This window comes from Gossypium arboreum, chromosome 11 (genome assembly GCF_025698485.1).
Source record: "Gossypium arboreum isolate Shixiya-1 chromosome 11, ASM2569848v2, whole genome shotgun sequence".
NCBI classification, from domain to species: Eukaryota; Viridiplantae; Streptophyta; class Magnoliopsida; order Malvales; family Malvaceae; genus Gossypium; species Gossypium arboreum.
In genome coordinates, this window is record NC_069080.1 from 15,696,464 (window position 1) to 15,760,680 (window position 64,217).

General features: G+C 33.1%; 7 protein-coding genes across 13 annotated transcripts; 5 read left to right on the forward strand and 2 right to left on the reverse strand.

Annotated features, from left to right (window-relative positions):
• Positions 1–5,829: 5,829 nt before the first annotated feature.
• On the forward strand, positions 5,830–11,301 carry LOC108488523 (uncharacterized). 4 transcript variants are annotated; one of them, XM_053021904.1, is made up of 14 exons: positions 5,830–6,526; positions 6,899–7,073; positions 7,208–7,291; positions 7,368–7,609; positions 7,696–7,915; positions 8,261–8,340; positions 8,658–8,742; positions 9,091–9,222; positions 9,319–9,432; positions 9,533–9,580; positions 9,960–10,044; positions 10,573–10,629; positions 10,756–10,917; positions 11,017–11,301. In XM_053021904.1, the coding sequence occupies exons 1-13, from the start codon at positions 6,300–6,302 to the stop codon at positions 10,878–10,880; spliced, it is 1,674 nt and encodes a 557-aa protein (XP_052877864.1). In that variant the 5' UTR covers positions 5,830–6,299; the 3' UTR covers positions 10,881–10,917; positions 11,017–11,301. The 4 variants fall into 4 exon arrangements, with proteins under 4 accessions (XP_052877864.1, XP_017648291.1, XP_052877863.1 ...); XM_053021903.1 differs by having other exon boundaries at positions 5,831–6,526; positions 11,026–11,301; XM_017792802.2 differs by having other exon boundaries at positions 10,756–11,301.
• A 2,273-nt stretch (positions 11,302–13,574) lies between these two features.
• On the forward strand, positions 13,575–19,963 carry LOC108489123 (casein kinase 1-like protein 9). The gene is made up of 14 exons (XM_017793414.2): positions 13,575–14,472; positions 14,579–14,619; positions 15,414–15,483; positions 15,990–16,138; positions 16,226–16,321; positions 16,530–16,600; positions 17,329–17,390; positions 17,500–17,563; positions 17,702–17,786; positions 18,241–18,367; positions 18,454–18,527; positions 18,606–18,669; positions 18,921–19,054; positions 19,448–19,963. The coding sequence occupies exons 1-14, from the start codon at positions 14,397–14,399 to the stop codon at positions 19,709–19,711; spliced, it is 1,377 nt and encodes a 458-aa protein (XP_017648903.1). The 5' UTR covers positions 13,575–14,396; the 3' UTR covers positions 19,712–19,963.
• Positions 19,964–20,110: 147 nt separating this feature from the next.
• LOC108489125 (60S ribosomal protein L14-2) lies at positions 20,111–21,960 on the reverse strand. The gene is made up of 5 exons (XM_017793420.2): positions 21,837–21,960; positions 21,597–21,698; positions 21,291–21,420; positions 21,089–21,201; positions 20,111–20,306 (listed from the first exon to the last, which is right to left on the reverse strand). Exons 1-5 carry the CDS (start codon positions 21,837–21,839, stop codon positions 20,250–20,252), a joined length of 405 nt encoding a protein of 134 aa, XP_017648909.1. The 5' UTR covers positions 21,840–21,960; the 3' UTR covers positions 20,111–20,249.
• A 993-nt stretch (positions 21,961–22,953) lies between these two features.
• Positions 22,954–28,104, forward strand: LOC108489124 (rab GTPase-activating protein 22). Of its 3 annotated transcripts, none has more exons than XM_017793418.2 (12): positions 22,954–23,186; positions 23,489–23,660; positions 23,789–23,884; positions 24,734–24,837; positions 25,181–25,365; positions 25,713–25,835; positions 25,919–26,007; positions 26,582–26,687; positions 27,165–27,301; positions 27,391–27,642; positions 27,754–27,837; positions 27,932–28,104. In XM_017793418.2, the coding sequence occupies exons 2-12, from the start codon at positions 23,562–23,564 to the stop codon at positions 27,944–27,946; spliced, it is 1,290 nt and encodes a 429-aa protein (XP_017648907.1). In that variant the 5' UTR covers positions 22,954–23,186; positions 23,489–23,561; the 3' UTR covers positions 27,947–28,104. The 3 variants fall into 3 exon arrangements, with proteins under 3 accessions (XP_017648907.1, XP_017648905.1, XP_017648908.1); XM_017793416.2 differs by having other exon boundaries at positions 23,511–23,660; XM_017793419.2 differs by having other exon boundaries at positions 23,511–23,660; positions 27,165–27,262.
• Positions 28,105–42,061: 13,957 nt separating this feature from the next.
• LOC108488141 (CRIB domain-containing protein RIC7) lies at positions 42,062–43,864 on the forward strand. Its single transcript, XM_053022116.1, has 4 exons — positions 42,062–42,525; positions 42,613–42,719; positions 42,863–42,920; positions 43,003–43,864. The coding sequence occupies exons 1-4, from the start codon at positions 42,459–42,461 to the stop codon at positions 43,479–43,481; spliced, it is 711 nt and encodes a 236-aa protein (XP_052878076.1). The 5' UTR covers positions 42,062–42,458; the 3' UTR covers positions 43,482–43,864.
• Positions 43,865–47,823: 3,959 nt separating this feature from the next.
• On the forward strand, positions 47,824–52,881 carry LOC108487459 (glutathione gamma-glutamylcysteinyltransferase 1-like). 2 transcript variants are annotated; one of them, XM_017791811.2, is made up of 8 exons: positions 47,824–48,277; positions 48,494–48,650; positions 49,124–49,362; positions 49,877–50,040; positions 50,444–50,495; positions 51,128–51,355; positions 51,467–51,976; positions 52,354–52,881. In XM_017791811.2, exons 1-8 carry the CDS (start codon positions 48,197–48,199, stop codon positions 52,438–52,440), a joined length of 1,518 nt encoding a protein of 505 aa, XP_017647300.1. In that variant the 5' UTR covers positions 47,824–48,196; the 3' UTR covers positions 52,441–52,881. The 2 variants fall into 2 exon arrangements, with proteins under 2 accessions (XP_017647300.1, XP_017647302.1); XM_017791813.2 differs by having other exon boundaries at positions 48,468–48,650; positions 52,354–52,550.
• A 3,815-nt stretch (positions 52,882–56,696) lies between these two features.
• On the reverse strand, positions 56,697–60,207 carry LOC128283835 (uncharacterized). Its single transcript, XM_053021231.1, has 6 exons — positions 59,831–60,207; positions 59,250–59,731; positions 58,594–59,157; positions 58,324–58,387; positions 57,365–58,236; positions 56,697–57,196 (listed from the first exon to the last, which is right to left on the reverse strand). Exons 1-6 carry the CDS (start codon positions 60,205–60,207, stop codon positions 56,697–56,699), a joined length of 2,859 nt encoding a protein of 952 aa, XP_052877191.1.
• Positions 60,208–64,217: the final 4,010 nt, after the last annotated feature.

The window sequence follows — 64,217 nt, forward strand, 5'->3', positions numbered from 1 at the left end:
GAGTACCCGGTTTAGTCCCAAACCATTTCTAATGTGTATTTTGGACGTCGAGAGTTCATATAAGGGTCTTTAAGATTGATTAAGAAAATTGTATGATGTGAAATATCTATTTATTTGATCTGTAAATTCTGGTAATGCTTCGTAACCCTATTCCGGCGACAGATACGGGTTAGGGGTGTTACAATTACTTTTTTATCCCTCCATTTTTTTTCTTTCATTTTTCATTCATTTTAAATTGAAAATACTAATATAAAATTTTTAATACTTATATTTGGTGTAGGACTCAAATTTTGCCCGGGCCCAACAAGCAGAGCCCAAAATACCAAATAAATTAATAAACCAATTAACACCCCACTAACTCTATCACCCCACTTGCCTAAAAAAAAAGAGGCGATTAGTTGTAAAATTTGGCTATAAAAGCCATTCAAAACTATTGTAAAGGGATCTTTTTTGGTGAGGGGTTAAAAAAAGGAGAAGGATTCGAATACAAGAAAAAGAGAGACTTTCAATACAAGAAATACACGAGATTAATCAAAAATCAAAGCAAAAGAGGTGTTTTTTTCTTTTATTCTTGTTTTAAGTTCTTTGTTTATTTTATTTTATCTTTCAATTTTTTTTTTTTTTTTTTTACATACGAAAGTAAAAATAAAGAGGAGGAAGCTTACCCATTTTGAAATTGCCGAAAAAAGATTTTTTTTTTAAGGTTCAGGCGCCGTGTACGGTGGCGCCAACGACGGCGTATGGAGATTCGGTGACCGGAGTAAGGCCAGACCGATAATTTAGAAGGAAGGAGAGTGTTATTATTATTATTATTATTATTATTATTATTATTATATATATATACTATTACTGTTTTTATTATTATTAGTAGTAGTAACGTAATAGTGTTTTATTATTTCATTATTATTTTTACCTTTTATTACTATTATTATTTATCTACTATTATTATTTTTATTAATATAGTATTATTTTTTATATTGTTATTATTATTAGCACGTATATTATTATTATTAATGTATCATTGTTATTTTCTATTTTATTATTACTTTTATTACTATTGTTTCTATTATTATTATTTTCATTACTCTCATTATTATTATCTTTATTTTCTATTATCATTAATATGTCGTTTGTTTATTATTATTATTATTTTTAACACTATTATCATCATTATATTTATTCTTTTAATATTATTATCATTATATTTATTATTATTACTATTATTTTTATTATCCATCCTATTTTAAACTATTTCATTTAATATTTTGTTGTACATGTGTTTATTTATCCACTCCCAATTTAAATTAAATTTCCATTCGAATTTTCTTTGTTATTCCATTTTTATCTCTATATTATTTTATTTATTATTATTTTTGCTGGATTTTTCAAGTAAAGACAATATTCGATACTTGAAAATTCGAAAAATCGTCTTAATGTCTTTGGGTTTTGGCTTTTCGTTTAATCTAAGTAATCGATTATCCTTTTAAATTAAAATACATGAGTTTTAAATAAAATAAAGGCAATATTTTGTATTTAGAACTTCGAGTAGTTGTGCCCTAATGTACTGAGTTTCGATTTTCCGTTTGATCTAAATATCCTAATATCCTTTTTAAAATTTAAATATATGAGTTGTAAATGAAATAGAAGGCAAGCTCATACTCGAGGGTCAGGGTGTTGTGTCTTACATTTTACCTTGGGATGAAACGGTTCTTGACATACGTTTTAATTCATCCAAATACTTTAAAAAAACATTAACACTAAGAGGGATCGTATTTTACACTCTTATCGAATTTTTAATTTTCGACATTAAGACACTAAATAATCAATTAGGTACCAAATTTCGGCGTGACGAGGGTGATAACCCTTCCTCGCACGTAATTGACTCCCGAACCCGTTTTTCCAATTTTAGCAGACCAAAATCGTTGTTTTGATAAATCAATATGTTTATTGAAAAACGACCACATTTTGAGGTGACCCGATCACACCTCATCAAAAAAGATCGGTGGCGACTCCAAACTTTCGTTTTAAAAATTTGATTCCCGTTTTTCAAAAAAAATGTTTTCGACATTTGGTATATAAATATTACCCCCTTTTGAAATTTTAATCAAAATACATTTGGTATATAAATTTATTAGATTTATATTTTCTTTGTTACGTTAATATCTAATATGAGTTATATATTTAAATTATATTTTAAAATAAAATAATTAATTAAAATTAAAAATAACATTTCTTAAAATAATACAAATATGTTAATATCTAATTACAGATAATTAATGGTTATATTTAAATATTAAAAATACAGTTTATATATTATTATTAAATTTTATAAATAATTCATATTAATTACTTACAAATATTTAAAATTTATATTTCATATATTAAAATATTAACAACAAGTTATAATAAATTATTTTTATAGGCTTAAGGGTACAAAAACTCTCAAACTTAAAAAAAAAAACAATTAAGCCTTTGCTTTTTTTTTTCACTTATTTAGGTACTTGAACTTTCAAAATACATAAAAAGAGCCTCAAACTTTTTTAAAAAGCCATTAAACCCGTGCTTTTATTAAAAATTATGAAATATTAAAATATTAAAATTATAAAAATTATAAAAGCGTAAAAAATTATAAAATATATAAAGATTTTTATAAAGTCGTAAGAAAATTATACAAAATATAAAGAAATATAAATTTTACAAAAAAATTAAAAAATTATCGTATCAAAAGAAGCATTTTATAATTTTTCTATAACTTTTATTGATTTTTATTTTTTTATCATTTTTCGCCATGTCAGAGCTACGCTATGACATGTGATGATTTTAATTGAAAAAATTAGGGTCGTTAATTTTTATGTTTTTATAAAATTTTACAATTTTTTTTATTTTTTACAATTTTATAAAAATTCTAATTTTAATAATTTTAAAATTTTTATTAAAATTTAATAATTTTTCTAAAATTTATCATTTTTATAAATTTTTTCTAATTTTAAGAAGAGCATGTGTAACTGCTTTTTAAAAAATTTAAGGATATTTTGATGCATTTTGAAAGATCAAGTACCAATTAAGTGAAAAAAAAAAGGCAGGGGCTTAATTGATTTTTTGAAGAAGTGTGAGGGCCTTTTTGATGCATTTTGAAAGTTCAAGTGATCAATTGAGTGCAAAAAAAAAGATAAAGAAAAAAGGAGGGGCTTAATTTTTTTTTATTATTATTTAAGTTTGAGGGCTTTTTACACCCTTAAGCCTTTTTTATAGTATTACTAAAATATCATAATATTAATTAATTTGAACAATATTTAAATGCATATTTGTTATTTTATAATATCACGTCTAAAATAAATATTTTATTTCTTAAAAATACTTTTTGACAGCAATACTAAACTAATAATATTAATCTTAAATCAAAATTTTTAAAAGTACTTTTCAAAAGTACTTTTTCATCACACTTTTAAAAGTAATGCTAAACTAGCTCTTAGTGCATTTACTTTTCAGATTTTAAAATTTAGGTCTAACTATTAATAAGTAATTTTTGTTAAATTTGTTAGTTTAAAATATAATTTTAACAATATCAATAGTAAAATTCGAATTTTGAAAATTGAAAAATAGAAAGACCAAATTTTAAATTCATGAAGAGTAGAATGGTTTATATCCTATTTTAACCTTTCTCAAAACTTGAAATTGAAGTTCTGCTGGATAAGGTTACAATTGAGATTGATAATGTTGCGAGGATGGATTTACTCGGTTTCTTTTAGGAGGAATGCAAGCGGGTAGTGAATGCTGTTGTTTGTTGTGATATTTACATTCTCCAGCCCAACTGAGCTCCAAAATGAGAAATTACATTTCTTTCTACTACAATAATTGAAACTTGACTTCTCTATTTTTACATTGGCTCTCTCATCATTGCAGACCACAACGTTGATGTTCTTGTGTTGTTCAAGTACTCTCATTCATCATTGCCTTATCATTTCCTTCTATCTTACCATGTACAAATGGAGATGAAAATTTCCAAGTTCCTGAATTCCCTATACTGTCCAACCAGATTGTTTTAGGATGCATGCTAATGTTATAAATTCCCAAAATGTGGTGCCTTCAAGTTGATGCCATAATAAAACTTAGAACATAGCCTTTACACCCATCAATCTTTGAAGCCTCCTTAGAAGTGTAAACCAAGCCATACTTGCCGCTGTAGGCTCATTTCCCATTGGAAGATCGATTCCATTATCTTGTGCATTATCCTAAAATCCCACTAATCAGTTACTAGAATACTTGTAAGGATGCCTGTAAAAAAGAGAGAGAAAGAAAAAGACAGCTCTCGTTTGGGTCTCCAAACTGTTAGTTGCAGTATATTTTTTTTTGTAGCAAAGCAAGGCTTCTACAACTACTCAACCATCTCATCAACAACAGCAACACTTCCCACTTACAAGCTAATGTCCAGATCACATTATTGTCCATGTCAACTTCCTCCTTCTTGCCAGCATCTAAAATGGGACCAGGTGTTGCTAACAACTATAACACGTTAAAATCATTACAAAAGGTAATCAACCTTACCTTATCACCTAAACAAAACCCTGTTATTTCCCTTCAATATCTTGCTTTGCTGTTTTCTTTCTTTTGACAGTTTTAGGTATATCCTAGAATGAATGGAATAAAATAAGAAGAGGAAAGAAGGTGGTGCAACGTCTATGGGAAAAAAAGTGAGAAGATGGTTGGGTTGTGCAATGTTAGATGTCCTTATTGCAAGAACCCTAACCCAATCGATATCCCTCATGGCCCCTGGCCGTCGGTTGGCTGTCTCTGCCTTTCTTCCCACTCCATCCAAAAAAAAAAAAAAAAAAATCAAATACCATATTATATAAAAAATGATAATATTAAATCACGTCAGTGAAATACTTAAAATTAACACAAAATTGATTAAAAACCCTTCCTCTTACAAAATATATTTTTAGGCATAATTATTAAAATTTGAACTTAATATTTACATATCTTTTGTCAAATTAACGTTTATTTTTAGTCAAATTTAATTACTAATCTTAAAAAGAGTCAAATTGATGGCTTTTAAAATTAAAATATTAACTAAAATATTAAAATTTTAAACATGCTAACCGGATTGCAATTCATGTTAGCTTGAAGTGTTATATTTTATAATTTATAATTTTTATTGTTTGAATTTTTTCATAAAATTTAAATTATTTGTTAATGTGATATATAAGATAAATAGTGACATGTTTGCATAAAGTATATCGTGGATTATCGTACGGGTTACCACACCAATATCGCTAAAAAGTATTACATTAGTCAACATTTCCATTAAAAACTATTTGACTATTTTTGAAATGGCTAAATTTAGTCAAAAAAGAGTAAATACCCTTTGGACAAAAATATATAAATATTGAAAGTTAAATTTATCAGTATATTTTTTATGCAATGCCTCTTTCTATCAATAATCTTTTCTAATCTTTAAATCAAAAAAATACACATTTAAGTATATTTAAACTCTCTTAACTGTAGCAATAATAATTATGCTAATTGAATTAAAACTTAACAGTAAAAATATTAAAACATATATGTGAAATGAGAAATATATTTTAAAAATATAGTGAAAAGAAAAAAAATTATATATATAAAACAGCTTTTAAAACAGACATTACAAATAGAGAAAATTATATAATATCAATTTTATTAGCCTAATAATTTAAATAAAAATTTTAAATAGTTAAATAATTAAATATTAATTTTTAATTAATTAACCAAAACAAAACCTTATTTTAGTCTAATGAGTAATGGTGAAATTTAAAAAAAAAAAAGCCTGAAATTTATTCGCGATATGAATAATTGAAAAGAAAAAGGCTGAAAAACGTATATAAAATGGAAGAGAGAGGTGTGCGATCAAAATACAAATACGAGAATAACGCGCGCGACAAGAAAAACTTTTCTTCCTTGTCTATCTTCTAACAAATTTCTTTTTCTCTTTCATTTTTCTCATTCCCATTTTATTTTCGAGAACAATAATAATCATATTAATAATTTAAAAAAAAAACGCTGTTCATATTAATAATTAAAAAAAAAAAAAAAAACGCTGAGAAATAGCCGGGAGAGCTTTTTGCGGATCGTGTTGTCTCACGCAAACAACGCTGTAGCGCGAATTTCTTTGCTTACTTGGCTTTTATTTTGTTTCTCTTTTTTTTTAAAAAAAAATTGAGAATCTGTTTTTTTTAAAATGTGATTGTTAATATTTATATGTTATTGAAATGAAGAATGCGAGGGAATTTGTTTAGGTGAGATTTGATATTTGATTAGAGAAAATGGATTCAGCAAGGAATTGGCTTTCGAAGCTACAACAGAAGGATAAGGTGAGGGCTTTGCGAAGGAATGAGGCGACGTCCAACGTTGAAGGCGGAGGGAATGACGAAGCCAATACGGACGAAGAAGCTCTCTCCAAAATCACCAAACAAAAGGCCGCCGCTGCCAAGCAGTATATTGAGAATCATTACAGAGAACAAATGAAGAATCTTCAAGAAAGAAGAGAGCGGTATGGCTTCCTTCCTCCCTTTATCTTCCTAATCTTATGCTTAACTATCTTTCATTTCTCAATAAAAATTAATTATATCGAGAACCGGAGATTTAATGAATTTGAACTAGTTTCACAAATTGAGGAATTCTCTCATGATTTTTAAAAGAAGTATGAAAAAGATAATATGAAGGTCAAGAGCCAAGACGTAGTAATTAATGCTTTGAATTATTTTTGAAGACTACTCTACCTTTTAATTGTTAGTTAAAGTCAAACCAATCACGGCTGAGCTGGTTCAGGGATTATAATAAATTGGAGTGGATTTTCAATGATACTCTTGACATTGGGCAGTCGTTTAAGGAAATTCATTTTTAATAATCCTGTTTTTGATAGACGAATAATCCTAGAACAGAAACTGGCGGAAGCTGACGTCTCTGAGGAAGATCAAACTAACTTACTGAAGTACTTGGAGAAAAAAGAAACTGAATACATGCGTCGTCAAAGGCATAAAATGGGTGTTGATGACTTTGAATTATTAACTATGATTGGCAAGGGTGCGTTTGGAGAGGTATACTTTTACATAATGTCACCTGTCATATATCTTGTTCTATACTTACCTTATGCGAGGGAGTGCCTATACATAGACTACTCAGTTTCCTTTTTCTCCAAATTTTATTAGTTAAAATTGCGCTTATGGTGTAGGTTAGAGTTTGTAGGGAACAGACTACAGGCCAAGTATATGCTATGAAGAAGCTTAAGAAATCAGAAATGCTTCGAAGAGGCCAGGTATTCATTTATTGTGCCATGTGGTATTCTTGAAGTTTTGTAGACTATGTCATTTTGGATGTTTTCTTTAATTTAGGTTGAGCATGTGAAAGCTGAAAGGAACCTTCTTGCTGAAGTTGACAGCAATTGTATTGTCAAACTCTACTGTTCTTTCCAAGATGAGGACTACCTTTATCTTATAATGGAATACCTTCCTGGTGGAGATATGATGACATTACTTATGAGAAAGGATATCTTGACTGAAGATGAAGCTAGATTTTATGTTGCAGAGACAGTTTTGGCTATTGAATCTATCCACAAACACAATTATATTCATAGGTTAGTATAAAAACAAAACAAACTGTGAAGGTGTTTTTTTCTTTTGTTATGGCGTAGGCTAACCTTTGGAATGCTGAATGTTGCAGGGATATCAAGCCTGACAACTTGCTACTAGATAGACATGGACACTTGAGATTGTCGGATTTTGGACTATGTAAACCCTTAGATTGCAGTACCATCCAAGAAAATGATTTTATTGTAGGAGGCAACAGTAATGAGAGTGGGGAAAGTGATGAACGCCCAGCAGCACTGAAGCGAACACAGCAAGAGCAACTAGAGCACTGGCAAAAGAACCGGAGAACACTTGTGAGTTCTCAGCCATTATGTCTCAACTTCCCTTTATCCCACTACATTCTTATTCTATTAGTGGTTCACTAAATTAAATTCATATATTGGAGGCTCTGAGCTATGTTGCCCTTGTTCGGTGAATTGATGATGGTCTCACCTATGCATCTTTTCATTTGTGGAATCACTAAATGAAATGTATCGGACCCTGCATTGCTTTTCTGTTCATGATATATGTAAATAGAATTGTTTCTGTTTGCATGTGTTTTTGTGTGCATCTTAAAAAGTTATGGTCTGAGCCTTTGGAAGAATTCAGCAGTGACCATTAGATGATTCTTTTTTCTGGTCAAATACTTGGATTTGCAGGCTTATTCTACCGTTGGTACTCCGGACTATATTGCTCCAGAAGTCCTCTTGAAGAAAGGTTATGCAATGGAATGTGATTGGTTAGTATTATGCATTTTGAAAAGAAATTCCATCTTGTTTCACATACCAATATCCTTTTGGTATCTCTAACATGGCAATTGAAATTGTAACTTTTTAATTTAGAAACGAACTGGTTATGCCTGGTTGCAGGTTAGAGAACGTATCACTTTTAACTATTTTATATAGAATGCTGACTTCATTTTGAAAGATTAGCTTCAATATCTCAATGAGAATTGGTCAATTAAAGTGGCATTATCCTCTAATGATGTCTAGAATGCCTTAATTTCTTGCACAGACATTACAATAGATTGTTGTGACTGATTACTTTTTTGCATAGGTGGTCGCTTGGTGCTATCATGTTTGAAATGCTCATCGGATATCCACCTTTTTATTCAGATGATCCGATGTCAACTTGTAGGAAGGTAAGCTGAGAAATATTACCAATCAATGTTATGTACTTTTTCTTTTTCTCATTTGCTGCTTTAGTCTAGATCTAGCTCATGTTACTCTGTTAATAGGTCCTGATTTTGCTGAGGCTGGAATATGAAAAGAAACTGTCATAGTCCAGAAATATAATATATACACTTTCTTCCATAGATTTTTCTTGTTTTATGAATTTTTTTTAGGAAAGCGGATTCTGGTATAATTCTTTTTCAGTGGCATAACAGTCATCTATTGCAATAAAATGATTGAAGGGATGTAGGAAAAGGAGGATATAAAGAAGTAGTTCTATTTGTCTAATATTGTCACATTTTTTATTCCTGGCATAGATAGTAAACTGGAAAACTCATCTGAAGTTTCCTGAAGAGGCAAAATTATCTGCAGAGGCAACAGATCTAATTAGCAAACTCTTGTGTGATGTCAGCCACAGACTAGGATCAAAAGGGGCAGGTGAAATTAAGGTGTTGTTTGACGTTTTCTATTCTAGATTCTTGGATATGTTCCTTACACTTGTTTCCAGATAAAGGAGGCTATCTTGCTTCTTTTTTCTTCTCTAGGAACATCCATGGTTTCAAGGTGTGGATTGGGATAGAATATATGAAATGGAGGCTGCATTTATTCCTGAGGTTAATAATGAGCTTGATACTCAAAATTTTGAAAAGTTTGACGAGGTACTGATTCTTATTTTTCGGATTTGGCTGTGCAAATTATGTTGCAATTTTATTGCATTCATGATGCTAGTGTTCTGTTTGCTTATTTTTCATTGTGCAGTCCGACGATCAGTGTCCTAGGCCATCAAAATCTGGTCCATGGAGAAAAGTAAGCTTTCTAGTGCCTTTTGTATTTATTAGAGTCATCTACCTATAGCATTTCAATCTACTGCTAGCAGATGACAAAGTTGTCATTGTTTTCTTTGGCTCTTTACTGTAGAATTCTGTAGTTGGATACTATTTTATGTTGTATTATTGTTATTATTATTCATTTTTGTGTCAGGATGGTTTTTGCCTGTGTGCACTGTTTGATTGCTAATCAGTCAAAGAAATCTTTTTATTGTAAATTATAATTTCAGGGAGTCCTCCATACAAGTGCATTTCATGATTTTGTGCTCCCTAATTCTAAAATAAAATGGCAGAATGTTTCATTCTTTTATTCATGACTTACATTACTGTTTTTTCTTCACCATCCCTCTGTGCCACAGATGCTTTCATCCAAGGACGTAAATTTTGTGGGATACACATACAAAAACTTTGAAATTGTCAATGATTTTCAAGTGCCTGGAATGGGTATTCTTCTTTCTCCACGTTATTATGGAATTATGTACATAGATAACCAGGGTATTTGTTCCAGAATCATGTGCAGGAATTCTTGTCTGACAAATATTTCAAGATGCTTAAGCTTCGTATTATTATTATGCCATCTGATGGTGCATCTCAACGTTATTGCTTTACTCTGCTGCGTCTGGAACATAATTGTTTTAGTAATTTGCACTTAAAATTTATCTTCAATCACAGAAATTAAGGGTTATTCATTAGATTCTTTTGGAGTGTGACTGCATAGCGAACCCATATTTATCATATTGCTATAATATCATTGAGGTCAAATGCTGAATGCCGAATTCCCAACATAACTGGAAAGTACAGCATGATCTTTCTAGTCTGTTTTTGATGAACAGAAAAATATCTAGTCCGCTTTTTACTTATTGCTGGCATTACATAATATCTCCTTGTTCTTGTGATACAAGATTTCTAATGATTTTCAGTATTTTGACTTTGGAAATTACCTCTATAAGTTGGCATTTTCTCTCTTTTTAGCCGAGTTGAAGAAGAAGAGCTCCAAATCAAGTCGGCCGTCAGTTAAGACACTTTTTGGTATTTTTTCTTTTTTCCTTACTATACTTAATATGTTGTTGGTATTTCTTTCTACATCTCCGGACATATACCACACTGCCGACATACTTAACATATTCAATTTTTCTATCTGATTACTCCACACAGACAGTGAGGCAGACGCATCTGATGCTTCAGACTCAACACCTGGTGCACAGCCTGTTCAAGGGAGCTTTTTGAATCTCTTGCCTCCAGAACTGGAAGCCACTGAAAAGCAGTGTGGATCCCAGTAACTCACCCCTTCTGTTAGAACTGTTAGATCTTAGAAAGGCAAGTTGGCTTAGGCAACTGCATTCTGGTACCAAAATAGCAATTTTCCATGCTGTCTTTTGCGTTTGGATATATTGGTGGCTAAAGCTCTATCTGCAGGAACTTCAGGTTTAATTCACCTCTTAAGGTCTAGATACCAAGGAAAGCTATTGCTGATCAAAGTTGCTTTTTCATTTTCATAAAGATCAAAACAAACAGGAGAATTGAAAAGGAAAAAGAAAAGAGCGAGTAATTGTTAATAATAGTAGGTGCAAAATATTTTTATTTTTTTTCTTTATTAGTGGTAAAAGCAGCAAAAATGTTGTACAGAAACAGTCTTAAAGTCATATCATTCCATCATGTATACATCCTTTACTTGCAATGTGTTAATTATTTACCCGCCAAGTTAGATACTGACTCTGCTTTCTGTTCTTTTCTATTATTTCTTTATGTGTAAAATGTTTTGCATGCCTTGGGAGATGGTTTGGATTGGGTTAGCTTAGACGTGCAGCCACCCTCTCGCACTTCTTCAAGAGATGTAATTGCTTGCTTCCATACTTATACCAACGCCAGGACCAGCTGTGAGTATATACACAACTTTGCCCCTTTACGAAGTTTTTTTTGGATGGAAGCTGCGGTGAAAATGGAGGGAATGATAGATAGTTAATTAGGTTAGGCGAGTGAGGTTTAAGCTAATAATGCTTCTTTTGGAGTGTTCTCTCGGTTGACAATCTTGAAGAAGCTCATAGAATATTTGCTTGAACTGATCTAGTGGCTTCTCCTTATGTGCTCTTTCTAGTGCTGAAAGTGTTGCATATTCTGCTAATGCCATGTCTAGTAGGCTATTAAGTCTTATTTAGGGATTTACAGTCTTCTTTGATGTTCTGTCTGCCTTCCGTCTCTCTCTCTCCCTTTATCAAATTCGCTCACTTTTTTTCTCCACCAAGCTATCCGTGAGTCATTTTGTTGACTCAAGAGGGTTCATAGACCTTGAATATCATGCAAGGCTTTCAATGTCCTGCCCTATATGATGAAGACGTTGAGGTTTTTGAATAATTGGATCAAGTCTCTCATTGGTTGAGCAAGATCTCTCCCACGGTGGATCATTGTCGGACTCCACTATTATTCCACCATGTTTGATTCACTTGTGGGGGCATAATCTGCCGGCCGATGACTTTCTGTATGGGTAAACCAACAATACACTGGAAATTGTTGCAGCCTTGCAGGCCCTGCAAGATGATAATATTGTAGTTAAAATATTCTTTTTGTGGAAACCATTTATATTTGTTATGGAAGAACATCAAAATTCTATTCACTATACTAAAAAAATCCCTTAAATTTACTTCTTTATACCAGAATTTTTTTTTAAAAAAAAAATCCAACCATAAGTCATAATTAACAATATTGTCTAAAGGTTGATTATAGTAAGTAAAATCTAATCAAATAATTCACTGTAAAATTCCAATAAACTTGAAAACTTCAGCTGTTCCTTTTTATTCCAGGAATTAGCTAAATACTGGATATAAAAATATTGGAACAGCACATGTCATCTGCTTCTCAATTATTGATCCAGGCAGCTTAGGATTTGTCTCTTGGTCTGACTGTGAAACGTGTCGGATTAAATAGACGAAAGGGAGGCCCAGTCTCGGTGAATTATAGGTCTGAAGAAAGGTACAATACAAGACAATGAAGCATTTATAACTATAATTATAGTAGTAATTAATTTTTGGATTAGTGTTTCTGTTTGGTATAGTGATATATTGATGTTATTTGTGGAATTTAAAAATTTTATTAATAATATATTAAGTAATTTTAAAAAAATAAAAACAACTCCTGAATCGATACACTAGCCTTAATGATTAAATGAATATAATATAAAATTATATCAAACACAATCAAAAACATATTTAATGTTTGAGAAATTAAGAGAAAATATTGGGCTTACGCTTTCAATTGCCATAGTCGTACAAATATATATGATTACATATTAGAGTTTATCATTTGTTATTTATATCGTCCACAATAATTTTTTGTATAAAATATATAGTTTCTAGTATCTAACCAAAATAATCTCATGTCAAATTTATAATTATAAATAGCTATAAATTTGTGACTTTCAAATTTTGATTAAGAAAACTTGAGAATTTAAATATCGACAACCCTATTAAATCTATACATAAATTTAATTTTATGATATGATATATGAATTTCTATTTTAGTTCAAATTTCAAAAAAGTTATAACCTACATTACAAAATTTTAAGATTACTTTTTAAGTATACTAACCATTATTTTTTAAGATTACCTTTTAAGTATACCAACAATTATATTTAAAGGATAATTGGGTTTATTTAATAATTTTTAAATACATATAATTAACTTAAAATCAAAATTAAACTTTCATACTTATAATTGTATAAAATTAATATTAGTATACTGCATTACCATTAAATTAAATTCATATACAATTTTAACCAAATATAAATAATTGAAACTAATCTTTTAGTAAATAAATAAACAATTATTTTCAAACTTATATCACGTAGAAAATAATTTAATCTCAATTAAATATTATTATTAAGATTTAAATTCAAAATCAACCATATCGTCAACTAAAAAAAAAAAACCAAATTTATGACTACTGAAAAATTATCTGATTCAGACAAACGTGTTCTCAAGTCTTTTTAGTTTTTCCTTTTCAATTTTATTTTAAAGTAAAAAAAAGTATATATATATAAATCTATTGTTTTCTTTCTTTTTCCCTTTTCCTATCTTTTTCTCCTAAATTCTCTCACCTTCACTTTCTTTCAATCATCTTACCTTTGTTAACAAACTGCTGCTGAAAACTATTTCTTTACTATTTTGATTTTGTTTTTATTCCAGAGAAAAAACAGAACAATTTTTCTTATTTAATTTGATTCATTGTTTTCGGCCAATTTTTTTCCAGCCGTTATCTTTTATTTGATTGCATATAGATGTTTGATTTTGCCTGTTGATTACTCTTCTTCTCTAATCAATGTAGCTGGGTTTTTTTTTTCCTTTTCTGAATTAGGGTTTCAGTTTTAAAAAATTGGGGATTTTGCTATCAAGCTGTGTAGTTGAGGAAACTGGAGGAGCCTTTCTGATAATTATAATGATAAAAGTTTGTTTTTTTCTTTGTTGTGCTTAGATTGAAATTTCCCTGCATCATTTCCGAATTTTATTTTTAGCGTCATCCGTCCTAGGATTTCATTTCTTTCTTTTAGTCAAAAGCTCAGACTTTTTTTTTTTTTGACGATTTTATCCCTGCTGATTATTGAAGAAGATTAAGAATTTTTTTCTTCGTTTGATCTATTGGAGTCATCAATTTGGTAAATCCCCCAAGCTTTAAGGGAGTTGTTTTGGGGGCAATAAATATTGAATTTGAAAAAAATCGAGTGAAAACAGCTTAGATTAAGCTCTTTTGGGGGCATTTGGTATTGTTGAAGAGATAGAGAGTAGCTTTTGTTTTCTTGGCTTGAGATGGATCGTGTAATTGGTGGTAAGTTCAAGCTTGGAAGAAAGATTGGGAGTGGTTCTTTTGGAGAGCTTTATTTAGGTATAATAATCCAAAATCTCTTTAATGGCTTTCTCTTTCTTATTATCTTGTTTTTCTGTCTGCATTAGGACCTTTTTTTTTTTCTGATTTATTGTTTTTGTTGAAGGGGTAAATGTGCAAACTGGAGAGGAAGTTGCTGTCAAACTGGTATGTGATATGTTCTTTTGGATAGTCTATTTTGTTGGTCTTCTCGTGGAGTTTTTCTAGCTGTGTTTGCCAATTGGTAATGATGATTTTGGGTCTTTGAATAGTTATAATTTATAAATAAAGCAATCTTCAGTTTGTCATAGACTTGCTTTTGTGGTTGTTTTTACCATGTTTATTTGTAGTCTCTCTTATCTCTAAGAAGCAAAAAGAAAAAAAGAAAAAAAGAAAAAAAAGAAGCAGAGTTTAGCTTAGTGGTTCTTGCAATCATCCTTAAGAGGTAGAATCCAGTAGGACTGGGGTTTGAATCCCAACATTTGCGATCCTTCTCTTATTCCCTAGCAACCTTTGTATCAGTAAAGTAAGAAGCCAAAAAGGAAAAGAAAAGTGAGTTTGCAAATGCTTTTCTCAATTTGTGTAAAGATAAGTCGCTTGTTTTCCACATCCAGCTATGTCTGCTCAATTTCCGTTATGTGACAGTGTTTCTACATGAATGAGAAAATGAGATCATGATTCTATGATCAAGGGTGTTTCAAGTTAATGTAATTTTGGAAGACAATTGTCTACTTTGTACTGCCAAGTTCCAGCCTGCACTTTCCTCTTTTTTGAGATCATGTGGTGTTGCTCTTTTCTTGTGAGATTGTGTCATTTCAGGTGTGAATTTGAAGGGTGCGAATAAGTTCCTAATCATGGTTGATGTCAAAGATGGACGCAAACAATATTATTTTGATGAAAATTTGTATTTCTAACTTCAACTGCAATGACCTTGACCTTTTTTCCCCAATTTTTAATTCTAGGAATCTGTGAAGACCAAGCATCCACAGCTTCATTATGAGTCAAAATTGTATATGCTTCTTCAAGGAGGAAGTAAGTCTCAGACTTGCTCTCCCTCTCTGTATTTCTAGAAAAATGGTTTCACATGACATCATAATTTTACCATGATCTGTGTATTAGTGTTTTCGACTGCACTATCATTATACAAGGAATAACCTGAGAGAAAATATTCAATCGTCGATGTGATGGAAGCCATTAGTTTCCTTTTCATCTTAATTTATAAATCAATCTTCACACAATTTGCTATTGATCTTGGTAGCTGCTGGTTTAGAAAGACAGTATGATATGTTACCACCTATATGCACCTACACAATACCAATCCTCTTTTTCTTCCATAATTATGCATATCAACTTAGTCTTCAAACAATTTGTTCAATATGTTTTTACGAATGATTGATGCTTTATCTTCTGTTGCTTATTTATTTATTTATTTATTTTTTTTGGGGGGGGGGAGGGTGGGAAGTGGGGAGGTATAATTTTTTTGGGAAGCACATAATTTTTATCTTTAAATAACTTGGTGTGGATTCTCTTTCATACAGCTGGCATTCCTCACCTTAAGTGGTTTGGAGTTGAGGCGGATTACAATGTCATGGTAATTGACCTTCTTGGACCTAGTTTGGAAGATCTGTTCAACTACTGCAGTAGGAAACTCTCATTAAAAACTGTGTTGATGCTTGCTGATCAGTTGGTAAGTTTATGACAATTTTGTGACAAAATTATTTTTCAGGTTATTATTATTATTTAATTTCCCTCCTTTTCAACCATTTTTCCCCAGATTAATAGAGTAGAATATATGCATTCGAGGGGTTTTCTTCACCGTGACATAAAGCCTGACAACTTCTTGATGGGCCTAGGACGCAAGGCAAATCAGGTTCTAGTTATTGTGTCTTTCTTGTAGGTTAACAAATATAACATGTACATATTCATTAGATGGCTAGCACAACCACCTTTTTTTTTTTTGTTGAATTTTTGGTTATGATAAAAACAATATGATTCCTTTGCTGGCTATACGACCCTGTTACACATCAAAAGTTTGAAATATTCTGGTATCATTTTTCCTTTTTAATTTGTTATTGCAGGTGTATGTCATTGACTACGGCCTTGCAAAGAAGTATAGGGATCTTCAAACTCATAAGCATATCCCATACAGGTGATTACTTTTTGTTGATTTCTTAATAAGAAATTCAAACTTGAGGGTCTGAAGAGTCTATAGTTTTCGTCATAATACATGACTATCGCTTATTGGGTTAAGAACTTATGAAACATAAGAAAGTTACTTCATGGGCTGCATATTTCTTTTATCAGGGTGTTTGTTTTACACTTTTACTGAAGGAGGGAACCCATGTTGGCTTAATATTTTGAACAGCTTGAGGAAAATTAAAGTGAAAGTTCATAAGCCTTCTATGTTCTAACCTTTGCAAATAAAGGGAACTCCAAACTTAGGGCAGTGCTCATATATCTTGCCATCTTTTCTTTGGATGCCATTTATTATGCATTTCACTATGCACTGCTGCCTATTGTAAGATCTGTCTGACTTGTCAGAATTGAATTTGGTACAGATCTTTATCTCTTGTTTTGGGTGAAATTTGAACTCGGGCGGTTTCTTATACCCTTGACTCTGAACTTGTTTTATATAGATTCCATAGTACTAAATACTAATACCTAAAGATAATTGATGCTTATCCTTAATCATCCTGACTGAGTCTCTCACTCTCTCTTTATATATATATTTCTTTCTTTTTTTTTCTTTCTTGTCATCTGTTTTTGTATCTATATCTGTATGCTTAGCTACGTGGTAAAGATGGGCTGAGCATTCGGTGGAACCTAGTCCCCAATGCATTTGTTTGTGAAACCAACTCATGAAGTACTTTGCTGCAGAGAAAACAAGAACCTCACAGGCACAGCTCGTTATGCGAGTGTGAACACTCACCTTGGTATTGGTGAGTGACAAGTCATTTCCAACTAGTAGCAGTAAACCATGTATTATGGATGCAAGTTTACTTCTTCTTCTTCCTCTTATGAACTTATATTCTTCAATGTTACTGGCAGAGCAAAGCCGAAGAGATGATTTGGAATCCCTTGGCTATGTGCTTATGTATTTCCTAAGAGGAAGGTTAGTGTATCTAGTCTCGACATGCTCATCTTAATATATATATATTTGCATTTCCAGATAATGTTTTGTTCTGAATCTTCATTCTTAGATTTCTACACCTTGATTATTGATTCAATTGGCACTATTTCTTTGCTTTAGCCTTCCCTGGCAGGGGCTAAGAGCTGGCACGAAAAAGCAAAAATATGATAAGATTAGTGAAAAGAAGGTATCAACTCCTATAGAGGTATGGTCTCTTTTGCCTTCCTATGTCTAATTTGTTCCCTTTAAGAAAATTTTTTAAGTTACTAATCTCACTGATATCTGGATTGCTCATGCTTGCATAAGGCCTGCTCTTCATCCTTTTGTGGACTTGGCCTGATCTTTGTGTTCCTTCTTTCCCACTTGTGCAGAATGTCTGATAACTAGTATAAACTTTTTAAAGCATTTGAATTCTGGGATGGCAACCAGAAGTGTTTTTCAAAGGATAAGATTCCTATTTAGTTCTTTGATTTTTGTTATAGTGAAATTTAATTTGGCTTAACTAGCAAATGGCAATGTTGTATAAATTGATAAGGGGAATATATCCATTAAAGCTAAGTTATAGTTGGTATTTAATCCCGAAATTTAGTGTTAATCCATCTAATGGTTATTATATGTGTTTCCTTGTTTAGTAACAATGTCATATGTCCATATGTCAGGTGCTCTGCAAGTCATATCCGTCCGAATTTGTTTCATATTTTCAATACTGTCGATCTTTGCGGTTTGAAGATAAACCGGATTATTCATATTTGAAGAGGCTTTTCCGAGACCTGTTTATAAGAGAAGGTTAGTTATTATGCTTGTGGCTTCCTTAATAACGATTAGTTTATCATATATATTTTTTCTGGGTTCTGAATTTCACATTGTTGCAGGTTATTCGTTTGACTATGTCTTTGACTGGACTGTATTGAAGTACCCACAGATTGGTGGTAGTTCCAGAAGTAGGGTAAGTATTTATAAACTTCTAGTCTCCCAGTTACTTCCATCTTCAGAATATTACAGCTTTTCCATCTGTTTCTCTCAGCATTCCAGTGGAAGGGCAGGTTTAGCTGCAGGACCAGCCATTGAAAGGCCAGAAAGAATCTCAGGTCTTCTTTCTTTTAAGAGAACTCAATTTCTCATTAGATGCTAGATATTATAATCAAACCTCTGATTCTTGGAACTTAATTACCCCAATACTCAACTTGGTCATTTGATTTTATAAAAAATTATAGAGTGTGGACGAGGACAAATGTTCTTTTAGAATAGTCTTTTGTTGTTTTTACTAACTATGATGTTATACTAATAACCTCTTTGCTTTCTATCTTTGAACCCCCTTGTGGGTTACATCAATATTCAGTGGGAAGAGAGGTTCGGGATAGATTCTCTGGTGCTGCTGAAGCATTTTCCAAAAGAAACATTTCGAGTACTAGCCCTCGTCATGATCATTCTAAAAACAAGGCTGTTGAGGATGCAACTTTGTCAAAGCATGCGGTGAGCCTTCATTTTCTGTTAAATATTTTCTTTTATCGAACCTCAATTTTGTGTGGCAACCTTTCTCCAGAAAAGCATTCTCTCTAGCTGTGAAGCTTTAGACCCACTTTAATCATCCCCCCTGATTTCATATCCTCCCCTTTCTGTTTTATTTCATATAAGAGCCAAGGCTAAATTGCACCTTGCTGCTGGCTTTTATCTGCAACTCTGGGTTAGAGTTAGGTGATCCTATGCAGTCGTATCAAATTCATTCCAAACCAGACATATAACCAACCAACGATCTCCTCATTTACCGAGAATGATACTTTCTTTATATTTAGTTTTCTTTTATTTGTCATCAAATATATATTTGGCTCATCTCCGTTGTGATATTTGTTGGTTTGCAATTCCCAGCATCCTGATTCAGGTAAAAGACGCAGTTCTTCTCGATATGGTAGCACTTCAAGAAGAGCTGTAGTAACAAGCAGGCCCAGTTCATCCGGTGAACCCAATGACATTCCCCAAAACCGACTATCATCAACCGGTGGTCGCATGTCTACCACACAAAGAATCCAACATGCCTTGGAGGCCAAAACATCTAGTCGTGCCACCACTGTTAGAGGAAGCCGTGATGATCACCCTCTTCGAAGTTTTGAACTCCTGTCCATCAGGAAATGATGGGTGTAGTATATCAATTGCAAGCCTGATGCCTTTAAGAACGTACTATCTCACTGTGTATAAGGGATTATATCAGCCCAGATTCAATGCTGTTAAATTACTACAGCTCATGCCCCTTCTCTCACCATGTTGCCAATAGTTTTTCCAACATTGTTTTTCCTCCCAAGGAGTTTATGGCCATTCTATCAGAATTTTATGTCATGCGAGTTGAATTTCTGCAATCAAAGACTAAAGCGTTTTAGACTTATTAAATGTTTAAGTACTGCTATTAAGCATTGGTCAAGTTGATACTTATATAAGGAAATATTTAGTTAATATGCATTAACTTATTTATTTCAAACAATAACGTATTGTATGCAAAAAAATTAACTTCCAGTTCAAAAGGAAATGAGGGTCAGATTAAAAAGTCAACCATAATTTCAGATAGAGGTTTGATAGCAGGAGTCATAAGCAACAATTATGAGAAAAAAAGTCGGTAGAAGTTTACAATATCTCAAACTGAAATGTATAACAAGGCAAGGCTTAAATAGAAAAAAGTTTAGGTTGCCGTCTCCTTTTTAAGTTTAGCTAGCTCCTGCCTAACGATTCCAGCCTTCTGCAATACAAAATGTAGTACTAAATACATCAGTATCAGAAAATCTTACAAGTTGGGTAACAATTTATGTTACAGCTAAGATTCATCTGACTTGTACCACATGTATGAAGTTAGGTTTAACCAAAAGGGCAAAATTTGCTTCAAGAGCTTAAGATTTGTATTGATTGTGTACCAAAAGGATTTCGAACCTTTAACCTTCAACATTTAATTCAACACCCAAACTTCTTTAAATCATTAAAATCTGGACTAAGTGCACTTCACATCAACAGTGTGAACATATTTTATCCAAGCTCAGAGGAGAGTCTAATACAGGTATGTGTTGACCAGGAGCATGCTAATTCTTTTGTACTTAGTTTTTCATTTATTAAGAGAATTATACCCTCGAGCCCGACTATTTGTCAAACATACAGTACTTTGAAGGGGGAAAAATACAATTAATGTAGAAAAACTGTGCTAAATCAACTTCAACTCCCTATCCAAATTTAAAGTCGATGCTCTCATTCATAAAGATTGGGCTGAACTTATCCGGAGACCAATGCCAAGAAAAAAACTTTTTAACAGTTTACAGTCTATGGCTATTAGCAGCAATTCTATTAGCTTAGTAAGCATGGAATGAAATACTTGTAGAAATGGAGAATGAGGATAAGAAAAAAGAGGCTTTCAAGGATGATGTAAATCTTGTATAATTAAAGACCACACAAAATTCAAATGGCAGTGAAAACTAGGAAAACATAGCATGGAAATGATGCAATATGGAAAAAATAAATAAATGATCTGCTGACCTTAATCTTTGCCAACATGAGCTTGAACCTATCAAAATCATTAAGCGATGCCCGTCTTTTCTGGACGATCAGCTTCCTGCCCCATGAACTGTTCTCCCACTTGTTCTTCACATCTGCACCATTATAAAAGCAACTTTCAAGCAACAGATGAAAAAGAAAAGACTACCCTTGTTCTTTTCAAACTTAAGGATCAACCACCAACCAGCTTTTTCCATAGCATCAATCAAGGTCTTCTTCTTAGGAACCCTATTAATATCAATCTTGATATCAGTGAGAGTCAGTCTTTTAAAGTTCATTTGGCTTCTTACCGTATCAGGTGCATCAACAAGAGCCTACATCACATTAACAAAGCCATTATCACACAGCTTATTCCATAACAATAGTAATCATTTTAAGCAAAAACTTTCTTATTGAACCTAAACTTTAGCTAAAAATTGCTGCGTACTGCAAAAAATGAAAACCATTATCAAACACACAAAAAAATTGCAAACACAATTCAATGGTGTACCCTGTTTTGATCAACGACATCGACAATGACAACAAGCTTGCCGTAGTCCTTTCCGTAGTTAACCAGAGCTACTCTTCCAATCTCCACGTACCTCTTGAACGGCTACACAGGAAAAAAAATCTAATTATAAACTATGAACACGGAAATGATGATATGTTTCTAGTCGGTGTTCAGATGCCATGAAGAAACAATAATAGAAGTGAAAAAAACAATGGGGATTTGTTTGTTTAGGAAGCTTACCATTTTTGAGAGACTGGGGAAGAAGGGCAATAGCTGAAGTTAGGGTTTCTGAAGACCACCAAAACCATTAAAATGCCTTATATCATTAGGGTTTAAAACTTTAAATTTTCCTCCAAATGTTATTGGGCTCCAAACGGGTTTTTATTGGGCTTTTCAGTTGCTTCTGGGCTTCAGTCTTTAGAAAATAATAGTAACCGATTAACCTTGTCCTGAAATAAAATGATTTAATTAGTTGTTTATTTTATTTTGATATCAATTAAATTACAAATAAATTTAAAAATTAAGTCAAAAGATAATGAAAAGTTGGACAATATTTTAATCGTTTTTAATGGATATTTATGTAATAATGGATATATCTAAGTTTAGTGTTTTCAAAGTGCTAATTATATAAGAGTGTGGAAAGACCAAACCGATTCTTTGCATGGAGCTAACATTTGATAGACCATATTTTTAAGCTTTTGTTGAACCTGCTCTCTCATAAATTACAAGTACTATTATTAAACTGATAGTTACTTATTACTTACTTATCCATCTTGTAATTCTCATATAACAAATATAGAATGAAATCATTATTTTTATAAACCTTTTTAATCTATTGTTTGGTGTTATTGAAGATATACATGTTTTTTTTTTAAATTTTTAACCAAAAAAGAAGACATTATTTATCATTGTGTTCTTAGGTGTTGGGGTGTTTTAATTTCGGTTAAAATTGAATTAATCGATTAGACCGATTTAATTTGGTTGGAGGTTGGTTAATAATTTTTCAAAGTTCGTTATTGGTTAATTCGGTTCAAAATCAAGTAATTAACCACATTTAATAATTAATAATATAAATTATATGTAGTTTTAATTCGGTCAAATAAATCTTATCAATTTATTTATTTTATATATTTTATACTTATTTTAATTTAAAAATATATATTTAGGTTAATTCAGCTAACACTTAAAAATTAAAACAATTTTGATTAATATTAGTTTGATTGAACATCGCCAATTAGGTGAGGTAAAAGAAAAGAAATAATTAAATGATAAATAGTAAAAATATAGATTCATATTTGGCGCTTTGAGAAAATCAAATCTAAAAGATAAAGAAATAAAATTCCCAAAAAGCATGATTGGCTCCCATTAACAACAACAGTTTTACCGTTTAAATTAATAAAGGAACCTTTTTTCTTGTCTTACCGTTCATTCCTCTGCATCCATTATCGTTGCTTTTTTTTTTCTTTTCCTTCCCTTTCCTTACTGTCTCCTGAAAAAAAACAAAAAAAGCTTCGATGATGGAAACTTTGTAGCTTTTTCAGTCCTTGCCTGCTAGAAACTTAGCTCCTATTTCAATTCATCACTCTACAAGTAAGCTTTAAAATTATGATGATAAATAATTATTTTTATTTTGAACGTATCTAAGTTCGGATCTTTCATGATTGGAGGGGCAAAAGGATATTTGAATCTACCATTGATAGTGTGATAGTAATCAAAAGGAAATAATTCCGGGTTTTTTAGAGCATGAATCAATGAAATTAATCTGGCATTACAATGGTGTAGTTTTGAATTATTTAACGATGCCGAGATTTTTTTTCTTTCTTTCTTGTGATGATGTGTTTTTCATAATTTCCTTCTTTCTGTTTGTTATTAGCGATGTTAAATGTGTTTAGTTTGATTGTGCTTAATGGGCAGTAACCGATTAAGTTCCTTGTTTAAACCATTGTCTGGGAGGCAATAGCAAAGATGTTTGGTAAAAAAGCTGGAACAGAGGAGTTGGAAGCCTTCTATCCCATAAGACCAGAATGTGTAGCTGAAATTCCAAAGACCCGCTTTAAGCCCAGGGTGTGCATCATTTACTCATCACTTCCCTTACTCAAGTTTCTGTTCCATTCCGTTTGTAACCCTTGCTTTTTACTAGATGTATACCAATTTGTTGGTCATGCACTTGCAATCCTTATTGATTTCATCAGGCAGGGAAAACTCTCAGTGCAAGAAGATGGCAAGCGGCATTCTCTGAAACCGGTTGCCTGGATATTGCAAAAGTTCTTAGACGGATCCAAAGAGGGGTTTGCTTCTTTCTAGTTCTGCTTATATATCTGTTACTTGGCTACATTTATTATATTTATATATACAATTTAGAACCTATAACTGACAGGGGCTATTGGACATTGAAATAGGCTTAAGTTGTAGCAATTGAGATATTGGAGTGTGATAATTTTATTAGTATTTTAAGATAAAACCTAGTTTGATCTAAGATTTCTAAGAAGTAACTCAGTCAAATCAAACTTTAAAGTCTATATGGAATTTCGTACAAAATGAGATTGCCTCTAGGAGTTCTATAGTGTAATCACCCAAATGAAATCAGCATTGAATTTCTTTTGAAAAACCTCAGGAGGTTATGGGGTAGTAAATTGGCTCAGATAATTCTTCGTAAGTTTGAGCTGGTATATAGATATCTCTTGCATGACATGTTAGCATATATGTGGTTCAAATTTAATGCGTTGAGGACAAAAATGTAATGAAAAATTGTGACTTTTAAATTTGTATTCTGCTCCAACCTACAAATCATAAAGGAATGGAAATGCAATCATACTTCTTCCCCTCTCTTTCCCTGTCCCATATCAGATAAGGTTGCATGAATGCCCGTACATGTGTTTTATGCCCTTGCAATTTTGTATCAGACTAGGTTTCTACTCTTTCTCATTCTGTCTGCTTACACTGGTGATAACTGATATCTAGTTGTGTCTGTTTTTCATATTGAAGTCGTTAACCATTTGTACTACCAAGTGATAACTTATATCTAATTGTGTCTGTTTACACTGGTATAGTTTGCATATTTACATCTCTTGACAGTTAAGAAACTTATCAAATATCAACTTCTTATTATTATTGATTTACTTGATTTGTTGTGGTAGGGTATTCACCCTTCAATCAAAGGGTTAGTCTGGGAGTTCCTGCTAGGTTGCTATAATCCTAACAGTACCCTTGAGGATCGGAATCAGCTTAGACAGCAAAGGAGGTAACAACGTAAGCTTATGATTCAATAAGTAGAGCTAGGAAATCAATGTTAGCTTCTCAACAAGTATAAATTGTTCACCATTTCATGTGTCTTTATTTTCACTCTAAATTTTAGTAGCACTCCATATTTTGACCTGGTTAATGTTTTATAAAGCTTTAGGGCTGTTGCTTCAGCCTTAAAGTACTGAATTAACATGGTTTGTTCACTCTATGAATATTTATGCCTTCTTTTCCATTGATCATGCAGTCTTATATTCAAGGGCATTTTGTTTCTGAAGTTGCTTGTGTTCCATGTTTCACTAAGTTGGTTTTTATGATTTAATTTCTAACACTAACCATCCCAGGGAGAGGTATAGCATGTGGAAAACTGAATGTCGGAACATGGTGTCCGTCATTGGTAGTGGAAATTTCATTACAACACCAATTATCACTGATGATGGCCAACCGATAGAAGTTGAAGGTTGCCGCGTGACAAGTGCTGTCTCAGACAAGAAAGTGGCTCAGTGGATGCTTATATTGCATCAAATTGGTATGTATGGTGTATAATGTCATGCTCAACTAATTGGATCTTCCATATACTTTATATTGATTCTTGAGATACCCTTTAAGGCTTTAATTAGGCAGCCTTCTTTTTTTTAGGATACCATTCTTATGCCTTGACAGTGACACTAGTAAATTTCTACCATAGATGCTTACTGATATTCTTTGTAGCAAGATGTGTTGATTGTTAGAAATCCATTTTAAAAAAGCATGCTTGTTATAAAAGGTACTTCAGTAGTGGTTTTCAATCATCTATGCATCCATCGCATAACTGTGATAATAATTTTGTTTTTAACTTAATTTGTCTTTGATGTATTCGATGCATTTTGCTTGTAGGTTTGGATGTTGTTCGAACTGATCGAGCACTTGCCTTTTACGAGGACAAAGCTAATCAGGCAAAACTTTGGGATGTTCTTTCTATATACTCATGGGTAGATGATGATATTGGTTATGTTCAAGGTGAGTTACTTGATTGCATTATTTATTACATAGCCGATTTCTTATTGTTCTTCAAACATTTTAGCTTATTCTTTGATGAGCAGGAATGAATGACATATGCTCTCCAATGGTAATTCTTCTAGAAAATGAAGCAGATGCATTTTGGTGTTTTGAGCGTGCGATGCGAAGATTGGTATACTTCACTTGTTGCAGGATGGTTGATTGAATAATTGCTTTAGTGGAGACTAATATACACTAGCTTTTATTATTTCATTTCCATGCAATTTGTGTATATGTTTATGAATTAATGTTCTGTTCAAGTGGCATCTTATGATTGGTTAATTTAGTTGAAAGAATTAATTGCTTATAACTCATCATTTTGGAAAATAGAGGTCTAGGCCTTCAAACTAAGAGTTGGATGTACCAGTCTCTATAATGTTCATGGTGATTAAGACAGTACGTGATACATGCTTCCTTTAAACTGGTGCAATTTTTTGTTCTATATGATGATTTTGAATGTATATTCATGAAAAGACAATCCATTAAAATATTAACATTATTGTTTAAGAGGGAAGATTCATTTAAATTTGTATCCTTAATTATTCATAACACGATCGTACTTATTATATACAATATATATGCATCATTCTATAGGAAAAGATTCATGTAAAACTTTGGCTTTCATGCTTGTTAGTTTATATATGTTGCTTATGGTTTATATCTCCAAAAGTGTATCTCGGACTTTGGCACTTTGTTTTTTGTAACAGAGGGAAAATTTTAGGTGCAGTACAACTTCAATAGGAGTGCAATCCCAGCTTGGTACACTTTCACAAGTAATTAAAACTGTTGACCCTCAGCTTCATAAACACCTTGGTATGTATTCGTTTGCCCCATTCTTTTTGTAACTCTAGTCCTTTTTTCGGTTTTATTCTTTGTTATCTGTTAACATTGACCTTGTTTAGCTTGAACTTATCTTGATAATTTACACTGTTAGAAAGAAGCTACCTAAAAGAATCAAGTATCAATATAACATGTAGGGGGCTCATACCAAACCGTTTTTATGCCACTTGAACCTTGAGCTCCTTACTGCTGTTAAGTCACTCTGAAACCTTTTGTGCAACTTCATGGATTAATGACTGTTGAATAATTTTTTCCTGAACAAGATAAGGAAAGAAAGAAATTCGAACAACCGGGAACCCAATGCATTTCAAGGACATCGAGAGCACCGAAAATAGAAAGCTTCATTCTTATGCCTTCTTTTTCTTGGCATGTTCATAGTAATGTAATGTAATGAAATTTTATTTTATTTTATTTTTGTTAAACTAATATCTCATTTGATTTGTGTGGCAGAGGATCTAGATGGCGGGGAGTATCTGTTTGCATTTCGCATGCTGATGGTACTTTTCCGGAGAGAGTTTTCCTTCGTCGATGCATTGTATCTTTGGGAGGTGAGAGGAAAGATCCCGTTTATATCCAGCAAATCTGATGTAATTTCTTTGAGAGAATTTAAGGTCCCATTAATTTTTTTAGATTGTTTGAAGTTTCAGTTTCTTCATATGTGCTTATTCTAAGACAGGTAATGTGGGCAATGGAGTACAACCCTAATATCTTCTGGTCATACGAGCAGCCCGACGGAGCTTCAGATAGCAACTATGGACAATTAAATCAGAAGATGCTAAAGCAGTATGGGAAATTTCAAAGGAAAAACTTGGAGACTGGGTATGCGGATAAAAACAATGCACTTGCTGTTTTCCTTGTTGCAAGTGTTCTTGAGACCAAGAATAAGCAGATTCTAAAGGAGGCCAAGGGTTTGGATGACGTTGTCTCAGTACCCCCTTCTCTCTTCCATCCCTTCTACATATAAACCTTCGCCATTGATGAAAGCATCATTCCTCTGATCATGGATATCTCTTTTTTTTTTCTATTCTTTTTTCCTTAGATATTGGGTGATATTACTGGAAACTTGGATGCTAAGAAAGCATGTCAAGAGGCATTGAAGTTACAAAACAAGTACTTGAAAAAGGTAGGCTTTATTTATATATTCTGTACATAAAGTAGTTAGTCAGAGGTATAGAAACTGATCTTTCATTTCATTTCATTTGTGTTTTTGCATGCAGGCCAAGAGACCATAGCTGCAGATCATCAAATTTCTATTCCTCTACTCGAAAATTTTGTATTCATTTTCTCTTGCTTAGTTTTCCATGTATTTGAGGTTTCTTTTTTTCCCTTCAAGTTGCACTAAATTTCTCTTTCTACCTAGGTTATATATAATATATTAATTCTTTTTGAAGTTATAGATCCCATCAAAATAATTTATTACAACCACTGAATTGATTAAGAATAATATAAAATAAATTATATGTGTGTGGAATAACGCATTTAGTACAAAAGCGTGTGTAGGAATAACATAAAATAAATAATGAAATATATAGTTTGTAATTAATTAATAATTCATGTATGATATTAAAATTAAAAATAGATTAAATTGTAAATAAAATAAAATTTAAACACATAAATACATCATATTAAGAATCCTAAATGAATACAATTGTTTATATAGTGTTGTCATCAATCTTAAGTTAGTATAGATTTGTGAGATCATTCCGATTAGCAACATTATTAATATATACAATTGATAGAGGTAATAAATTGTGCATAATAAAATTAAAATATATAAATAAATTGAAATAAAGTGTTGGCTAAGTAGTAAATTTAGAGTTTTTCAATGTTATTGGCATAAGTTCAGATCTCACCATATGCATATTTTTATTTTTTATTTTAATTAAAAAGAGTAAAGTAGTATCACATAATATAACTTGTTTTAAATATGAAAAGTCATTTGTATAATTTTCTAATTGAATTGGTGCTTGGTTGACTTGTAACACCAACTCAATCTCTATCAGTGGTGTTTTTTAGATTCCACAAACGAGTTGAGGGTTTGACAAGTGTTTTATGGGGATATAGTAAAAAAAAATAAAAAAAAAATAATTATATAAATAAATGTGAAACTTATCACATCATTGACATGTTTGTAGAGTCTAAAAAACTTCCTTGACGATATATTAAATAATTACCCTTTTATTAATAATATAGCTATACAATTTTATTTTAATGAACTTTTTGGACCACTAATACCTTTATTGACTTAGACATCATTTTACCTATTGATTATATAATAATTATGTTTATTTATTATAAAAATAATTGAATTTATTTATTTTTCAAAATGTGTATAATTTAATTAAAATCAAAATTTTATGTGTATAATTATATCAAATTACAATTTATATATCACAATATAAATGGATCCAAACTTCATGATTGCAATTAAAATTACATAACTCCTTTTTTTTATTTTTCCATTTGAAAAGGATGTAAATATTTTATGTTCCTTTGAAAAGGAGCTAGTTATTGAAAGATGTCATGAGCAAAAAGGTCTAATGTACCACTTGTTGGGAAGAAACCGAACAACCGAAACAAAGCGAAAGCACAACCGGTGTTCTTTCTCTCCTTATAACTCCTGTCAAAAATTATGGCAAGCACAATAACACAAGATATGTTCTCTAGCAACCTTAATCAACCACAAATCAACTAATGCAACCACAACAAAAATAAATAGAGACACCGATATTTTTACGTGGAAAACCCCTCTAAATCAAGGGTAAAAACCACGGGACTTTAGAGTCCGATCAAGAGTTCCACTATCATCAAATGTTCAACTACAAGATCACAATATCAAGCCTACAACAAACATTCAACTCCGACAAGGCTAACAATATATAATCTTTAGCAAAAGAGAGAAAAATGAGAGAATATCACCAAAACCGCAGCTGCTGAAAAATGGGTATTTTCGATGCTACAAGACTCGGATGAAAAATCCAAGCGTACAAAGTCAAGAACACCTTATCGCCTAGCTGCTGTCCAAAAAACCAGCTCAATCGAACCACGGATGTACCTTCGATCGAAGAGTTGATCACTACTGCACCAAGCTTGAAAAACTGAAATTTTCTTCTCTCTTTCTCTCTGTTTTAATTTGAGATTTTTTTTTTTTGTTTTAGCTCTACAAAAATTTCTGCCCACATCACCAGTTAAAGCCCCAAAAATGGCTTTTGACAAAACCAAAAGAGACAATAAAATGTGGCGAATTATGGGTTTCCACATAGTGGGACCCACACCTAACAAATCTCCCCTCCAACTATGTGGGGAATGCCTCCATGCGGAGGTCAAACAACATGCTTCAAACTTTCCTCTTGGTAAGGCCTTCGTCAACATATCAGCACCATTATCATTAGTGTGTATCTTCTCAAGCTCTAATGACTTAGCTTCAAGAACATCTCGTATCCAATGGTACCTCACATCAATATGCTTAGATCTAGCATGAAAAGTTGAGTTCTTACCAAGATGAATAGCACTGGCTATCACAAGACAGACATACTTCTCCGAGTAAAACCAAGCTCATGCACAAACTTCTTCATCCAAAGCATCTCCTTACACGCCGGTTCTTTGCAATGAACTCGATTCGGTGGTGGACAATGCAACACACTTTTGCGATCTCGATTGCCATGCCACAGCTCCCCCGCATAAGTGATTAAGTAACTCAAGTAGATCTCCTCGAGTCAATGTCTCCGCCATGTGCGAATCAGATACCCAACAAGAACAGGTTTCTCATTGCGAAACAAAGTTTCATGTTGGAAGTGCCACGAAGATATCTCATAATCCACTTCACTGCATTCCAATGCTTTCTGCCTGGATTAGAAAGAAATCGACTAACTGTACCAATGGCATAAGCTAAGTCTGGTCTCGTGCAAACCATTGCGTACATCAAACTACCCACGGCTGAAGAGTAAGGAATTTTCTGCATCTCTTCCTTCTCCTTTTCTGTGGAAGGACTATGCTTAACACTCAATCTAAAGTGCATAGCAAAGGGAGTATTCACCGCTTTAGCTTTGTCCATACTAAACCTTTGAAGTACTTTCTCAATGTACCTCTCTTGTGATAACCATAATTTCTTGGCCTTTCTATCACGTGTCAGTCTTATGCCAAGAATTTGCTTTGCTGGCCCCAAATCTTTCATTGCAAAGGATTTACTCAACTCTTGTTTCAACTTCTCAATTCTAGAAGCATTCTGACCAACAATAAGCATATCATCAACATAGAGCAAAAGAATAATAAAATCATCACCAGAGAATCTCTTAACAAACACACAATGATCAGAAGTAGTCTTCTTGTAGCCTTGCTCCCCCATAACAGACTCAAACTTCTTGTACCATTGCCTTGGAGCTTGCTTCAAACCATACAAGCTCTTCTTCAATCTACACACATAGTTCTCTTTCCCTTGTGCAACAAAACCCTCTGGCTGCTCCATGTAAAGCTCTTCTTCCAAGTCACCATGAAGAAAAGCGGTTTCACATCCATTTGTTCAACCTCTAGGTCATAACAAGCTGCCAAACTCAGTATAGTTCTGATAGAGGACATCTTCACAACCGGAGAAAATATTTCTTCAAAATCAACCCCTTTTTCTTGAGTATAACCCTTGACGACCAATCTAGCTTTGTATCGTGGAGATGAAGACTTCTCTTCTTGCTTCAACCTGTAAACCCACCGATTATTCAAAGCTCTTTTGCCCTTAGGCAGTTTCACCAATTCAAAAGTATGGTTCTCATGCAAGGATTGAAGTTCGTCTTTCATCGCTTCAACCCACTGATCTTTGCATTCACTCTCCATAGCCTCTTCATAACATTCAGGTTCTCCCCCGTCAGTCAAAAGAACATATTCATCAGGAGAATACCTGACAGAAGATCGTCGATCTCTGGAAGACCTTCGAAGTGGAACTGCTGGTGGAGCTATAGGTGCTTGTTGTTGATTATTCACAACATCATCCATGGGAGTATCAAAGTCACCTATAGTCTGATGGTCACCACTAATATCACCATGCACATCATCCTGGATAGGATCTGGTGAAGAGTCTAGGGGAATCGGATTCACATCGATCAAGTCACCACTACCTTGTGAATCCACTTTCTCCGTCTTATCAATGTCATCAATGGTCTGATCCTCAATGAAGACAACATCTCTGCTTCTCACGAGTTTCTTCTGAACTGGATCATAGAGTCTATAACCAAACTCACCATCTAGACCATAACCAATAAAAATGCATTGTCGAGCTTTGGCATCCAACTTGGATCTTTCATCTTTTAGAACATGAACAAATACTTTACAACTGAACACACGTAGGTGATCATATGACACGTCTTTACCAAACCAAACTCTATCTGGCACATCACCTTTCAAAGGAACACTAGGAGACAGATTTATCACATGTGTCACTGTATTTAAAGCTTCAGCCCAAAACGATCTTGGTAACTTTGCATCTGACAACAAACATCTGACTCTCTCAATCAATGTTTGGTTCATTCTTTCAGCTAACCCATTTAACTGTGGAGTCTTTGGTGGTGTTCTCTGATGTCTGATTCCCTGTCGCAGACAATACTCATGAAACGACCCTGTGTACTCGCCACCATTATCGATCGAATGCACTTCAACTTCTTCCCGCTTCCTTTCAACCGATGTTTGAAACTGTTTAAACACCTCAAAGACTTGATTTTAGACTTCAAAGTGTAAACCCATAGCTTTCTTGAACAATCATCAATGAAAGTCACAAAGTAAAGTGCACCACCATGTGATCTTACTTTTATCGGACCACAAACATCCGAATGGACCAACTCTAGCAACTCGATTTCCTATGAGGAGGATGGCTTTAAATGAAACTCTTCTCGCTTTCTGCTAGACAATAAGCACAATTCTTCATGTAGCATTCTTTAAACCCGAAGTTGATTCTTCTTCGCTAAACAACTAAGCCCTTCTCACTCATGTGTGATCGAGTCGTTTATGCCACAACTTCGGTTGAGTGTCATTCAGTGTCACATTCACCATCTCTCGAGAAGTCAAAGCTTGCATCAAGTACAAATTTGAGCTCTTCTTTCCTCGAGCCACAACCAAGGAGCCTTTAGTCAGCTTCCACTGCCCTTTACTGAAGGTGTTACAGAATCCCTCATCATCAAGCTTTCCTGCAGAAATCAAATTCAAACGGATATCCGGTGCATGTCTGACATCCTTGAGAGTTAACTTTGTTCCATTGTTACTCACCAAGCTAACATCTCCCATACCAATAACCGAAACCAAACCATCATTACCCATCTTCAATACCTCAAAATCACCAGGAGTATAAGATGTGAAGAATTCCTTCCTCGACGTGACATGAAGTGATGCACCAGTATCAATCACACAACTAGTCTCGTCGCATGCTAGGTTGACCAAATTCTCATCACAAATAACTAACAGATCTTCACGAGTAACAGTAGCAACACGCTCGGATTTTTCATCGTCATTCCGATCGTGTTTATCACCACCACCTTTGTTCTCTTTCTTCCACTTGAAGCAATATTTCTTGATATGACCTTTCTTACCATAATGATGACACTCAAGATTCTTGTATCTCGATCTTGACTTGCTTCGACTTTTATCTCTACCCTTTCCATCTTTGTCTCTGTTTCTCCCCCTGTTCTCGATAACCAACACCTCGGACTGTGATGTAGAACCCTGAGATCTTCTTCTAACCTCTTCATTCAACACACCACTCTTAGCCAAATCCAAAGTAATAATACCCTGTAAGCGAATTAATGAGTGAGACTTGAAAGGTCTCCCAAGAGTCTGGTAGAGTAGCAAGCAACCAAAGTCCTAAAATCTCGTCATCAAATTTGACACCCATACCAAGCAACTGATTCATCACACTCTGAAATTCACTAACATGGTCAGCTATAGACATTCCTTCTTTATATTTCAGCGCCATCATTTTCTTCAGCAAAAACAACTTGTTATTGCCCGACCTCGAAGCATACAAGCTTTCAAGCTTCTCCCACAATGTTCGAGCATATGTCTCCTGATCAATGTGGTTGTAAACATTTTCTTCAACAAATTGCCGAATAAAGCCACACACTTGTTGATGCTCAAATTCCCATTCTTCATCACTTTTCGAATCGGGTTTTTGAGTAGTAAAGACCGGAAGATGCAAAGCCTTCACAAACAACAAGTCCTTCATTTTATTCCGCCAAAGTTGATAATTTGTGCCATTCAACATAATCATCTTGCTCGTATTAATTTCCATAATTATCTGACACAATAACCAAGCTCGGTACCGGTTTGTTGGGAAGAAACCGAACAATCAAACAAAGCGAAAGCACAACCGTGTTCTTTCTCTCCTTATAACTCCTGTCAAAAATTATGGCAAGCACAATAACACAAGATATGTTCTCTAGCAACCTTAATCAACCACAAATCAACTAATGCAACCACAACAAAAATAAATAGAGACACCGATATTTTTACGTGGAAAACCCTCTAAATCAAGGGTAAAACCACGGGACTTTAGAGTCCGATCAAGAGTTCCACTATCATCAAATGTTCAACTACAAGATCACAATATCAAGCCTACAACAAACATTCAACTCCAACAAGGCTAACAATATATAATCTTTAGCAAAGAGAAAAATGAGAGAATATCACCAAAACCGCAATTTCTTTGAAAAATGGGTATTTTGATGCTACAAGACTCGGATGAAAAATCCGAGTGTACAAAGTCAAGAACACCTTATCGCCTAGCTGCTGTCCAAAAAACCAGCTCAATCGAACCACGGATGTACCTTCGATCGAAGAGTTGATCACTACTGCACCAAGCTTGAAAAACTAAAATTTTCTTCTCTCTTTCTCTCTGTTTTAATTTGAGATTTTTTTTTTGTTTTAGCTCTACAAAAATTTCTGCCCACATCACCCGTTAAAAGCCCCCCAAAAATGGCTTTTGACAAAACCAAAAAGAGACAATAAACTGTGGCAGAAATTATGGGTTTTCCACATAGTGGGACCCACACCTAACACCACTATCTTCAAAAGAGAGGAACAAAAAAAATGGAGGTTGGTGTTCCCTCAATACTACAAGAAGCTATTTCCAAGGCCAGAGAAGAGAGGGAGGAGCTTTCCAAACAGCAAGATCAAACATTCCTTTCACCTGCCTGTGCCAACATACACAAAGCCTTTACAAAGAAAACCAATATTGAGGGGAAGAATATTGATGAAAAAGGTTTCTATGATCATAAATAGATACTTTCCTGAAAAGAAGTGATTCGATGGGGTTTGTTAGCTTTGTAAAATCATATGTCAGATACGTGGTTTTGGAGTCCTATGCCAATCATCTGAAGTCTATTGTTGATCCCAAAAGCAAGTATTTTCAAAAAGTTTTAAAGGAGGGTGGTATGATTTTAGTCTTGCAAGGATGAATGCACCCTTGAACAATCACTGTGTGAATGATGAATAGAACGACTCTTTTGATAAAAATTGCCAATACAATTACAAATGGGGTTCAACCAATGGTCACATGCAACTAGATTCTTCATAGTCAAAGGATACAATTGCAAACAAGTAGGTTGTGCTACTAAGAAAATTGTTGAAGTTGTTCAATTCAATCTTGGGGAGATCATATTCCAAGATACCATCAGTGTTTGTGCGTCTTAGACTTTTAGGAACTTAGGTCGAATAAGAACCAGTTGTGGAAGTAGCAGATACTGAACCAATTGGCATTGAGATTGGCATTACGAGCTCAAATTTAGCCTTTGAGCAACGATTGCTAGGACACTTGGAAGCTAAAATAGGTCGGCAGGACAAGACTATCATTCAACTGAAGGCTCAATTAAGACTTGCTCAATAGATAAAGGTTCTTAATCTTCGTACTAAGAAAGGATAGCTGTACTTTGGCAAGATTTTTCAACAAGAAGGGGGAGTGATAGATGATGTTGATACTGTTGATTTTTATTTTGATTTTGATGATGTTGATTCATTCTAGTTATTTTGGTTATCAAACTTCTTATTTTTGAACTATTGGACATTTATTTTGTCTAGACTTAAGTGTTGATATTTTTTATTTATTATAAATTCTTATACTTATCAACTTTGCTATGATATAATTCTACTATTTTTATTGTTAATGCATTTCTATCTCAAAACGTTAATGGTTAAATTGCTTGATTATGATATTAGCCAAGTTTGGTTCATTGAGGGGAAGCATGTACGGATTTACTTCTTGTATTTGTTTTCCTATATTGATTTTGTTTAGAACTCTAAAATGGGAGAATTGTTGAGGCAGGTGTGAGAGGAGTGCCACTAATAGTTGCAACTGCACCTAAAGTTATGTAGCTTTCATAACTTATATAAAATTGACAATATTTTTTAACAAACAATTGGACCATAACCTTTGATAATCCTTTCAATGTGTGTTGGCCCGTCATTGAAGATCGATCATTTTGAAAAAACAAATTATGAAGATTAGATTGAATCGGATCCCCTATTTAAGGAGATTAGACCGGATCGCTTGGAAATATTATCTTCAAGATCCGTGACTTATTTGGATTTTATTAGGATATTCTCAATGTTGATTTTATTGCTACTTACCTGGGGATTGATGTTATAATTGATTCAATATGTTAACAAGTCAAAATTACATATATTCACAAAATTTGTATAGGTTTACCAAGAGTGTTAACACTTATTTGTTCTTTAGGAATTCATATTTGTGAGTGATTTCTGTAAGCAAAATAAGTGAGTTACTTGGCTTTGCAATCTAAGTTTACAGGAAAAAACTTAGAGAAGAGAAATCTATATCTGAAGTGTAAAAGTGAGATTACTATACTTGTGGGTGACCGAACTTAAATCAATGTTTGTACAAGTTAACAAATTATCTTTCTAAGCTATGCCATGCAAACAAAGGAGATTGAATTGTGTAAACAATCAGAATTATAATTATTCCTGTGTATTTACAATTATCAACATTATTCTTTTACCTTCAACTATATATCCAACGACAATATTAATTTGTCTCCATAATTTTCACCATTCATAGAATAAATAAGGAAAATTTCAAAGTTTTAATGAGCAGTAAAAGTCAATTTATCTAAATTTCTATTATAAACATTTCATTAATTACATGAATATTATCAATTTTTCATTTGGATGATTTAATTGACATTTTTGAAAACTTTCCAATTTTACTACTTTGGTAACTAACAAATGTCATATCACATAAACATCAAATTGGAAACATTCAACTTTAAAGGACATGAACTTTCAAGGGATAATACAACATTTAGTCTCCTAAATTTGGTAACTTTTCTCGACTTGATCTCTAGACTTTCTTGTTCCTCATTAGTTTTGAAACTTTTGACTTTTTCAAATTTTGGTCCTTGTGATAACGTGACATTTTGAGATTGTGTTGCATCATCACATTTTTTTTTATAAAAAATATTATAATTTTTTAGATGATGACATAACATAATATTAGAGTGTGATCAAATGTACCAAAATTAGGAAAAGTTGCCAAATTCTAGGACTAATGTGAACAAAAAATATTTAGGGACTAAGTTGAAAAAAGTTGACAAGTTCAAGGGCTATTGCTTTATCTCAGCTTTTAATGGCTACTTACATAGAATACCTAAAACCTCATAATAATCTATCCCTAATTTTCATCACAATACTTAAAAATAATACATATCTATTAATTATTAAAACCAACCCTCTCTATAACAACTCCATTTGTCTCATCAATATTTTATCTATTATGAATAATTGACTATTATATATCATAGCAACATATTGATATAGAAAAATAATTGGTATAAACCTACAATAGAATTCATATCGTAAATTTTTATTTAAAAAATGAAAGAAAATGAGAATTATGTTAAAAAATAAAAGTAAGAATCAAAACAACAAAATGAAAGGACATATAACATATGCATGCATTATAACTTTTATGCATAAATTATTTTACATTCTTTCACAAGATTAATTATAAAGTTTGTAAATCTAACAAGTTCAATTAAACAATATGAGTTATTAAATTTAATTAATTATGGGTTATTAAATTCAATTAATCAATTTATAAATTTATAACGTTCCAAAGTTATAGTAGAGTATTTAATTAGGGAACTTAATAATTTATTGAATTAATATATTTAATTCCATTCATTAAAGATTTTTCATGTGAAATTTAAGTATTTTATTAAAATAATATTTTTAAAATAAAATTTTTATTTGACAAGTTATAATTAATAAACTTGCTTATATGAAATAGTCATAAATTTTAATAACTATATTTGTCGTTGTTATAAATGAAAATTTACTATAAAGGATTAAAAGAAAACATAAAAATCGTTTTTATAATAAATTTTATTATTATAACAAGTGCCTTTTAAAGAGAAAGTTAATTGTATTTTTTATAAAAAGTTATATATTAATTTTTTTAATATTATACATGTCTATTTTACTATTTATATTTGAGGTTCGTGGATGTCCCTCATAATAATATTATTTTTAATATTCGATCCTATATTTTCCTTTAAAAATGCAATATGCTTTACCATTAGACCCAACAACTTGTTGATAATAAAATTTAATAATTCTACCTGTCAATTTAAACCATTATTTTTAAAGCACAACATAAGACATAACATATGAGTCCCCGACATAATAAATAAATTAAAAAAAAAGCATTACAACGATACTAATCAGTAATAAAGAATTAAAACGTACTTGTAATAATTCACAACAATGGTGTTTAAAAACTTATATCACTACCCATGGTGGTTTCTTCTTAATTTTAATCAAACACCATTATCATCTTTTATTTCCATTGGTTGAAAACATTATCATATGTGAACTGTGTTTAAATAGTTGGTTCAGTTAATACTCGAATCGAATTATCATTAATCAAATTACTATTAAAATGTAAAAATATTTAACTGTTAATCAAATCAAAGTTTTTTCAAATATATTAATCAAATCAAAATATTTCGGTTAATTTAATCGCCTAACCAAATTAACCAAAATTTATATTTTTTTGTCTTTTGATTAAAATAAATATAAAACATACCTTGCTAATATTCATTTTTTTAATAGTTCAGAAAAATTGAAAACAACAAATAAGACATTAGAAACATTACATAAATCTTGAAAGTTAACAACCAAACAAAAAGTTAACAATTATAATATATATTATTTATTTCGATTAATTGGTTAATTCGATTAATTATCCGATTTCGAACTAAATTAACCGATAACCGAAATTCTAAAAAATCATTAACCAACTTTCGATTGAATTAAATTCTGTCATTGACTAATTAACCGAATTAGATCAATTCGACCGATTAATTCGATATTAACTGAACTATGAACAGCCCTAATCTATCTACCTTGATGCAAACATAAATTATATTGATAAAATATAAAATAAAGAATTTAAAGGAAGAATTATATATTCTATTAACTTTATACTTAATGTTAAATTAAAATTTAATATTGGAAATAATATTATTTTCATAAATATATAATGTTACTTGATGTAGAATTGGAGTTGATAATTCCTTAGGATTTTTTAATCTTGTTTCACAAACCTTAAAATAGGATGAAAGAGCAAACACCATTTCTAAAAAAAATTTAACAATAAATCTCAACCAAATTTCCTGTGTATAATAGGACAACTAATTAACCATTGATGTATGGGCAAATGACTTCCACTGCTAAAGCCCATCTCTCTATTCTTTTTAAGTTGACAGAAGGAAAGTTCCTAAATTACACTGGGACTACTCGTGTTCCTAATCCATTAACATCTTCAAACAAAAAATGATCAACTTCTTGAGGAGGGTTGTCTGGCGCGCTCAAACCAAGTTCCCCATCCAACGCCAAGGTTACCATGCTATCCCCGTGAACATGCGTCACACGAACAACCCAATCTCATTGAAGCATAACCATAATCCAACGTACCACCGCATCATGTGATGAGGCACACACTTGCTTCCCCAACATATGAACAACATCCAAGCTGTCGGTTTCAATTAAAACCTTCCGTCATAGATTCTCCACAACTTAACATCAACGATTGCATAAGATCCAGAACTCCGTAACCACCTCCCATTGTAATCTCGTACCACTCCTGCCGGCGCAGCCTGTCCCACATTCGTATTGAAAGCACCATCAGTGTATACTTTGTTCCAGCCATCTAGCGGCCTCTCCCAGCAGATTAATCGACCGACTCGTTGGCTGTTGCTACCTTGCTGTAAATTTAAACCTGCCAAAGCGCGCCTCACTTCCTCCCGCATGCTTATATTCTTTTCCACCACCCCAACGTTGTCAATATAATGTTGATCAAATGTTATGGAGGATATGTTGATAATATCCTACGCCAGTGCTTCGAATTCGTGGCAAGGTAAGTTTGGTTGATGTTAATTCAAGAACACAGAGTAAGTGAGTTCTTGTGTATGGGAGATTTCAGAATGGATTAGCTTGAGTTCATTAAATTGGTGTCAAGTTGATTCTACGTCAACTTAGAAAATTATTTAAATTTTTTTATAAAACATAATGAATATTAATTTATATATATATATATATATATATATATATATATATATATAATGTGGTTGATTGAGATAATGTCACTTAAAATTATTTTTTAAGAATGTAAAAATACTAGATTATGACACACGGATTGGGGTGAAAAAGAATTATATAATTAATTAATAAAAAATTATTTGAAAATTAAAAGTGGCTTCAATTGAAATTTTAAAATTGAGATAGTAAATGTTATGATGTTTTAGGTTCAAATACTATAATTTTTATCATTTGTATGTATTTTTCTAGATTTATTAAAATATGAAAAGATATAAATACCTTCAAAATAATATTTATTACTTTGTACAGAAATCTATTTTTGGTAGTTTTACAATTGAATTTGGACTCGTTAATGGATGATACAACTAAATTAATATAATGGTGATTTTGTCTTTTATTATTTTATATGAAATTTTATAAATAAAACCACTAAAAATCAAATGTTTAGAGATTGAACCGAGATTAATAAGGGTTTAAACATAAGTACTTTAGCATTCTATCTATTATTCAATTATTAAATAGCCAATTGAGTCACAACTTAGTTAGCATTATTATTGTTATAACATGTAGGAAAACATGAGTTCAAGCATGCTTAAGTACATATTATCTTTCATTTTAAGAGTTAGAGGTCATGGATAGTAATAAAATTATATAAAATATTCAATAAAATTTGTAAATATATTCTTAATATCAAGTTTTTCTTTATCCAACACACAAGATGGATTTGACATAATCTAATATTAATAACTTAATATTTTTATTTGTATTTAATGAGAAATTATTTTACGGACCTTTCCCACCGCGCTAGCAGATGGAACAAAACTACTTTTCAAAGAAAATATTCTTCCATCTAGAGGCAATACTCATTTATTTAGTATTGGACCGGCTATAGCAGTCATATCAATTTTACTAAGTTTTTAAGTAATTCCTTTTAGCTCTTGCCTTATTTTAGCCGATCTCAATATCGGTATTTTTTTATGGATTGCCATTTCAAGTATTGCTCCCGTTGGACTTCTTATGTCAGGATACAGATCAAATAATAAATATTCCTTTTTAGGTGGTCTGCGAGCTGCTGTCATTTATAGTCCCTTTCCAATTATTTAATGATATTTTAGTAATTTTTTTCATGTCATTTATATATTCTTTTGGTTTTTTTTTTTACCATGAACCCAAAACCCAATCTTTGAACTTTGAACTTAGTGTCTTGGATTCAAGGTTCAGGGTTTGGAACTCGGGATTTAGTGTTTTGGGTTTGAGGTTTAATATTCAAGGTTTGGCGTTTCAAGTTTAGGGCTCGGGATTCGAGATTCTGAGTAAAAGAATTATCAAAATTATATATCAACGACATAAAAAATTACTGAAATGTCATTAAATAATTAAAAAAAAATCATAAATGATGTGTTGGGAAAGGTTCATAAAATAATTTCTCGTATATAACATTTAGATTTGATATAGTTTTGAATGTAAATAAAAAATACATCATCTAAAATATAAATAAATTAGATACACATGTATTTAACATGTATGCATATCCTAAACTCATCAACCAAATTTAAACGGGATGAAGAAAGTCAAATGTCTTATATTCTATAATGAAAAAAAACACTTAAAATAAAACAGGAATAAGCCCAATAATCAATATGTAGTTACTAAATAAGAGAGTTTGTTAAAACCTGCCTATATTTAGTGTTATCAAGAAAAAAAGAAACATAGAACATGTCTGGTCATTCGTTCATATGCATACCTAAATTATCGACAAGTTATTGATTTAGATTAACTAATCATAACTGTGAAACGATGGAGTGCCATTGAATTAACGAAACTTTTGTTTAAATCAGAAATTTTCCATTTCCTAATTATTATTATCTTTTTTTTCTCCACACCACCACCCTAATCACACCTTTGTCAAAAACAGTCAGATGTTTTTGATCAAATATTAACTTTTTTCTTTTTTTATTTTGACTTTAAAATTGATTCCTGTTTCTTGAAAGAAAGAAAAAAAAGGATTTGATCTCCTTTTCATATGTTGCAGGCATGAGGTGATGCAAATTTCTTTCTCTTTGCATCACACACCAAGTTTTGTTCTTCTTTCATCTTTGAAGCTTAAGAGGTTTGTTTAAGTTTTTAGCATCAAAGCCTCAAGAGTGAGACTTGAAGATGTCATCTTCAAACAATAAGATGAAGGGCCTTTTAAAAGGCCTTAGATATATTTCTGAAATTTTTGGTATGTATTTCCATCTCTTTCCAAAAAAAAATAGAGGAGGGTTTTCAGATTGGAATGACAAAATGTTTGAACTTTGTGTTTTTGCAGAAAATGAGAAAGAGCCTGAAATGCAGATTGGTTTGCCAACAGATGTAAAGCATGTGGCTCATATAGGATGGGATGGGCCATCATCAGTAAACTCTGCACCCAGCTGGGTAAATTGAAAGAAACTACTTTCGTTACTAGGACAATCAAGTGTTTTTATTTTTTATTTCTTCTTCTTTTATGATTACACAATTAACATTCCCCCAAGTAAAAGAAAGCCATGATTGAATTCTGGCTTTCATTTTACATGCAGATGAATGAGTTTAAATCAGACGGTCGGGATGATGATCCTGCCAAATGTGTCTCTCAAGGTACCATATACCAGTTTCTTCATGGAACGATAGTTCAATCTCTTGGAAAATTTTAATAATTTTATTTCATACCAAATGTCAGATGGGATCAACCGAGAAGGTTCCAAGGGTCAAAGTTCATCATCAGTAACAGACATGGCAGAAGTTCCTAAATCATCAAAGCGCAGTTCAACTTCAACCAAGACTAGTAAAGAAGAGTCTACAGTGAAGGAAAAAGGAGATAAACCTTCCAAGGAAAAGCCAGATAAACCAGATAAACCTAAGCACTCAAAGAAGAGTTCCAAGAGCTCTTCTTCCAAGGAAGCTTCAGATGGCACCACCAAGCATAAGAAAAAATCAAAGGATCCAAACCCAGCTACTGACTCAAACTCCCAAGACCCCTCTGGCGTCCCTAAGAAAAGTAGTCGACGAAATAAGTCCAAAGAGTCTGTTGATGGATCCTCCAGGCGATCCAAGACCCGAGACTCCGATATCGGATCCGATGCTGGCTCTATTGCTGGTGGATTAGACCGAGATGAACGACTAAGTAATGCTTCAGCTTTTGAAGGAGGGGATTCTTGAGGGAATATTCTAATGTTGGTGGTACCATTGTTTTTTTGTTGTATACAGTAAACACCTGATAGCTACTAGCTAGACTCTCTTTTGCTTTAGTAGAAACCATATACTTGGTTTTTTTTTCTGGTTTCGTTTCCTTTTTCCCACACCGAGGAAACCTAACCTTGTATGAGTACAAAGCTCCATTGGAATTCATTGTTGAAACTTGGAACTGATTCAGTGGTTCAGCTTTCAATGGATGAAAACTTTCAATGCACTCATACACTCAGCCTTGTCTAAATCTAACTGTTATGATGAGAAGGGATAGTCAATCAGATCAAACTGATGATCATGGCTATATTATGATTTGATTGATTTTTTTATAGATAATAATGAATGGCTCATGTTTACATCAGTTGTAATTACGTAACTTGTTGATTGTTGGACAAAAACAGAATGGAGAAGAAAGTAATTACATATCTTAAACCCATCGTAATACAATCCTATTAGCTTGTTTCTGTAATATCTATCTGTATTTTTTTTTCCCATTTGTCAATGATAAACAATCAAACTAAAACCATAAGAAGCCCCTAAAACAACAACTTTGTATGAAAAAAGAATATGATAACAGCCCAACATTATATCACACATTGAAGAGGACAACTGTAGGAATGTCTGCCTTGCTGCATTCAATACCTCGACCTGCTGCCAATGTTTCTGCCATGGCTTAATTTCTCGTCAACACACAGTTTTAGACTACCCTTTAACCTTACTTTTCACCAATCTTAGCAGTGAATTTAGCAGGGAAAGGAACTCTTCCATTCATATTGTTGCTTTCCAAATTGAGTTCACTTACAAACTCTGAGAACCCAAACCCCTCAGGCACTTTCCTTTGAAGCCTGTTGTTATCAAGTCCTAAATAACACAAGTTCAAATTGGAATTGCCCCGACCAATCCCATGCTAGAAAGTCTTATCCTCGAAATGTTATATATTTTCTCGGGCTCAGAATTAAATTATAATTTTAAGAGATTAAATTAAAATTTTATCGTTTTTAAAAGGTAACTAACTTATAATTTTTTAAATTTTAAAAGATAAAAAAATGCAATTTTTTATATTAAGAGTTGAGGGCCCTGTTAGCTCCTATCGCACTCCCTGGATAGAATCAGGGAGAAAGAGTTTTTTTTAGTTAGCTGAAGATCAATAAAAAAACCTAGGGAATAAAATCAATAGTTGGAAATTGATGGGGACGTACTCCAATTGCCAACCTATTATCCATGAAAGCAACATTATTGAACGACAAGTAACAAGGAACGACTGTTGTTATATGGAAAGATTGTGCTAGTTGAGATATGGCAATTGTCTATTTTACAAAAGATTGTCTTCAGAAATGACAACGTATGTGATGCAATTCACGCTAAATAATACGAAAACAAAAAAGAATTACCAAAATTTTCCTTTGGCTTTTCTTGCTTAATCTTGTGGTTACTTGCTGGAGCAGAAACGAACTCCCGACTCAAAAACGGTAAGCAAAAGATGCCAAAAATAGGGACAAAGTTGGTGATGAATGGAGAAAATGACAATATCATAATATAGTTTCAAAGTTTTTGCGAATGTTATAAAATATACGTTAACCCTCTTTATAATAACTTATTTATTTGTTAAAATTTTAGATGTTATAAAGAAATTATTATTATATACCTATATAACAACATTTAAAACACTCAAAACAACATTCAAGATTTTGATTATATTTAATTTTTAATTTTATAATTAAAACACTATAATTTAATAATAATATTAACTAGTGAAATTTATATTACATCTTTAATAAAATTTACAAATGCAATTCTATTTATTAAAGATTAATTTCTTTTAATAAAATGTTGTTAAAATATTTTTATATAAGAAGTAATAATTTTATAGAAATAATATCTTAACTATAATTTCTTATTTTTATTTCACTTAAAAATAAAATTAATTTTACTAAAATTTAAAACAAGAGATTGTTATAGAAGTTGTCTTATAAAGAGTGTACTTCTTACTTTATATAATTATTGTTAGGAAGGGTAAAAGTAAAATATAAAATCAATTTTACAACAAACTTGACTGTTATATTAAAATATTGTTATAAAGGGTGGTTATTATAATGGGTCGAATGTATTATTTTTGTTATATCTATACTTAAATGATACATTTATGCTACATTTGGTTGAAGTATTATTTTTCACTATGTTTTAGTATATAAGTCAATAATAAACTAATTTTATTGGGTAATATTAAACTTCTATAAGTGACTTATTTTAGCGAGAGAAAGGAAAAAAATTTACTTATTTTGAATTTGTTCTAATTATTTATTTATTTTATGTCAAACTATTTTTACACAAGTATATTAAATAAACGATGGTGAGTCACATTGCACTCTAAAGAGATTTTACAAATTCGAACATTCAAGATGATATTATTAAAAAAGATAACTATAAACCCAAATAGCAACCATAATCCCGAAGATTTGGTAATTCATTTTATACACAAAAGTTCATTCCGTAAACAACTACTCTCCCCTTTTTGCTCATCTCTTACCGGGCTTTCTTCCTCACCGGTGACATTGATTCTCGATGCTAAAGCTTTGAGGGATCAACTGGTTCAGGAAATGCTTCAAGCTCTGGTATTGCAATGTTTTGCGTGATTTTTCACCTACAGAACGTCTACCAATGGAGGTTGAGACCCAACCTGAAGAATGGGGCAAAACTTCTCAATCTCTAATAAATCATAAAAGAATGGGAAAAGAAAGACTCTAGATTTGATGAGGATAAAATTATCTCAATTTTAGTTTTATAAATTAATTAATGGAAATCAAAATAAATATTTTTAATTGAAATAAATAAATTCAAAAAATTTAACAAATTAATAATTCAAAATATTTTACATAAATTTAATCAAATGTCGGAAAAATATCGTATTTCAAAAATATCAGTCTATTTTAAAAATGGAAAATATTTTAAGGGAATGAAACAGATCGTACCCTTAAAATTTTTACGTGACTTAATTGATAAATAACATCTATACTATCACGTGAAGACATCAACTTTATATAATAATCATTAAATGATATAAAGTTGCATGGAAAAGGCCATATGCTCAAGGTTGGTTTTTTTTTTTTTTTTTTTTTGAGGGGGGGCAACTCAAGCTTTTATATGGTTTGAAAAAATCTCCTTCTCTCTTGGCACCTTTGGATGTAAAAATACCTTCGGTGCGTTAGATTTTTAAGCCAAAAATTGGCTCTCACTGAAACACACTTCAACTGCTTGAGCTTCTTTGGTGGTCGGCCGATGACTGATCGACTAGTCTGTCCCTTCGTCTTAAATAGAACACTTCTCATCATCCAATGCAGACACTTAACTGTTAGTGCGTATTGTAATTTATGTGGGACTGCCATTGAGGATATTGATTAGGGGTTGTTTTGTGCCTGTCTCGACTTGGACCAGGTTCATCAAACCTGACAAATGAGTTTCGAAGTCTAGAACTGAAGGAATGGCTTTGCTTGAACTTTACTAAGCCAGATTTCTTTGCTAAAGATTCTAGAGATTGGGATTTGCTATTCAGAACTGTTTGTTGGGAATTATGGAAGAGAAGAAACAAGGTGTTATTTGATAATAATTTTGTTGAAACAGAGAGGATTATAGATAGATGCCAGCGGTTGCTGGAGGAATTTACTTGTGCGCTACCGCTAGCGTAGCGAAGACCACTGTTGGTACTGGAATAAGGGCCTGGCGTTCGATTCCTTGGAACCCTCCTCCCACGGAATGGTTAAAGGTGAACTCTATGGTGCACTGAAGGCAGGACAAGGAATTGAGTTTTCTGGTGGGGTGGGGAGATGGATTATCCGGTTTGCAAGAAATATAGACTATGGCACTGTGGAGAGCATTAGATGGAGTTGATCAGGCATGGGAAATGGGCTATCGACGGATTATGTTAGAGCTTGATAGCTCCATTGCTGTCAATGCAATAAATAGCATGATAATAGGCAGCTCTGAAATTCGATCATTAGATATATTTAGGAGTTATTGGGCAGAGAATGGGAGGTGGTTACCATCCATATGTACAGGGAAGGAAATTATTAGCTAATGGATTACGTAATGATGCTGTTGATCTACCTCTTGGTCTTCATGTATTCACACTTCTCCGGCGCCGGTCTTAAGGATTGTAATGCGTTACAACATCTTAGGATGATTACTGTGTAAGCTGTTTCTTTTCTCCAATTTCCATTCGAAAGAATTTATGGTAAAGGTACAACTAACTGATGAAGGTGAAGCCCAACCATTAGAAATAGGCCAAGGCCCGCCATGAAATTTTACCAATTTAACACCTAGTTGAATTAATTTTGAAAATGTTGACTTGGCTGCAAAAGAAAAAGTCGTAATCCAACTGAAAAGTGAAAATTCCCTAATAAATACCTTTCCTTTTACTTATTTCGGAACTGGTAAGTTTAGGCGGGGGACGAGTAACGGCGTTTTTGTTGCATCTCTTTCTTTGTTGTGTTTAGTATTGTGTTTGTCTCCTTGGCCAAGACAAGCGTAACGGCGTATCCAATCACGCTTTGGAGTCAACGAGTTCTAAGCTCAGAAACTGACTTTGATTGCGCGAAATCTTCAGTTTCCTTTCTGGAGAAATTTTGAGAAAAAAATCACTCCAAAAAAGGGGGGACAATATAATTAGTATAAATCGAGAAAACCAAAGCAAAATGAAGATGGCGATGGCTGGTTTGTATAAACGAGTTCTTCCTTCACCTCCAGCCGTCGATTTCGCTTCCTCTGATGGAAAGGTAATCAACGCTTCTCGATTTTTAGCTTTTTTCTGTCATTTAGGGTTTTTTAAATCATCTTCCAGAAAGATTATTGTTCGCATAATTTGTATTTGATTGTAATTTCTAGTTAAAGAAACAGAGGAATTTGTATAATGTATGTTTTATTGATGGGAAGTTTGCTTTAATGATTATATTTTAATGTATTCAGTTGCTTGTAATGTCTTGGAACTGTAGCAACTTTTCATCGAAGCGATTCAAAATGGGACGATGGAAGGATTTTATAGGTTGATATCTTACTTTCAGACACAATCGGAGCCAGCTTACTGTGGATTAGCCAGTCTTTCCATGGTCTTGAATGCCCTTGCTATTGACCCTGGAAGAAAATGGAAGGGTAACTTCTAGAACCGAGTTGACTTCTTTTCCAGCTCGTCTCTGCATTAAATAAATTGTTTTATAGATTATTTCAACCATCAAATTATTCCTTACCGTCAAGAAGTGGATGTTTTTGCAATCTAGCGAGGAGGAACATAGCACTTGTAGTGGAATTATATGAATTTCAAATAGTCTAAATGTAGTTTTGCATATGGCTTTTCAAACTTTGAAAGTGCTTTAATATCTTGTCATCCATGTGTTTGTAGCATTTAAATTTTGCCTTCAGTTGGTATTATATAATTTGGTCCTATTCACATCTATAATTTTGCAAATATTTTGATTAGTCTGAACACAGCCACCTGTGACTGAAGTAGTGTTTCTTTGATCTCTCACACAGTCATACTTTCTTATAAATATTTTATCCATGATCAGCTGAATTTGTTTTCTGTCGTCTAAAAGCATACAGTGAGCAGTTATAAGTTTCTTTTGTAGGACCTTGGAGGTGGTTCGATGAATCTATGCTCGACTGTTGTGAGCCTTTGGAAAAGGTTAAAGAGAAAGGGATATCATTTGGGAAACTTGTGTGCCTGGCTCATTGTGCTGGAGCAAAAGTTCAAGCTTTCCGCACAAATCAAAGCTCCTTGGATGACTTCCGTAAATTTGTTGTTAGATGTTCCACTTCTGATGATTGTCATATAATTTCATCATATCATAGGGCAACTTTTAAACAGGTTAGATTCAACTTTAAAGTTTATAGTATGTATATTTTCCTTCTCTTTTGTTTGTTATAATGTTATTTAACAGAATCCATATCAGCTCAAGTACTTGCAGCCTGGGTTGTAATATTACAAGGTTTCTTTTTCACCCATTTTGCATTCTATTTTCATTTCATGACTTGTCACAACGTGTGACATGCAAGCAATGTGAACAGGAAGCATTTTAAAAATGATATGGAGAGCTGTCAATGAAATTTTGTTTGGCAATTTGTACATAAACATAATTCTGATTGTAATTGTAAATAATTTGAATCTTATCGCATGCATCTTTGGTTAATCAATTATTAGCTAGCAATCCTTAAATATTATTTATTTATCATTTATGTGTTTTAAATCTTCCATTTTGATGTAGTGTACCATGCTTTTGACTATGCTATTCATTGAACTAGTGCTAATACTAAAATCCAAATTGTGTTGCATCTTTCTCCATCTTTTAAGTGGTGAATCCCACTGGCTGTATGTTTTGCAGACAGGGACTGGTCATTTTTCTCCTATTGGTGGTTATCATGCTGGAAGAGACATGGCCCTGATTTTAGATGTTGCTCGGTTTAAGTATCCTCCTCATTGGGTTCCTCTGAGACTGCTTTGGGAAGCCATGGAAAGTGTTGATGAAGCAACGAGGCAATGTAGAGGGTACATGGTTTTGTCTGCTTTCCAAATTAGTTCTCAAATGTTATCTAAGCAAATTGTTATTAACAAGGAGCATTTTTTTGGTCGGTGTTGGAGTAAGATTGAATATTATTAAGAAATATAATTAAGTCTCATTTAGACATGGGCATGGTTGATCAGCAAATTAAGTAAAATACCAAATCCAGTATATATTGGTGATTCTTTGAAGTGTGGTCAGTTATGGATTTCTATAAGATATAGAAGTAGTAATATGGTTGAGCTTTTACAGCTTTCTTATATATTCTGAAGAACATATAAATGACATGTTGAAAACTGTCGTGCGGTCATTTTTTGGTTTCTATATTAACATTGGGATACAAAGAAGTGGTAATTGCAGATTCTCATCCGTGGTTGATTTATTTTCCAGGTTCTTGCTTATTTCCAGGCCTCATAGAGATCCAGGCTTACTTTACACCCTGGTATTCTTGTTATCTTCACATTAAAAATTTACCTGTGGAGATGTTCTATTATTCCAAATGTTTTCAAATGATTATTCATATGTTCTATTATTCCAAATGTTTTCAAATGATTATTCATACTTCCCCTTTCATTAATTTTGTGGTGGTGTGGCTATGAGCTTACTGTTGAATGCTAAAGTCAGCATTATGGTTAGGATGCATCTGATACAACTACAATAACAAGAATTATAACAATAACCACACAAGGCTTCTTTTTCTCATCGGCAAACTAGCATTTGTTTGACCTTTTTATTTGTGTACCATTTATGTTCTCTCAAAAGTTTAGTCAGGTGTAGTTTCTTGATTTTTTGGTTTAGTACAGGTGTTAACTACTTGTTTTCGTTTTTATTTGGTAAAACTGCATCTCTTCTGGACGGCAGATGTGTGTTCTAGGTACAGTTTGTGGGGTAGTACTGAGGTGACTTTGTCTTGGATTCTTTTATACTGCCTTGTTTTGAAGTATGTCTAGTCTTATATTGTTGCTTTTGGTCATGGCTTGGCATTGCTCACTATGATTTAATATATTAGAGCTGAAATTTTGAATTTTTTCTACCCCTTTTTTATGATGGATTGTTTGTCTGTTCTTTACACAGAGCTGTAAGCATGAAAGCTGGGTCAAAGTTGCAAAGTATTTAATGGATGATGTTCCTAATCTTGTAAAGACGGATGATGTGAAAGATGTTCATAAAGTTCTCTCAGTTGTTTTCTCATCACTCCCATCTCATTTTGGAGAGTTCATCAAGTGGATTGCAGAAGTTAGGAGAAGAGAAGATGGTAGTCAAAATCTTAGCCTAGAGGAGAATGGAAGGCTTTCTTTAAAGGTGCTGTAAAACTCGATTTTCCGTTTTTATTTCCTTTTCCTTTTAGTATTTTAGCTGCCTGCTATATTTCTTTATAAAGTTTTACACTACAAGTTGTTTCTGTCCTTCCAGGAAGAGGTGTTGAAACAAGTGCAGGAAACTGGCCTTTTTAAGCATGTTGTAGCATTTTTATCGTCACTGACTCTATGCTGCAGAAATGCACCCACTTTAAGTAATGAAAATAACCTGCCTGACATTGCTGCGACAGTTTGTTGCCATGGTGCAGAACTTTTGTCTGGGACGTTTGGTTCTTCAGAGAGGTATTGCTGTCAGGAAACATGTATTAGACGCTTGAGGGCTAATGGTGACAAGCCTATTACATTGGTGTCTGGGACAGTGGTAAATGGTAGCTCTGAGCAGGGTGTTGACGTGCTGGTTCCTTCATGCCCAACTAAACTGAACTGTTGTGGCTCTGGCCCAAGTAATTGCAATGGGATTTACCCAGCTGGAAATGATGTTCTCACAGCTCTTTTGCTGGCATTGCCTCCAGAAACATGGCGCGGTATCAAAGATGAGAAGCTTTTGAATGAAATGTATTCTCTTGTCTCGACTGAGAATCTTCCCATTTTGCTCCAGGAAGAGGTAACATCATATCGGTCAATTTTGATTCTTCCTACCGTTTTGACCTTTTGTGGATTAATGCATATGATAAAATACTGAATGTGTATGGTAATGAAATAAAGTTTTGGTTGCTGCTGTCATTATTTTGAGTTCTGTGTGAGAATATGACCAATTTTGGGAGTATGATATATAACCGAGTGTGAGTTGCCTTTCTCATTCCAAATTTCTGTTTCGTTGAGAAATAGCAGCAATATATGCTAGAGAACAATATCCCAGAACGAGTTCCTTACTATATTATTCTTTTCCTTTATGCTTGAGCAGTGTCTTGCAGCCATTATCTAGCTAACTGATGAAACTATGAATCTATTTGTGACTAATGGCATATATTGATATGGCAGGTATTGCACCTACGACGGCAGCTACATCTTCTGAAGAAATGCCAGGAGAATAAGGTAGATGAGGATCTAGGTGAACCTTTATGTTAGCATGTTACACCATCTTCCCCTCTCTTGATCTCCTCTTCTCATTATTTTCCAATTGCTTTATGTTGTTAACAAAAAAGGGTAAATATTAGTGTGTTCCAAGAACGTGAAAACCTAAGATAGCACGCAAGACATTTTTCCCCCATTTCAGTTGTGGGGGTAATCATTTTTATGGGGAGTTTGTTTCCATTGCAAAGTGGGGAAGAATTGACATTCGGAGGCTGTAACCTCTCCCATGGCAGTGAGGACCAATGGATGGTATCCCCTCGGCCTTGCAGGCGAGGTTTTAGTTGAAACTGAACCGATTTCTATATCCTGTACTAACTACTAAGTCCTAACTAATTTGGTTGAAAACTCTTTTAATCATTACAAGTGCACTCTGTAACCTAAACTAAATTTTGTTTGTATTTGAGTACTAAACTTTGATTGCATTGGAAAAGAAAACTCACTGTTTAGTTTTTTTTTTAATTAATATAAAAAGTTCAACAAAAAATTGTTGAATTACTTAATGTTGATTTTTTTTTTTTTTTTGAAAGAGAGATTTGGAAAGGATCTTATTTCTGCACAATGGGACAGTAAATCCTACTTGTAGAATAATACCCTCATTGTGCAACAATATACTGACCTTCAAGAGCAGCCTAGGCTTTTTTTGTGTGTGTGTGTGAAAAGTGCAATCAACAACAAGAGATGATACAACAGAATGCTTGAATTATTTGCAAGTTGAAGGCGAAGCGAGGCCACCCAAAGATGGTAAATGTAGCACCGAGAATGAGGATGCGGCTTCATCGGTAGTTGGGGAGGAAATCACCCCACCAAAACAAAAAAGAGGAACATTGGACTTGACACGTATTGGTCTGATCATAGGTGTACCCTTGGACGGCTCACGGCTTGAGCAGCAAAAGGATACTTTAAGAAGAGAAATGGATTTGTTAAAACTATTAGCAAAGTGAGAAGTTCCATCAGACCAATACGTGAATGATCCATTGACCGCCCAAGTCACCATAGTATCAGTATTAAATTCCTTCAAAATGCTGACTGAAACATAGCAAGGAACAGAGGATTCAAGGGACCATCTATATCAATGTTACAACTATATGAATATGAGAATCATGAGTCTCTGACACCCTTAAATGTAAGTAGTTCTCCCTAACGCTATAAGACCACGTTAGGAGTTGGTATCAAACACTCTCGGCTAAATCTATTGGTAGTTTCGATGAGTTGGCTTGCTAGTTTGAAAACTTGCACTCCGCCAACAGTGCTATGACAAAGAACCCCGAAATGCTTTTCAGCACTAGACAAGTCAAGGGGAAAATTTGCCAGAGTACATCTAGCGGTTTAATGTTGCCACTTAGAGGATCAAAGTCCTGACGAATGATTGAGTAATTCAAACTTTCCCAACTAGAGTAACCCACAAGCATTTGAAATATGAGTTGGCAGAACATTGGCTAGACAAGCTTGTACTCCTTATATGAGAAGACACATAGAAACCTAGATACTGAAAGTTTGAGTGCTTCCAGCCATATGTTCGCAGCTTCTATGTGAGATAGAAATTAAGAGATCGCAACAAGAACAAAGGCCCCTAGAAAACTTGCCTAGAGAACCATAGAATGAACCCTCACCTCAGAGTCTATATGGGGAGACAACATTTCTCAAGACAGTATTAAATAAGAAGGCAACTATCGGGGCAAAATGACAAGTTTCGTACAAGAAATCTATTACCCTACCATAGATTCCAAGGGTGCACGTCACTGAATACATCTCAGGTGTATATTTTAAATCAAATTGCAAGAACGAGGTGTTAGGAGCCCCTTCAGCCATGAAACATTCGCTCAGGTGCAAGTATTATGGTGAAGTGAGGCATAACATAGAGAAACATGTGGACCAAATAATTCCATAGAAAGGATTCGTAAGGTGAGGTTATTTGGGATAATTTGTGGAATGACAATCTAAGCAGAAAATGTGTAAAAAAAAAAAGAATGTCTAAACAAAAAGAAACCAGAGATATGAAATAAATACGAGAATTTGTTAAAATAATAGTGGGGTAACAAAAAAATGGACTATATCGATCATGCGAAAAAAAAACCATCTTAAGAGCATTATCTCAATTGAAACACCCTTTAAAATGTCTAGGGAAATAGATAGATGAGAAATGAGTTTTGAAATGCTATAAAGGCCACCATCACCAATTACATTGTAAAGAGAATCTTGATCCATAGTGGCAATGCTATAAAGGTACTATGCTATGACGCCTTGCAACAAATGAGATTCAACGAGTGTTTGTTTCAAAATTTCGAAATTATCGCAAAAGTAATCATTAATCTTTATTATCGATTTTATAAATTTTTCAAAAAAAAAAACTTTTAAAAAAGTCATTGTAATTTATTTTTAGCTAAATTCAACAGATTTTGAACAATCTGTATGTCAATTAGTCTAACCCATTTTCATGAGCTTATTCTCGATCTAACCAAGTAAGTTGTTTTAGTTTAAACAATATTTATTGCAACACTTCTTTTGTAACTTAGAATTTCCTAAACATTAGCTCCCAAAAAGAGGTAACTATCAGATGGGATATTGAGATGCTCCTTAATTTAATACCATAAATAGTATCCTTTTCTTCAGCTCTCATTGATGCATAAGACAAAATACGGTGAAGGAATCTCCCTTACCTTAGTTCCCTCTAACAATATTACCATTTAGCAGGACTTAAAAAGAGAACCGAAGAAATGCAAGTCATTATTCTGTAAATCCACCATGAGGGAAACTCCATGGTTTCTAGAACACAACTTAAGCCTTATAATCTCGACTGTTGAATAATTTGAGGAAAAAAATAAAAAAAGGTAAATTATTGAAAGAATACTCAAGAAGAAATAATACTCACAAGGTAATGAATTATCATACTCTGCTTAATCTGTTTACAACGTATGCTTATATAGAAAGATGAAGACTAAAAACTGCTGTCAACAGAATATAACAGATTACTAACTTTTGTAACTGACTGCCTAACCACAAAGCTAGACTACATATTAAGCACATGCACACGTATTAGATACTATAACATTCATCCAACTTCCTCAAGTGGAACGACACGAAGAGAATTACGAAACCGAGTAAAAATGGACACAGACAATGGTTTAGTGAGAATATCGGCCACTTGCTCACAGACTGCATGAACTTCCCCAACAACCAACTCTCCACTCGCCACCTTTTCCCGAACAAAAAACAGATCAAGTTCAACATGTTTAAACTTGGAGTGCAGAACTGGATTAGCTGCAACAGCGACGGCACCAGAATTATCACACCACACTGTAGGAGAATCTACTGAGCTTAATTTTAACTCTGCCAATAAAGAGGTCAGCCAAGCGACATCACTAGTGGCAGCAGCAAGACTACGGTATTCAGCCTCGGCCGTTGACCGAGAGACAACTTGCTGTTTCTTGGAACACCAAGATATAGGTGTATGACCATAATACACACAGAACCCCGTAGTGGACCGACGATCATCAAAATCAAGCCCCCAATTAGCATCGGCATAACCGACCAACGAAAGCCGCTCAGATGGCCGGAAAAGTAAGCCATAAGAAAGAGTTCCACGTAAATACCTAAGAATGCGTTTTAACGCTACCATATGTAGATTAGTAGGAGCATGCATAAATTGGCACACCCTATTAACAAAGATATGCAATATCGGTAAGTTAACACAATATCTTGAAGAGCACCAAGAAGACTACGGTATTCAGTTGGATCAGTAAGATACTCACCTTCATATTTAGATAACATGGAAGAGCTTACCATCGGTGTATGAACACTTTTGGCAGTAGACATAGAAGCCCGAGCAAGAAGCTCCCGAACGTATTTGCACTGACTCAAGTGAAGACAACCAGAGGAAAACCGATTGACCTCAATCCCCAAGAAATAATAAAGATCACCCATATCCTTTAGAGCGAACTTTTTGTGTAACTGTTGAACAAAACAATCTATTCCATCAATTGAACTGCCAATAATAACAATATCATCCACATAGACAAGCACGTACAGAGTGTAATCGGAGGAAGAACGAACAAACAACGACGCATCTGACTTTGATATTATAAAACCAGTAGAAACAAGGAACTGCTTTAACTTGTCAAACCAGGCACGAGGAGCTTGCCTTAAGCCATATAAAGCTTTAGTTAGATGACACACCAGCTTCTCACCATTAGAGCCATGTTGCACAAAACACGGAGGTCTGCCGCATAAACACGTCATCGTGAGATCACCATTCAGAATGCATTATTGACATCAACTTGTCGAAGTGGCCAGCCTTTGGTCACAGCAACAGAGAGAATAACACGAATGGTAGCAGGTTTGACCACCGGACTGAACGTCTCCGTAAAATCACATCCGGGTACCTGTGAACAGCCCTTGGCCACTAACCGTGCCTTGCGACGATTAATTGTTCCATCAGGATTCTTCTTTATTTTAAACAACCATTTGCAACCAATCACTTTTCGACCGGAAGGAAGAGAACAAAGCTCCCATGTAGAGTTAGCTATCAAAGCATCATATTCAGCTTGAACAGCTAACCGCCAATCGGGATGAGCAAGCGCCTCCTCAACCGAACTCGGCTTAAGTTCAATATTAGCTGCACACATAGCTTTGGGTTTAAAAATACCAGCCTTAGATCGAGTAATCATACCATGAGTATTAGTTGTAGAGACAGGTTCACTAGGAATAACTGGAGTAGATATGGCCTCTTCTCGGACAATAGTTCTTGTGACATCTGGCAAATCGTCAGAACAATGACAAGAAACACCGCAAGTAGCAGACGAATCACGCAGAGCGGAGTCACAATTATGACTTCCCAGAGGAACCCCAGTTGTAGAAGCAGACGACAATCCAGGTTCCGTAGTGGAAAACAATCAAACTACAGGAACATATGTAGTAGTACCTGAAGACGTCTGGTCACTAGCAGAAGAAGAGACTGGAAACAGAAAACGATTTTCATCAAACACAACATGTCGAGAAACAACAACCTTACCATCGGGTGTCAGACAAAAATACCCTTTATGATGCGCACTATACCCTAGAAATGTAGACGGTTGGGAGCGAAACTCAAGCTTGTGTTTAACAAATGGACGTAAATATGGAAAACAACAACCAAACACTCTCAGATGATCATAAGTTGGTTCATAATTAAACAAACTTTGATACGGGGATCGTCCGTCCAACACAGGGGTGGGCAACCGATTAATAAGATGAACTGCACTGCAAAAGGCATAGCCCCAATAGTTCATTGGTAAATTGGCTTGAGCCAAAAGAGTAAGAACAGTCTCCACAATATGTCTATGCATACGTTCGGCGACACCATTTTGCTCAGAAGTATGAGGACAGGAGACTCGATGAAGTATCCCCTGACTAGCAAGCACAGACGAGAAAGCACGAAACTCACCACCCCAATCACTTTGAAATTTTTTAATACACTTCCCGAACTGAGTGAGAACCATTTTTTGAAATTGACCAAAACACTCTACGGCTTGAGATTTGCGACTGATCAAATATACCCAGGTGAACCGACTAGTCATGTCAATGAACGAAACATAATATAGATTTCCTTCACAGGGAACAGCAGCTAGGCCCCACAAATCAGAAACAACCAATTCAAACAAATCAACATACTTAGTATTAGAATGAGCAAAGGGCAACTTATGCGATTTTCCTTTTTGACAGGCAACACAAACATTATCCAGACGATTTTTAGTTATAGAAATACGACAGTTATCTAGAACAACTTTTACAATATTAGGAGCAGGATGTCCCAGCCTTTTATGCCACAAAGCAAAGATATCATCACCGTAGAAGATCGTTGAACAACGATGTTGTTATGAGATGGAGACAAAACACTGGAACCGGTGAGAACCGATAGAGCCCTTCACGAACTTGGCCCGCATTAAGATTTCACGGTGCGGATGTCCTTAATCACACAATATGAAGGGTGAAACTCAAAAAACACATTGTTGTCAGTAGCAAACTTAGACACCGATAATAAATTTTTTCGAATACTAGGCACATATAGCACATTCGTAAGATGTAACAATTTCTTTTCTGTAGAGAAATGTGTATTCCCAATGGATGATATTTTGGACGAGACCCCATTACCCATTAAGAGAGAAGAAGTACCTGTATAAGGAGTGGAATCATGTAAATCGGAAGCATTCTTACAGACGTGATGGGTAGCCCCTGAGTCTGGGCACCAGGATGTGCTCCCGACCGGCAACAGAACATAGGAATCTGTAGAATTAAAATTCGAGTCATATGCAGAAGCATCAGAATAATCCGAGGTATGCAACTCAGGAAGTCGAGGAGGAAGCCCAACAAACTGAGACGAGTCATACGGAGATGAGGCAACACTGAACACACGAGCACGTGGTTTTGTTCGCCATGGAGCCTCATGAACAGTCTGCCAAGATCGATCAACACCAACACAATTTGCAGAGGGCTCATGTATAAATTGACCATCAGGTGTACGGGATCGAACCGACCTACTAGGCCCACTTGACCTTAAACCCCCTTTACCATACGCATTGCCCAATGAATCATTATACAATTGAAACCCCATATCACCAAAGTCACGCCCACTATCATATGGATTTGGACGCCCACTATCATATGGATTTGGATCATCACTAATGCGGGGCCCATTTTCATATTTAACAAATGGATTTAATCCATTATTTCTAGTCCCTGCATGTGACCCACGTGGGACACCATTTGCCAATTCATAATTTGGCCAAACAAAAGGCCTCCAATTTTGACCGGAATTTCTTAATTTTGACCGAAGCCATTCTCTCTTACTCGATCATCATCTCGCCCAAATCCAGATGCAAAGCCTTCCCGTCGAACCACCGGTGCATCAACCGGCGATTGCTCATCACGACTATACCGATAATAACATCGCTGCACAAGATGTCCATATCGGTTACAAATTTGGCACTGGACTCTCGGTCGAAACGAACGCCCTCGACCACGAATAAAAGAACGACCTCCTCCCCGAAATGAACCATCCGTCGACTGAAGAGGTGGCCCTTCAACTGTATTCGCAGCAACTAACACCTCCTGAGCGGACCGAACTTGTCGGGCTTCACACTCAATCAAAGTATCGACTATGCGTTGAAACGTCAATGGTCCGGTAGAGAGAGACACAGAGAAAACGACAAAGATCAAACTCGGATGAGAGTCCGCAAGGAGAACCGCCGTCAGATTCGACCTCCGAGATCCGAGATCCAGATCTTTGCAAGAAGAGCGCACAAGTGGTGATCTTATTCACATAGGAAGCGAATAGAAAGGGTACCTTTCCGGAGAGAATGGAGTTCGTGGCGCAAGCGTGATTGCTTCGTACTAGAATCGGTACGCAAACAAATTGTTCGCCACGTTCCAAACATCACGGCGGGCGAACATCGATAAAGAGGACAAAAATGAAGCGCTGATGGTGGATAACAGCCAAGATGTAAGTAAACTGTCTTGTTGATCAAAGACCGAAACAACCGAATTCACAACAAGATCACCGTCGGGAGAGTGAATAAATCGCGCCGGAGCCGTCAATGAGCCATCAATAAGCCCAAACAATCCGTAGCCACGAAGAATAAGCCGGACCTGCTGCTGCCATTGAACAAACGTGCCTTCATCTAGTTTAACAACCTCGTGTCGAGGAAAAGAGGTGACCACTCGGTCACCAAGAAACACCGAGTCACTAGGCTCAACAGAATCGGATCCGGTAGAATGCGTGTTAGCCATGCCCAAAGATCACCGAGCGACTGATACCATGAAAGAATACTCAAGAAGAAATAATACTCACAAGGTAATGAATTATCATACTCTGCTTAATCTGTTTACAACGTATGCTTATATAGAAAGATGAAGACTAAAAACTGCTGTCAACAGAATATAACAGATTACTAACTTTTGTAACTGACTGCCTAACCACAAAGCTAGACTACATATTAAGCACATGCACACGTATTAGATACTATAACAATTATCAAAATAGTCACTTTAATTTGCCTCATGTCATATTTTAGTCATTTATGTTTAAAATGTTACGTTTTAGTCACTTATGCTATCGTGTTGTAACATTTAAATTACTGAGCTGTTAATTATCATTAACAATGTAACAGGAAGCTGATGCGGCACATTAAATCATCATTTTAAACAAAAATTTTAGGTTAAATTGCTCAAAACAAAATATATATATATAGGGACTAATTGTATTATTTAACCTAAAATTTCATTTAAAATGATGATTTAATGTGACACGTCAACTTACTATTACTATTACACTGTTAATAACAATTAATGGCTCAGTGATGAAAATGTTACAACATGATAACATAAGTAACTAAGATGTAATATTTCAAACATAAATGACTAACATGTAACCTAAAGCAAATAAAAGTGACAATTTTAATAATTTAACTTAAAAAAATCAAACATACTTTGTCCAATTAAACATACAATTTAATTCCACCTCTAAAATTTTTCTTGATCCCGCCATTAGATAAAATAAGAAAAACAAATTTAAAATAAAATTAATAAATCTGGATCGGATCTAATAATATCAATTAAAAAGAAATTTAACATTTTTAAATTTATTTTACTATTCATATTTAAAATTATAATTATTACTCGAGTACACTCTAGTTAAAACTACCATTTGTGCTTTCATTATATCAAGCGCATTGATGGTTGATGTAGAATATATTTGCTTTCTACAGTCTCCAGAACATATTCGTCATTAGGTAAGAGAATGGGTCCCATAGTCTCATAAGAGCCAAGCCGCGGAAGCTGCTCAATTTGCCTTTTTGCTAAAGCCGGTCAATTTGAACTTTGAACCAAAGAAAAAGGATGTACTATTTCTTTTTTCTTCTTTTTTTCCTTTTAGAAATTTACTCACTGTTGGGTAAACTATACTATGATATGAATAATTTTTATTTTAGTTACTTAATTTAAAAATCACAATTTGACTATTAATTATTTAAAATTGTACTTTTAGTCACACAATTATTAAATTATTAACTGTAACATTTTTAATTAATATAATAATTTTTTAATTTTAACATGTTCTATTAATTTAATCTTAATTCTTTATAAAAATTATTTAAAAAATCAGAATAATCTGTTAAAAAATAAGAAAATTTAGGTTATTGCAACAACAATTCTTCAATATTGCTGCCACAAAATCATGAAAACTGATATCAAATTCAATCTCAACATAATATTCATCTTAAATATGATTAACTAATGTTCATATAAGAAAACTCAATATCCTATTGCAGTAAAGCTCAAGATTATTTAATATTGAGACATAAGAGCAAAAATGATCGATCAATAGAATCCAATAACAAATTAAAAACAAAAACCAAATTAATTTATTTTCAAGTCGAATTCCATGCTGTTAAAGAACTACTGCCAAAACTAATATCACTTAGACTTGTAAAATTGAATTTGATGCCATTTTTAGTAAAAAAAATACAAAATATACCACAAAATTTTCTTTTTGAAACTTAATTCATAATTTCAATTCATTTAAATTATTTTCCAAAACTCAAATAGTACAAACAAATTACATTTCAAATCTTATTGTTTTCTTTTCTTAAAATGAAAACAATTTCTCCTTATTTTCTCTCAATTTATCTATTTTTGAAATTTTATTTATTTTTTAAAATTTATATGTATTTTAGTAAATTCTTACTTTTTAAAAAGAATTTCAATTTTCTTTTATCATTTTATATAGAATCGAGTCAAATTAACGAGAAAGTATAAAAGTGATAACTAAGTTTGTTATTATACCAACTAAAAAGTGTCACCGATAGTAACTTAGGTTAGATGATTAAAAAAATAATTTCAAAAATATTAGCGACAAAATTGTAATTTTTTAGTTAAGCGACTAAAATAAAAAGTTAATTATAATTGAGTAACTATTAGTAGAGGTGTTCATGGGTCGGGCCAGGCCGGGTTCGAGCCGGGCTCAACTAAAAAATCATGCTCATGCCCAAAAAATGAGCCTAAAATTTTGCCCAAGTCCGACCCGGATAAAAATACTAAAATCCGAGCCCGACCAATTACCAGTATTAATTTTTATAATATTTTTAAATATATATAATACATCAAAATTCTAAAACATCAAAATAAATATTTCCCAATAAATTGAAAATAAATTTTAAAAACATGTAGACTTAAATAACACTAAAATAGATGCAACTTAACAAGCAAATGCCTCTAAAATAATAAAATTAACAAATGCCTTTAAAATAATAACAAAATTAACAATAAAATAAGTTTTACAATATCTAAACAATAACAAGAAAATAGTAGCAACATAATTGTAAAATTATAGCAAAATAGGGAGAAAACAACAAGAAAATAACATTCAAAAATAAAAAAAAATGTAGATTTTTTTGTCCTTAAGTGAATTCAGGCTGGGCCGGGACTAAAAATACCTTACCTGAGGCCCGACCTATTTTTTAAACTGGCCTTATTTTTTTGTCCAAGCCCATTTTTGGTGCCTATATTTTCGCCCAAACCCTCCCACGTTTCGAGCGGCCATTCGGGCCAGACCAGGTAGCCCGACCCATGAACACCTCTAACTATTAGTATAATTTAGTGTAAAACAATTATGGGTAAATGGAAAACGTCAACTGAAAATGTGTCCTAAAAGACACGTTTTCACTTAAAATTAATAACTTTAACTCTTTTGATCAAATGGTTAAATGTTAGTGTTTTTGTTTTTTGAACATTAGGTTTGATTCATCCCCTACTCACATTTATATTTTTTATTTCATGTTGTTTTAATTTTTTTTTTTAGATGGTTAGACAATTGTAATTTAGCCTTAGGTCCAAAGTTCGCTTCCTCTTATAAGCATTTTAATATAAGCATTTTAATATGTATTTTTATTCATGTCGTTTTATTTTTTTATTTTTAATTAATATTTATAATTAATAAATATATTGTTTTCAGTTTTTTATAATTTTAATTAATAATTATTTTATTTATAAAATCAAATCATAAATATGTTGTTTTCTTAAAAAATAACTAATTCTTTAAATATATTTTTATATGTCAAATATTTATTTCATTCACCTATATTATGGGTATAGTGATTTCTAATAAAATAAAATCAAATAATTATTTCAAATATCATTATTATTTCAAATATGTAAAATATTTAAAATATTTCAAATATTATTATTTTTCATCTACATTGTGGGTATGATATTTGAAATATTTTTACATGTGAAATATTACAAATACACATACAAAAATATAATATGTCAATTTATCACACTCATGATACGAACTGAAAAATAAATATTATACAAAAAATTATATTTATTAAAAATAATGATATTTGCAATAATTATTTAATTTTATAAATAAAAGAGTTATTGATTAAAAGATGAATTAAAAATAAAAATTAAAAATGATATATTTATTAATTATAAACATTAATTAAAAATAAAAACTAAAACAAAATTAAATAAAAATACAATTATGAGTAGGAGAAAAATTAAACTCTAGACTTAAGGATAAAAATATTAATATTTAACTATCTTATTAAAAGAGTTAAATTATTAATTTTCTGAGAAAACGCACCCTATAAAAAGCAGTATTAGCTTCAAAAACAATGTAATTAGTAAATTAAAAACAAAATACATACTTTCTCCAATAATTTTTTTCCAGCACATATATATATATATATATAAAATTAGCCCACCAAAAACATTTAAATTCAGATTTAAAATACTAG

Excerpts from the sequence above, each read along its gene's own strand:
- LOC108488523 (XM_017792802.2), top strand. The coding sequence starts at position 6,300 with ATGGATTCAGCAAGGAATTGGCTTTCGAAGCTACAACAGAAGGATAAG. Across the intron at positions 7,610-7,695 it reads AAACACAATTATATTCATAG|GGATATCAAGCCTGACAACT; the intron begins GTTAGTATAAAA and ends TGAATGTTGCAG. Across the intron at positions 7,916-8,260 it reads AAAAGAACCGGAGAACACTT|GCTTATTCTACCGTTGGTAC; the intron begins GTGAGTTCTCAG and ends TTGGATTTGCAG.
- LOC108489123 (XM_017793414.2), top strand. The coding sequence starts at position 14,397 with ATGGATCGTGTAATTGGTGGTAAGTTCAAGCTTGGAAGAAAGATTGGG. Across the intron at positions 17,564-17,701 it reads ATGTATTTCCTAAGAGGAAG|CCTTCCCTGGCAGGGGCTAA; the intron begins GTTAGTGTATCT and ends TCTTTGCTTTAG. Across the intron at positions 17,787-18,240 it reads AGGTATCAACTCCTATAGAG|GTGCTCTGCAAGTCATATCC; the intron begins GTATGGTCTCTT and ends TCCATATGTCAG.
- LOC108489125 (XM_017793420.2), bottom strand. Across the intron at positions 21,202-21,290 it reads TGATGCTATGGAAAAAGCTG|ATGTGAAGAACAAGTGGGAG; the intron begins GTTGGTGGTTGA and ends ATAATGGTGCAG. Across the intron at positions 20,307-21,088 it reads TCATGTTGGCAAAGATTAAG|AAGGCTGGAATCGTTAGGCA; the intron begins GTCAGCAGATCA and ends TTTGTATTGCAG.
- LOC108489124 (XM_017793418.2), top strand. The coding sequence starts at position 23,562 with ATGTTTGGTAAAAAAGCTGGAACAGAGGAGTTGGAAGCCTTCTATCCC. Across the intron at positions 25,366-25,712 it reads GCTTATATTGCATCAAATTG|GTTTGGATGTTGTTCGAACT; the intron begins GTATGTATGGTG and ends TTTTGCTTGTAG. Across the intron at positions 27,643-27,753 it reads GTTTGGATGACGTTGTCTCA|ATATTGGGTGATATTACTGG; the intron begins GTACCCCCTTCT and ends TTTTTTCCTTAG.
- LOC108488141 (XM_053022116.1), top strand. The coding sequence starts at position 42,459 with ATGTCATCTTCAAACAATAAGATGAAGGGCCTTTTAAAAGGCCTTAGA. Across the intron at positions 42,720-42,862 it reads TAAACTCTGCACCCAGCTGG|ATGAATGAGTTTAAATCAGA; the intron begins GTAAATTGAAAG and ends TTTTACATGCAG. Across the intron at positions 42,921-43,002 it reads TGCCAAATGTGTCTCTCAAG|ATGGGATCAACCGAGAAGGT; the intron begins GTACCATATACC and ends ACCAAATGTCAG.
- LOC108487459 (XM_017791811.2), top strand. The coding sequence starts at position 48,197 with ATGAAGATGGCGATGGCTGGTTTGTATAAACGAGTTCTTCCTTCACCT. Across the intron at positions 51,356-51,466 it reads ATGGAAGGCTTTCTTTAAAG|GAAGAGGTGTTGAAACAAGT; the intron begins GTGCTGTAAAAC and ends CTGTCCTTCCAG. Across the intron at positions 51,977-52,353 it reads CCATTTTGCTCCAGGAAGAG|GTATTGCACCTACGACGGCA; the intron begins GTAACATCATAT and ends TTGATATGGCAG.
- LOC128283835 (XM_053021231.1), bottom strand. The coding sequence starts at position 60,207 with ATGGCTAACACGCATTCTACCGGATCCGATTCTGTTGAGCCTAGTGAC. Across the intron at positions 59,732-59,830 it reads TGGAACGTGGCGAACAATTT|ATCACCACTTGTGCGCTCTT; the intron begins GTTTGCGTACCG and ends TATGTGAATAAG. Across the intron at positions 58,388-58,593 it reads TGATTCCACTCCTTATACAG|GACATCCGCACCGTGAAATC; the intron begins GTACTTCTTCTC and ends TGTGTGATTAAG.